At 46.1% G+C, this 60,948-nt stretch overlaps 5 protein-coding genes across 36 annotated transcripts in view; 2 read left to right on the top strand and 3 right to left on the bottom strand.

The window, feature by feature from the left end:
• cabp5b (calcium binding protein 5b) overlaps window positions 1-4,976 on the bottom strand; it is a 5,017-nt gene extending 41 nt beyond the window's left edge. The window contains exons 1-8 of one of the 2 annotated variants that reach the window (XM_037256091.1): window positions 4,670-4,976; window positions 3,304-3,410; window positions 1,652-1,887; window positions 1,356-1,383; window positions 1,128-1,271; window positions 943-1,052; window positions 721-868; window positions 1-636 (exon numbers count right to left, since the gene is read on the bottom strand). The exon at window positions 1-636 is cut by the window's left edge and continues 41 nt beyond it. In XM_037256091.1, coding sequence (XP_037111986.1) covers window positions 608-636; window positions 721-868; window positions 943-1,052; window positions 1,128-1,271; window positions 1,356-1,383; window positions 1,652-1,816 — 624 coding nt within the window. In that variant the 5' untranslated portion in view covers window positions 1,817-1,887; window positions 3,304-3,410; window positions 4,670-4,976 and the 3' untranslated portion in view covers window positions 1-607. Of the gene's footprint in view, window positions 637-720; window positions 869-942; window positions 1,053-1,127; window positions 1,272-1,355; window positions 1,384-1,651; window positions 1,888-2,695; window positions 3,271-3,303; window positions 3,411-4,669 lie in introns of those variants that run through there. The other variant, XM_037256092.1, reaches the window with a different exon arrangement.
• LOC119125419 (nucleus accumbens-associated protein 1) lies at window positions 3,718-11,760 on the top strand. 2 transcript variants are annotated; one of them, XM_037255931.1, is made up of 8 exons: window positions 3,718-4,541; window positions 6,259-6,412; window positions 6,589-6,849; window positions 6,932-7,526; window positions 7,600-7,770; window positions 7,853-7,958; window positions 8,030-8,127; window positions 8,203-11,760. In XM_037255931.1, exons 2-8 carry the CDS (start codon window positions 6,287-6,289, stop codon window positions 8,505-8,507), a joined length of 1,662 nt encoding a protein of 553 aa, XP_037111826.1. In that variant the 5' UTR covers window positions 3,718-4,541; window positions 6,259-6,286; the 3' UTR covers window positions 8,508-11,760. The 2 variants fall into 2 exon arrangements, with proteins under 2 accessions (XP_037111826.1, XP_037111827.1); XM_037255932.1 differs by having other exon boundaries at window positions 3,719-4,541; window positions 6,932-7,520.
• Window positions 11,761-14,905: 3,145 nt separating this feature from the next.
• cacna1aa (calcium channel, voltage-dependent, P/Q type, alpha 1A subunit, a) lies at window positions 14,906-53,087 on the bottom strand. 28 transcript variants are annotated; one of them, XM_037255759.1, is made up of 52 exons: window positions 51,336-53,086; window positions 46,425-46,530; window positions 46,207-46,346; window positions 43,513-43,604; window positions 42,900-43,052; window positions 42,653-42,840; window positions 41,873-41,976; window positions 41,669-41,784; window positions 41,177-41,221; window positions 40,778-40,861; window positions 40,373-40,579; window positions 39,936-40,048; window positions 39,705-39,817; window positions 39,482-39,613; window positions 39,309-39,381; window positions 39,063-39,180; window positions 38,856-38,923; window positions 38,624-38,730; window positions 37,927-37,977; window positions 37,401-37,569; window positions 36,591-37,162; window positions 36,213-36,520; window positions 35,996-36,131; window positions 35,631-35,760; window positions 35,500-35,559; window positions 35,321-35,427; window positions 34,130-34,141; window positions 32,707-32,806; window positions 32,459-32,619; window positions 32,165-32,305; window positions 31,893-32,094; window positions 31,650-31,814; window positions 31,456-31,566; window positions 30,542-30,625; window positions 29,627-29,629; window positions 28,552-28,668; window positions 28,387-28,452; window positions 28,214-28,311; window positions 27,989-28,139; window positions 27,774-27,901; window positions 26,500-26,596; window positions 23,093-23,207; window positions 22,768-22,875; window positions 21,634-21,737; window positions 20,627-20,742; window positions 20,438-20,558; window positions 20,005-20,118; window positions 19,151-19,189; window positions 17,374-17,590; window positions 16,939-17,192; window positions 15,086-15,873; window positions 14,906-15,055 (listed from the first exon to the last, which is right to left on the bottom strand). In XM_037255759.1, the coding sequence occupies exons 1-51, from the start codon at window positions 51,665-51,667 to the stop codon at window positions 15,112-15,114; spliced, it is 7,410 nt and encodes a 2,469-aa protein (XP_037111654.1). In that variant the 5' UTR covers window positions 51,668-53,086; the 3' UTR covers window positions 14,906-15,055; window positions 15,086-15,111. The 28 variants fall into 28 exon arrangements, with proteins under 28 accessions (XP_037111654.1, XP_037111665.1, XP_037111658.1 ...); XM_037255770.1 differs by having other exon boundaries at window positions 14,906-15,873; window positions 37,431-37,569; XM_037255763.1 differs by lacking the exon at window positions 26,500-26,596 and adding an exon at window positions 25,133-25,229 and having other exon boundaries at window positions 14,906-15,873; window positions 21,634-21,734.
• A 2,294-nt stretch (window positions 53,088-55,381) lies between these two features.
• On the top strand, window positions 55,382-56,533 carry alkbh7 (alkB homolog 7). The gene is made up of 4 exons (XM_037256080.1): window positions 55,382-55,741; window positions 55,795-55,968; window positions 56,033-56,157; window positions 56,230-56,533. The coding sequence occupies exons 1-4, from the start codon at window positions 55,394-55,396 to the stop codon at window positions 56,348-56,350; spliced, it is 768 nt and encodes a 255-aa protein (XP_037111975.1). The 5' UTR covers window positions 55,382-55,393; the 3' UTR covers window positions 56,351-56,533.
• Window positions 56,534-56,637: 104 nt separating this feature from the next.
• On the bottom strand, window positions 56,638-60,386 carry gtf2f1 (general transcription factor IIF, polypeptide 1). Of its 3 annotated transcripts, none has more exons than XM_037255941.1 (14): window positions 60,261-60,386; window positions 59,445-59,490; window positions 59,230-59,279; window positions 59,032-59,104; window positions 58,764-58,957; window positions 58,520-58,690; window positions 58,249-58,454; window positions 58,048-58,189; window positions 57,914-57,969; window positions 57,700-57,831; window positions 57,543-57,616; window positions 57,276-57,417; window positions 57,062-57,200; window positions 56,638-56,988 (listed from the first exon to the last, which is right to left on the bottom strand). In XM_037255941.1, the coding sequence occupies exons 2-14, from the start codon at window positions 59,454-59,456 to the stop codon at window positions 56,784-56,786; spliced, it is 1,596 nt and encodes a 531-aa protein (XP_037111836.1). In that variant the 5' UTR covers window positions 59,457-59,490; window positions 60,261-60,386; the 3' UTR covers window positions 56,638-56,783. The 3 variants fall into 3 exon arrangements, with proteins under 3 accessions (XP_037111836.1, XP_037111837.1, XP_037111835.1); XM_037255942.1 differs by having other exon boundaries at window positions 57,546-57,616; window positions 57,914-57,972; XM_037255940.1 differs by having other exon boundaries at window positions 57,914-57,972.
• Window positions 60,387-60,948: the final 562 nt, after the last annotated feature.

Consider the following 60,948-nt stretch of genomic DNA (forward strand, 5'->3'; position numbering starts at 1 on the left):
ACATAATAAGAACATAAAAGAGATAACTCCATATTTTGAAACGATTAAACCTTCTTTTTGGTTACATTTGACAGGCAGTGTTTGAGAATTAGTGAGGTTATTTTGTCTTATCTGCCATCTGTTCATGTCGGGGGTCCCAGTCTGAGGATTACGCACGCAAGGAAGGCAGCCAGATCTAATCTCGGCCTGAGTGACAGATTATTCCTCACATACTTTATATATTGTGAGACATGATCGCAAATGGGAATGCTTCATTTTCACCTTTAAATGGAAAAGTATTCATTCAATTGCTTCTATATGAGCTCGATGATCACACAACAGGATCAAAAGGGAGGTTTTTTTTTTTGCATCAAAAGCATCATGCATTCATTTGACTTTTTGTTTATTTATTTTTTTCTCAGTGTAAGACCCCAAAATTGATCAAATATTTGATGACTTTTTCTCATACGAAACTTGATGTTATCCTCCCTTAAAAGTCTGTAATCAAATATATTTGGATATATTTACAATTTTTCTTTTAAATCGATGTATACAAATGATTCAGCACATGAGGGGAAAGGAAGCAGGCTAAAGGGGGGAAAAATGAATCCGCAGTTGTTTGTTGTCTTCATTTCTGTGACATCATTTGCACAAATTCTAGAATGACAGAATTTGGATTATTTTTTCTCTTTTGAACTCATGCTCTGTATGTGTTTTTGCATAATGCTATTTATTTCTCACCCTCAAAGTCAACAGTCCCATCCCCATTGTTGTCCACTTCGTTCACCACGGCGTCAATTTCTTTTTTGCTGGCTTGCTCACCCAGCAACTTGAGCATGGCGTTCCTCAGCTCGTCGGACGTGATGGAACCGTCGCCGTCGACATCAAACTGGAAGAGGCGGGTGCGGGGGGGAAAAGTCTTTCGACATTCAAACGGACCGACAACACAAAACGTGAGCTCACCTCTCTGAAAGCTTCTTTAAGTTCTTTTAGGCCAATCATGCCTGCCGTTTCAGCCAGGAGTTTGGGGGTCATTATTTCTACAAAGTCCTCCAAGTCCACACGCCCCCCCACTGCCATGAGAGACAAATATATGAAACATCTTTTTATTATCATTGTAAAGTGATTTCCAGAGCGTGTTAACTTACAATTCATGTTGATGTTTTGGCTTAATTCTATCAACTCCATTTCCGTTGGCATGTAACCCATTGTCCTCATCAGGTTGCCCAAATCTTTGCAGCTGATGAAGCCATCTTTATCTTTGTCAAACTCCACAAAAGCCACACGTAACTCTAGAGAGCATGATAGAAAGGTTAAAAGTTGCCGACTCATCTCAAATGTCCAGGGGAGGGGGGGGCGGGTCAGCGTCGAATTACCTTCTACCTCATCAGGAGTCAGAGATCTCTGTGAAAAAGTAAGGATGGACACAAATAGCAACAGTTTACTTTTATATCTTGGATTTATGATGCATAATGATTACTTCTGATGACTTACTTCCACTGAGTAAATTCCTCATTCATTAATTATATCAAATAATATCAGCCCAAACTATTACACTGAGATCAAAATGTGATACAATGTTGTTGTTTTTTTTACAACAGCAGCTACTGAATTTGCATGAAAAAAATCATTTCGTGGTAAAGTCAGAATAAATCCGATCCGCATGACTTACTTGTCTCTGTTTGCCGCCTCTGAGGAAGATGCAGGCTTGTTTCAGACTCATGCTGCTGGCCGCTTGCTTTTTGTTAAGAAAACTCAAGGAATTGATGAAGGAAGCGCTATGGCACCTATTATGTATGGCAAGTGCGGGCGTTTGTGCAGGAGTGTAAAATGTCATCACTGGTCATCACCAGTGTATGTCAAAGAGGAGGGATGAAGGCTCTCATGGATTAAGTCTGCAGATTTAGTCTGCAATATAAACATGAGCTTAATGATGTGCAATATTATATACAGTGTACATTCACGTGGTTTTTTTTACATTTATTATAACCTAAAAAATATGTTCCAAAACCATTTTATTTATTAAAAAAAATATGTTCCAAAACATGTCATATTAAAATGGCAGATAAGAAGACTCCAACCCAAGTCAGCAATTTAGATGAGGATTTACAGACTGATAAATCCTGAAATCTTTTTACATAACGGCAATGATCCCCGGTCACATATGTACAGTATGCATAATGCATAATATAGGAAACCACTGTCACATAGCAGAACAATAGAGATGGTTGTTGATTGCTGACTAATTAAATATCTCTGCGTGTTCTAGGACTGTATCATTACTTTTATTGTTAATCTTAACAAGGTTTGGTGTATCGAATTTGGCTTTCCTATTTTTCAATGAGTAAACATCCGAAATTACAATTGATATGGTCATTTGAAAAAGCGAAAATCAGAAAAAAATGCAGTAATTCAAAGTGACCGCCAGAGGGAGCCAAAACTGGCGCTGCAGCCCATGCTTCATGAGAAAGGAATCACTTGAGACGCAATAGAGAAAAGAATGGAAGGCCTCAACCGGTTCTGCTCTGGAGTAGAAAGAAAAGCATTCACTTCCAACTCCAGATTGTTGTTGTTTGATCTCTTCTTTCCATCACGCACACCACTATGTGCACACTCCCACTATGTATACAACGTCTGCGTTTTGTGTACACGGTGGGTTGAAGGAATTTCCATCAGGGAGGGATGACACTGCACATCTAGCTTCACTATTGGCTACCTCTGGAATGATTTGCCTCTGTCTGTGTATGATTGGCCGGGGACCTGAGGGAGCCAGCCCAAATCACTGACGCTGTTGCTGGGATGTGGACACAGCACACGGATGCCAACCCAAGTGCCAAGGGGCCGGCCGGCCGGCCGGCAATTGGGAAGCATGGCATCGGGCCCAGCAGACTGGCTATGAGCACTGTGTTGTCCCATACTCGGAATAATGGCAACTCTTGATCGGCCGCCTTTCGGTGTCAATGTCAAACAAGGAAACCCATGCATGAGTTTTTTGGGTGGAGAAAGGTTCTGCAAATGTCTGGTGACCAACATGAGTGGCTCGGCTTTCTCAAGTTAACCAGTTTGAAAACTGTTTGGCGCCCTCTAGTGTACATACTGTGTCTGCACACAGAGGATTTTAGTGGGCTCATGCAAAAAATGAAAATGGATACATCAAAACACATTTTTTCAAAATCTGCAAAAAGGGGCATGTTTACCACACCATTTTCAAAACTATTTGAAATGTGGACTCATTTCAGAGTCTGTACAGTACAGGATTTGAATGGGTACTGCACTTCCACTTTACCAATCTTTATTTACGCACATATCGGTAACTTGGCTGACCTGTTTTCTGGGTTTGGTCTTGTGACGTTTGGAGGCTGAGCCCTTTGGGACTGATGTGTCTTTCTCAGCCGATAGCCAGTGGCAGTGCAGGACAAAATGGCCGTCCCCTGAGATGGAGCAAAACAGGTCCATTTGTCATCTTAATTCATATTCTACAAATGCAATATTCATCAAAATGCTGTGTTTAGAAGAGTGGAGACACATGGAAGACAATTTTGTGGAAACATCTTTTGACTTGATTTCCTCTTTAAGTAGTTGGAGTACTTTTGCAAACTCTGATTGATAACGGGAATAGATGGGCCTGTTTTGGTGGAGTGGGCAGCATTGAGCTTCTGCTCGTGTCAACAGTCTTTAATGACACAAACAGATGCTACAATTGTGATTATGAAAATAGAGGTCTCCCAGAATGGAATTTTGCTTGGGATGGGCCAGCATGCTCGTGAGTCTTCTGGCCTGGCAGTCATGCGATGGAATGAGGCGCAAGTCTTCTCGAACTCTGCGCCATCGGTGTTCCGCAGTCACAGGGGATCCCGACAATCGCTCCAGTTCCAATCGAAGGGGGGCGAGCGAGGGAGGGAGGGTCTCGCGAGCGAGGTAGGAGGAGGAGGGGGTCGTCTCAGGATCCAGCGGCGGCGACGGAAGAAGAAGAGGAGGAGGGAGCCAAGAAGGATGGATGACGGGGATGCCAAGTGTGGGAAGGGCCAGTCTGCGCTTCACGTCAAGGTTGCTGACGATGATGACGATGAAGAATCCGGCTGAGACGGGACATTTAAAGTTCGGGGGAAAGTAGGGGACGAGTCCAGATTGTCTGCGACTCCCCCCCCAGCCGCACAAAGCGAGGCGGACAAATCCCTGCCCTGCGCCATGCAGCCCTTTGTCACAATCACGCCAAAAATGCGGCGGCGCTCAGGTGTGCGCCAAGACAGCCCTCGCTAGCGGGCGGGCGGGCAGGCGCGCGCGCTAGTTTGGCGGTCGCCACTTGGGGAAGGAAGAATCGCTCGTTGTTGTGCGCCGTGCGTCCGTCCGTTCGTCCGTCCCTCCCCCACCCCCGCTCGCTGCCGCACTGGTTCCGTCTGGCTCGCACTCAGCTGCTGCGTGTCCCGGGATGACCTGTTGATGTCGGTAGAATGGAGACTGGCAGGGGGAGCGATTTCCCCCATCACCAAAATATTTAAATAAGCCACGTTTGGGTGCATGAGAAGCGACGTCGCAGCCGAGCAACCTCGCCCGCGTTGACAGTAAGTCGCCTGCATGTCTTTACGACTGTGCACCGTCGTGGAAATGTTTGACATTTTGTTGGATTGTGTGTGCACGCCGTGGATGGTCCGCCCAAAATATTTAACAGTTAGCGTTAGCCGTTAGCTACCTCTCCAGGCCCGCTGCGGAGCGGAGCGGAGAGGAGAGGACGATCAACGTCTCTTGCACTCAGTCCCACGAGACTGGCGCGACGAATTAGTCATTCGCGGGCGAGGGTCTTTTGCGGTCTCAGGCGTGCAATTTGACCGCACGTCCGGGACAAGCTGGCACTCGCCGGCCGGGCTCTCGCTGCCTGCCTGCCAGCCAGCCAGCCAGCCCGTGCCGCCTCCCTCGCGTCGCCTCCGGTGCCAGCCGACAGTCGAGAGACCCCGGCCGGCCGGCTGGTAGACTGGCACCGTGCGGAGTCCTCGCGTGCCCCTGTTTACCCAGCAGCCCTTTCGGGTAAAACACATCAGCGCGGTTGCTTGTGCACAATGTCTCAGTCATAATCATGATAATATGCGCTTGGGATATAACGTCTGCAATAAGTTGATGAAGCAGGAAATGTCTGCAGAAAGTCAGCATCGTGTGCCAGCTGCAGCAATGAAAAAAAGGCTGCTTACAAACGGACTGCTTGGAAAAAAGCATGCAAGTCATTTAGCAGACGTGATGGAAAGGTTTTGAGCGTGCTTCGTTGTCCCACTTTTCCCAGTAAGGCCGCTTGAACGTTTTCATGCGACCTGGGATGATCCCTCTATTCGCTTCAAGACTCGTTTGCCCCTCCTTGGTGCATGAAGACGCATGCACACTCCGTCACATCTCTTTCACTGTCAGAGCAAACTGTGTGTGCCCCCCCCCCCCCCTTCTCCTCCCCAAAGCCTGTGTTTGTGTGTCTTCATGTGCAAGCATGTGTGCTCACTGCGGCTCGCCAATCCGTAAACAAGCTGTATTGTCTGTGTGCGAGTCAGTGTGTGCCTTTTGTGGGTTTGTTTGAGTTGGTGTGTGCGCATCTGTGTTTTAGTATGAGGGAGAGGGAGCTGGAGTGAGACAAAGAGAGCATTTCTCTTTACCCTGGAGCTTGGCTAAGTCCCAAATGAAAGGCTTTGGATATGATGGGGCTGAGCAGCCCTCTCTCTGGTCACTCCTGCCACACATGCATTTTGTTTGCTTTTGACATCAAAAGTCAAGGAATGGTTTGGGCTTTGAGCTCCCACACGTAAATGTCTATCTGCTGATTGGCCGGCCTGCCTGCAGTGGCTTTGAAAGGTTGCAGTGCAAGATGTTTGCTTTTGGGCGTTTGGTGTACAGCGAATAGACTCGTGCTAGGTGCGCTTTGTCGTCGCCGCCGCCGCCGCACGCATGCAGAGAATAACAGCACATGACCCAGTTATCTAAGGACACTGGATTTTAGGGCTCATAGAAGACAGAACATAAAACAGGCTTTCATTGAGCTCCGGCTGTGACGGGCTCCTGAGAGGCCGACGTGACGGCTAGGATTAATGGAATGCAGATTATCCGCCAAATCTTCAACAAATATCGTCATTTCGTGAACCGTCTGCGATAGGACTGTGTGTGCCAAATAGCAAATGTACAGTGAGGCCCAGTTGATCACAAATATGTTCTTCACTTTGTCCAAATATGAGGACGAGCAATGCGCTTTAAAGGTGGGGCACTTGTATGCATTGATGTCTATTTTGGTGTCTCTTCCCACCCAAACAGAGCCTTTGTTGGTGTGCATTGGCGCATCATGGCCCAGACCCTCCAGATGGCGATCCCAAACTTTGGCAACAACGTTTTAGAGTGTTTGAACGAGCAGCGTCTGCAGGGCCTCTACTGTGATGTCTCTGTGGTGGTAAAGGGGCATGCCTTCAAGGTAGGCCTGTGCAATTTCATCCAAAAGTTCCAAACTACTTCACAATTAGTATGATTGATTTACGATTATTATTTATTTTCAGATGAACCCTTTGTTTACATTCTGTATTACTATGACTTTATACAATACGTTACGTAAAATCGAATCCGACTCCTTCCTTTTTTTTTTGTTAACAGGCTCACCGTGCTGTCTTGGCTGCGAGCAGTTCTTACTTCCGGGACCTTTTCAGCAACGGCGGCGGTAGCGGCAACGAGGCCAGCCCGACGGTGGTGGAGCTTCCACCGGCCGTGCAGCCCCAGAGCTTCCAACAGATTTTGGCCTTCTGCTACACGGGCCGTCTGAGCATGACGGTGGGCGACCAGTTCCTCCTCATGTACACTGCTGGCTTCCTGCAGATCCAACAGATCATGGAAAAAGGCACCGAATTCTTCCTCAAGGTAAAAAAAAAAGCTGCTGTGTGTTTTACGCAACCAATGTCCAGTTTTTGCTCACAGAATTTGTGTTTACGTTCATCTTCAGGTCTCCTCCCCCAGTTGCGACTCCCAGGGACTAAATGCCGAGGAGGCTCCGCCATCTGAGCCTCAGAGCCCCGTCACGCAGACGGGTAGCGGCGCAGCCCGGCCCGCCGCCTGCTTGACGCCTCTCCCGTTAGTGTCGCGGGTGAAGACGGAGCAGCCTGCCAGCCAACCGGAAGCCGCCGCCGCTCATTCCGTGCTCTGCACTCCCGTGGCCAAGCGCTTGTGGGAGGGTGGCAGCAGCCGTGACGGCGGCGGCTCCGGGGCAGGAGGGGGCGCCAGAAAGGCGGCGCGTTATTCCCAGGAGGCGGTGCGAGGCAGCGCCATCCAGAGCCCCGGAGCGCTCGGGCTGGCCATGGGGATGGGCGCCACCATGGTGGCCAGCGCGGGCACCAACGGCACCTCCGCGTCCGGAGCGGGCGTGTCCGAGGGCGCCAGCCCGGGCACCCTGAGCACCTACGCTAGTGACTCGCCCATCAGCTACCACGACGATGAAGAGGAGGAAGAAGGCGCGGAGGACTGCGCCGAAGAGCAGTACAGGCAAATCTGCAACATGTACACCATGTACAGCATGCTCAACATGGGAGCTGCAGGTAAATGTGTGTAAACGCCGCACCGCACCACGCCGGGCCGTGTGCTCGCCGCCCTCTCTAACCTTTCGGCTTTCCTCAGCCGCAGGCGAGCGGGTGGAGGCGCTCCCCGACCACACGGAGACGCGGGGGCGTATGCGCGGCCGAGACCTCACTTGTCTCCCGGCGGAGCTGATCGCTCAGATCGGCAACCGCTGTCATCCCAAACTGTACGAAGAGGGAGATCCTGCTGAGAAACTGGAGCTGGTCTCAGGTAAGCGTGAATGAACTGTTGGCATCTTCAATCGGAATGAACCATAAAGAGGGTCAAATGAATGAATTTTTTGTGTCGCCAGGTACCTCTGTCTTTATTTCCCGGGCCCAGCTGATGAACTGTCACGTGAGCGCAGGGACCAGACACAAAGTGCTGCTGAGGAGGCTGCTGGCCGCCTTCTTTGACAGGTCGGTCCCCGCCGCTTTCTTTTCATGCTTGAATCAATACTGTGAAATGAAAACATTTTTTTTAAATGTAGGAATACGCTGGCCAACAGCTGCGGGACCGGCATCCGCTCTTCCACCAACGACCCCAGCCGCAAGCCCCTGGACAACCGAGTGCTGCACGCAGTTAAATGTGAGCGAGCCGATTTGAAATGTGCCATTCCCGCTGACGGCCACGCTAACGTCGCGCTTGTCTTCCTGGCCTCAGTTTACTGCCAGAACTTTGCCACCAGCTTCAAAGAGAGCGAGATGAACGCCATCGCCGCCGACATGTGCACCAACGCCCGGCGAGTGGTGCGCAAGAGCTGGATCCCCAAGCTCAAGCTGCTCATCGCCGAGAGCGACGCCTACTCCGCCTTCCTCTCCGACGGCGTCAAAGCCGAGGACGACACCCTGGGCGCCGACCCGGCCTTCGACCCCGCCTCCCTGGAAGCCTCGGCCGGGGCCGAGTCGGGCGGCTCTTCAGGTGAATCGCTCCCGGGCGTGAGCGGGGATGTGGGCGCGTTATTTTGAGCGCGCGCGGCCAGCCACTTGCGCTCACCTCCTCACTCTCACGCGTGACTGTCGATACGCCACCGCTCCGGCTGTAACCGGGACATTTGCTTTTCTTTTCTGCCTCTATAACGGCGCTTCTGGAGAGGAGGGAGAGCGTCCGAGGGCGCCTCCCTCTCCTTCTCCTTTTAAGGTGTGGAAGCACATCGATTGTTGCATATGAAATACATTCCCAGTAGTGCTGGTGGTACGAGTTGACGAGAGAACCCGAGGTTGCGCGGCAAGCGAGTCGCTTAGCTACGGAAAGGCCCTTGGAGCATTGATTCCATGCACTTCATATCCAGCTGCTTTTGGCCCATTGGTTTGCAATTCAACTTAGTAACTACTGTACTGCACTAGTAACACGACGAGACTCGACTAGTATTAGCTATTGAATAACTGCTCAAACAGCTTGATTTCCATCTTAACGTCCAGGTATTAAATCTGTTTTCGTCTACTAGTTTTTGCGATGACTGATGCCACTTTTGGCTTCCCAATCAAACCTTAAGATGTAAATCAAGGATCTGAAATCATGTCGGAGCTTTAAAGCTGTATTGAATTTAACGTCTGCGCTACTCGACAAGTACTAGTTGGGCTGTCTTACTAGTACAAGGACCTTAAAGTGGATATCAAGGCTATCAAATGCTCAAAAGTCTTTCCATAGTTAGTAGTGTGTATAGAATGTAAGCGTTGATGGCATTTTTTTTTTCACCCCCCCCCCCCCCCAGTGTGAATGTCGACTTGTATTCCAAATTGCCAGTCAATGTTAAAAAAAAAAGAACACTACTTTGTCCTCCTCCTCAAACGTCATCTTCCACTCCCCACAAATGATTTTGACCAAATCTATCTTTGTTGCGATTCACTGTTACATAAATCCACCCCACCGTTTGTTTTTCTATATTTTTAGCAAGCTTGAACGGTGATCAGAGAGCCCGCGAGCAGACCATTCTAATGAAAATGTTATGGTCATATTTTTAGAAGACAAGTTATATTTGTACGAGTGCCAACGCCCGCTGTGACGCACACGTGAGCGAGCGAGGACGGGGATTGTTTTAAATTCCCGACGTTTTGTCCGAGAAGAAGGAGGCGGCGACTCTTTTTTTACAGCGGAGAGTAGAATACGGACGGCATCACGGCGCCCTTCATGATTTGTGCTCATTTTTGTTTTTTGGGTGCAGAAGGATGGAATGGGCAGTGGAACTGCTACTTTTTGACGCATTTCATCTTCTGTTCACGAGCTAAAAAGCAGAAAGACGCCATTGGATAGCTTGACTGTTTTTCGACAATGATGTGCAGGGAAGTTAAGGCCCCCCAAAACGACTACTGTACTTTGTATTCTAATCATGTTACGGGTGAAGGGGGGAGGGGGGGTGATATTTATGGAATGTGCCTTTTCAACGGAGATCAATAAGCAGAATTTTGCTAGGTACGAAGAAGTCGGAAGCAATATTGCTCCAGTTGGGTTTTCTCGGCGCGTGTGTGTGTGTGTGTGTTTGTGCGATTTTATTTGGTTCATACGAGGCAGGGTGGAGCTTTTTCGCACCTTAGGGAGAAGAAGCGGCAGTTTGTGCACCTTATTGACAAGTGGCGTGTCGCAATTGGAGCCGTTTAGGTGGAATTTTGTCCTTTCCTCCCTACAAATCTGCACACGTTTCCGTTGTTAGCGGCAAGGTTGAATTCAATGTTTGCGTTGCCGAGCGACTTTGTTACCGAGACGGCGTCTTCAGGAAAGCCGTCGCGGCGGCGGCGCTGACGTCTTTTTTCCATTCCTGGCCAGTTCAACCTCACTTGGATATGCATCTCCCTGTTCATTCTTTCTGAAACCACAGGAATGCGTGTTATGAGATTTACAAAAAAACCTAAACAGAGATGCAGTACTTGGTATTAAGCAGTAAATAACTACAAAACCTCACATAAGCACTCCACTTACCTCTGTAGTATCTTTTGAAGACTGTTGTGCTTCCAGGCTTGGACTCAACTTTCAATTGCTCGCTAGCTTGCTACATTTTTGTCACATTTATTTGTTGTCTGCTTTTGAAATGACCTCAGAATTTGGCTTGAGCAGAAAACCAAGAATCTAGTTGACTATATGGAATTGATAGTGAATTGCTCCCCCAGTCAGCTTTGTTCTGCTACAAATCTCCCATGTTGCTATTCAACTCCCTCAGAATAATTGGAAAATAATAAATGCAAGGCAATTATCTGGCCTGAGGAGTCTGAGCATATTTAGAGGGGGGGGGGGGCAGTACCCCCACTGGCCCCCCACTAGCTCCGCCAACATCCTCATGTGATCCTTGGTTCTCCAATTATTCAACAATCAATTCTTTACAATCAGCAGAATTCTTTCCAATTGATCCCCTTTTAAAAGTTGTCACTCTACCTTCACTGTCGATTGTAAATGTCTATAGAACGAATCACAAAATGCCCTTCAGTTTTGCACTGAATTTTTCTTCTTCTTTTTAAATTGCTTAAACCAAGAATATTTCCAAGTGTGACTAATAACCAGGTCCCAAATCAGCATGGCACAGACTGATCCATTTGAAACGGATGACTCATTGGCTCTCACACTGCAGTAGTAGCTGTGAATCAGCACTATTTTCCTTCGCCTGTTGTCTTTTACGTCAGCACAGTGCAAGATTCCACTGTGGCCTCGCCCACTCCAAACTTTTCTGTGACATCATCATTAGTGTGCATCGAGTAGAAGCTTTGAGAAGGTGTTTTTCTTTTTCTTTCTCAAACTGCGTTGACACTTCTCACACGTAGACCTCCACACTTGAAGTGATATAAGGTGTGGCATGGCATGGACATCCTTGTGTCACACAACGGTACATATATAAATATGATACATATATACATGTATAGAGGAATACTGTATATAATGCATAGACACACGTAGAGGTAAGATTGTTTGTTGTCCACTCAGAGCATGAGCTATATCCAGTATTTACCCAAACCCCGAAATGGCGCTGCTCGTTGACAACCAACCCGCGCAGTACAGTACTGGCTTGGGCCCCCCCAACCTGACCCGACCCGACCCGACCCAACCCCCGTGTTAAACCCCGCAGCGCCTATCCACCTCTTCTTTCCGTGTTCCAAGTGCCAATAACTTTGTGAAAGCCCCGTAACTGTGACCCAACATCATCGACGGTAATTGCACATTAACAAACTGTAAAATAAAGAGAACGTGTCCAAATGGAGTCAATGATGAATATCTTAATAAAAGATTTGTAACAAGTTCTTTCTTCAAGTTTGGTTTTTCCTACACAGTGACAAGTCATGAGGGGAACCCATCCATCTATTCATGATCATTTTCATTATCCCTTATTTGGTAAATGTTGATGTGTGTTACCAGTGACGACAAAGTGTGATCTACTTTTTGGTTTTACACTTACTCAGTCAGTGCCGCCATCTGTCGGCCGCTTTCGAGAATGCAGGCAATTTCAACTGGCTGCTTTTCTCTATAGCTTGGTGGCGAAAGAATGAAAGACAATAAATAAAAATGAACTGAAATAAAGAGACAATAAATCAATAAAAAATAAACTATTCAAAGTCATTGTTTTCATATTTATCCATTACACACTTTGTAAATATGAAAAGCACATTAGGGCCAAACGTCCCTTCATATAATTGTAACATTGTAGTTGTCAAATCTTAAAACAATGCGACTCAGAAATGACTCCCAGACAACCCAGTGTGCATTCTCTCAGGTTTTTTTTTGGTTATTTTTTTTATTATTCTTTAGGAAGAGTTCTGTTTGGAATTACAAAATGCACTGGTAGAAATCGTGGTGAGACAGGTTGAGAGTGACAGGAGAGATAAGAGCGTGAAAGAGAGAACAGGAGAGAGAAAAGGACAGAGTGGTTGAGAGATCAGCACTTCCATAGCTACTCGTCTCCCCACAAGAAAAAGATCAACAAAACACATTATCATCATTGGATCTGCACTTTTCATTTTTTTTTTTCATATTCTGTGGTGTCTTCAACATTCAACATTGTGTTGTGCCTTGAGCCCATAACAAGAAAAAAAAAACTCTCACCAAAGTTTCTTTTGTGTTTTGATCCCCCTTTTTTTGGTCCTTTTTTTGTAATATTTTTTGTTTTCAAAAATAGAAGAAAAAAAAGGTTGCTTTTTTTTTTTAAAAACATCTATTTATATATCTTTTTTCCCCCAATATCTATGAATTCATTAGTCTGTTTTTCTTTTATGTCCTGAAGATGACTGTTAACCCACAGTGTGGCATGCACATAGCACATGCAGTTCTTGAACTAGGTATTTTTAAAACTTTTTTTCTTGAAACATTTCTATTTAAAAAAAAAGAAAAAAAAGACATTTTCTTCTCATTTGCAGCTTTACATTGCTCTTTGAATACTTGCTATGGTTAATTAGTGTGGCTTTCACTGCAGCATAGACAAAAGAAAAAAAAACATAGCGAGTGATCTGAGCTTTGCGCGTTCCATTAAATTTGACATCTCACACATACGTACACACCTTTTTTTTTTTTTTAAGGTTTCAAAATATCCCCCCAAAAAAATTCTCCACACTTAAGACGGGATGTCAAGGATTGTGCCGCACAAACACCGAAAGACAAACACACCCACGATTTTTTGGGAGGCAGAAAGAAAAATATGTAACCAATGAAGAAAAAAAAAAATTGTAACTCTGCGTTACACGCACACAGACACACACATACACACTCACCACATGTATTCGCTACATACCTTGTGTGCTATCTCATTCCAAAGTGTTGTGAAAAAATACTTGTCCGTGACATTCCGCTGAGGTTGGAAAGACACTGATAGGTTTATGTTTTTTTTTTTTTTTGTCTTTACCTTTTTTTCCTGGGATGCATTCTGTGGTCAATACGTGATCAAACAGAAAATAAGAGTTACATGGAACGCTAAAAATGCTGACAGCAGTGTTATAAAATGTGTTAGTCGGAGGCACACGTAGAAACACAGAAAGAAATTCGGTATATACACATGAGTGATACAAAGTGTTTTCTTGGACCATAACAAAGCCGTGAGCGACATCTTTTTAGCACTTGCCTGTGACCCTTTGTGACCTCCAAGGCAGATTGGTAGTCGTGGCAGATTGAGCTAAAATGTTTTTGGATGTGGGCTGAGGGACGCTCTCATGAAGGTCAGGGGTGGAACTGCCTCAGTGCACGATGGGAATTTGGAAAAAAGTTTACTGTCAAAGTAAACATAAAAGTAGGAGAATTACACATGTACGTATTTAAAATGATCTGCGCTGAATGCTAATGTTAGGAAGACAAAGTGAGTGAGCGATATTTGAACAATTTTAGTCCTATTTTGGAAGGCTGGAGCAGATTAATGGCATTTCCATTCATTTCAATAGGGAACGATTATTTCAGACGCAAATTCTTTGGGCACCTTAATGAATTTAAGACAGTGACTCACCCGTTGTCAGGCCGTTACATCCCACGTATGGGCTCCCTTTATTACGGTCAAAGAAAACAACCAGTTTCTCTCCTTTCTCCACCTTTCTGTCCGTCAACATCTCTCCGGAGTGCCGGGAAGAGCTCGGAAATCCACTTGACCCTGCTTGCCAGATTATCATTGTAAGATTATCACCATTGTTAGAAAAGTTCAGAAGAAAAAAAGTGCATTTCCATCTTGTATGAGTGGCAGGCATTTGGCACACAACATAGAGACACGCAAGCAAAAAGTCTTGTTTTTTTTTCTTTTCTTTCTCTTACTTACAATGACACGTGACTTCTCTCTATGACCTTTTTGAGTGAATATGAGGTTACAAAGAGAAGACCGTCAAAAGGGGGAGAAAGAGAGAGAAAGCCAAATTTCACCCCCGATGGGCGGAAACCTACAGGCTACAACAGGAAGAAAAATGTCCCTCCCCCTTACATACAGTAGATTCTCATTGTTGCTAGTATTCTTCTTCTTTTTTTTTTTTTAAATTCTGTTATGTATCATTCATGCAGGATCACACAGGGTTACAAGTCTTAGAAAAGCTGTGTGAGGGTGCAACAGAAGATTCAAGCTTGTGTGTTTTGAAGAAGAAGAAGAAGCGGAAGAAGCAGCCGCTGCAGTAAGAGAAGAAGAAAGGCTGCAGAATCTGGTTTGGTGCTTAAACCCGTCATCGTTTTGTTTTTCTTCATCATGGCGGAGGTCGGCGTCAATATTCTGTTTCCAGGCAGAGGGTGTTCTCGAAATCCTCGACCCCCCCAACATCTCCAATTCTCGTAGCCACTGCCTCTGGCCTCGTACAAGGCGGAGGGCTCGTCGTCATTTTTGTTCTTATTTAAAAAGAGATGATAAAACTCATCAATATTCAACAGGTGGCTGGGTGGGCTTGGGATTGGCTTCCTTTCAAGCTGACACATTTCAAATCAGCTTGAGGAAGCAACTCTTGACATCTTGTAAGTGGCTGTAGCTCTTGACCTACTCGCGTCCGTGCCATCAATGCACGTTTGGTACCTCTTTCGGTATTTTTATTTATTTTTTTGCCCTCCATCGCCAATCGTGTCGGAGCATTCTCATTTGATTCGTTCCCGGTCCGCCCCGGCGTCGTCGGGACGTTCCACGTCAGTCCCCCCCATCCCCGAGGGCTAGCACCAGTCGTCCTGCTCCTTCTCGCAGTAGGGTTCATGCAGACCCTTGCGGGGTCCTCTAGGGTGTCCCCCTGGGGGCGGGACCTTGTGAGGCCCGCTATGTTGGGGTCCGTGGAGATGTGTGGAAGGTGACGAAGAGCGGTAACCGTTGGGCAGGCGGCGCTGGACGCCCGGCTGCACTTGGCCCTGATGTGGTGTGGCGGCGTTGGCAGAAGGGGGCACGTGGTGGACGGTCCTCGCTGAGGTACGGTTTGGCTGCGGGTGTGGCGGCAAGGGGAGGGGGTGGGGGTTGGGAGGAGGGAGGGGGTGCAGGTTGCGTGGCTGCCCTTGGGGAGGAGGTGGCAGTGGGTGGCCGGCCAAAGGGTGCGGGTGGGGGTTGACGCCCGGCTCGTGAGCGGGCGCTTCGTGGTGGGGCACGTAGTTTTGGTTGTAAAAGCAGCCGTCCCCTTCTATGGAGCCTCCGTCTGCGTCCGCCCAACGGAGCGGCGGGTGATGACCCTGGCGGGGCACGCCGTGGTGGGCCGGCGGAACGCCACCCATAGGGACCTGACTTTGGGGGGCTTCCGGAGATAATCGGCGGGGCGCGGGGGCCGGAGCCCGCCCCGCCGGTTGCGAGGGCACGGCCTTACGGACGACGGGGGAGTACGTAACGTGGGGGCGGGGCGTCGCCGGTGTCTGAGGCAACTGACGGCGGCCTCGGCGCGGCGTGCTAGTCCCCGAGGTTGATGGAACAGGACTTCCACTGACCGAACTACTGCCCTACACGAAAAGTGAAATAAAGCAAATAAAAGTACGAACCACAGATTCAACGACGGAACATAGAGTCGAGGATGGAAGACCAAGAGCCAGAAGGAGGAGAGGAGACATTCTAAGAAAATGCACGAGAAGACACGCACACAAGAAAAGCACAGGTGCGAGGAATGGGGATAGATGGATGGATGGATGAAAAAGACATGCCATGCAAAGGAGAGAAAACAACAAGGAGGAAAAAGGGTTCATTTCTACAACATCCATTGTGGTACACAATAAATTGCTATACATGCAAGTACTGTACATTTAGTATATTTCTATAACTTATACTGTGCAACTTTGCATGACAGGAGATCTGAAGTAATATATAAATAAATATATCTCGACATTGATATTGATGCATAGGGTTGCAGTGCATACATTTGTTTTTTCAACCAAACGGAAATGATGTTGGAATGGAGGAAAAGGGAGTGGGGGAGAGGAAGGTGAACAAATATACACTACTCCAAGTATGCATATTTGTTGTATTGTTGCCATCAATTATTAGCCGACTCAGCTCATATCTGCACGTCATACATTCACCAGCCACAACATTGTGCAGCCCTGCCCGCCTGCCCGCCTGCCCGCCTGCCTGCCCGCCGGCCTGCCTGCCCGCCGGCCTGCCCGCCGGCCTGCCTGCCTGCCTGCCTGCCTGCCTGCACAATGTGCCATAGGGATCCAATACAAAGGCTGGTCACTAAGACAGTAAGGCTCGCCTCTGATTGGTGATGTCAGAGATTATTAGTTACTGTCGCTTGTACTTTGCAGTTTTGGTTCATTGATTTTGCTTGATGCCAGCATCAAGCACTACATGTAATTCTCAAGACTTGCAAATGACATCCACATTTATACACATGTAAAAATCATCATTGAACATTACTATCTTTGCAAAGGCCTTGATGCAGTTTTTGTATTGGTTCCTATTAGCCAGTGAATTGATATGCCAAGACAAGTAAATGATAGGAGTTGCATATTTTTGCGCATGCACCGACTGAGATTCCCACTCGAAACTTGAACTTGTGATCATCAAATTACCTGTCTGTGTGTGATGCAGTCGCGACCCTCGCTGGGGGATCGCGACCATCGCGGGTCCCGTTCTCGTTCCCTGTCGGGCTCTCTGTCACGAGAATGCTTGCGGCCGTAATCGCCGCCTCGCTCTGCCACGTAACGTTCTTTGTCCACGGAACCGTGATGGTGGTGATGATGGTGATGGTGCTTGCGGTCTTTGGAGCGGCCACGATCTCTGTCCCGATCCCGATCCCTGGACATCAGGTCACCTGACTGGGTGTCTGTGCCGAAACCCGACGGGAGAGAATTAGTACGTGACATGTGCGAGGCCACCAATGCTAATGCTAATAACGAGACATTGTCTTTTTTCATTGGGATTTAAAACATGAATTTCATTTGTGAGCAGACGTTAGACGTGATACGAATACGCGTGTGTCGCTGTGTGCCAATGCCGCCTCCAACCTGCGTCAGCCTCCGCGTAGCGACTCAGCGACCTCTCGGAGGCCCGATGACCGCGTTCTTTTCTCCTGTGCCCGTGCCTGGAAGGCCGACCTTCCTCGGGTATGACGCGCTCGGCGTTGTAGGCATCCGGGCCTCCCTTGTCTCTGCTGCCACGTCCCGACCTGCTGTGACCTAGCGAGGAGGCCGAGCGCTTCATGGGGCTGTTGTCGCTGATGGTCTACGGCAGAAACATGGAAGGACGCGTGCTGGGAGATTCATTTCAAGTCTTGACTCATTTCGTGTGTTTATGTTGTGTTTGATTTTTAAACACAAACGCTTGCATCATTTCAAAAATTGCCAGTTGGCAAACTGGGAAGGAATGCAACAAATCAGCAAGAAAGTCAGACATGATGGCAAACGGCCATGCCTTCATGCTTCTTAAAAAAGCCATAAAAGGCTCCGTGTGACTTGCATCATTACTCCATCCTCGTTTCCAAGAAATCCCCTGAACATGGCACATTCCAGGCAGTAGGAAAGTGCTTTGCTCCGGCCATGCACGCACGCACGCACATCGAGGCTTGCCGTGGATCAAAACAGCAGGACAGAGCCAATGTCGCCTAAGTTGCCTACAAAGTTGCTAAGTCAAGTACACTATATGGACAAAGACATTGGCAGATTTGCTGAGGACAATTCCAAGGAGGTGGGGGGGGGAAATAGACTTGGGCTGTGTTCAGAATCCGTCAGTCATTCCCTACTCCTTAATCACTATAATAGAGGTCGGTCAAATGAAATATAGTTCTCAAACGCTAATGGGCTCCGGCATTAATTATGTCAGTGGTGTTGCATAACGCGCCAGATCAACGTCAGCTGCTTCACTGAATGGAGATGAACATTTACGGCGGCGACTGAGCGAACAAATTGTTCTCGTTCAGCCCAAAAGGTGTTTGATGCCAAAGTCACCTAACCGGAACTGGAAAAAGAATGGAAGGGGATTTCTCAATCTATCGTCACAAAGTTGGGAATGAAGACATTTTCAAATGAGTTGAAGTAAATATTGTCCATACAGTGTACGTTTGATAAGAACCATATTATCTGAGCGGCGCCAACAATCCCAGCATTTGCACTCACGTCATTCCTCATCTGGCACACAGCATGCGCCCATCAACGCGCACACTCGCTTACATTCAATACAAACTTGCATGCAAGACTTAAAAATGAACAAAACATTCATGGCATGGAGGCATAGACAACGCCAGAGCAATCACCCCATTCGTTAGTAAGCGGGCACGGTCGTTAATGACGAGAGGCAGCGTGCTACAAATCTGCAGCCAGCCAGCCGGCCGGCCAAGAGGCTCAAATCACTCGTCAGTGTCACCAGATAAGCTCATGCTGGACAAATTTGCACTTCATAAAATGACACAAAAGGGTCAGAAGAATTGTAGCGTGTACTAGTTCCTGCAAGGTGACCACAGACCAAGACCAATCAAATCATACTGTCAACCTATTCTACATAATCCACACTCTTCTCTTTTCCATGGATCAAATTTGTGGGTGGGAGTCGACACTGTCATTTTTTTTCCCCGATGGTCCACTCAATAATAATAATAATAATAATAATAAAAAAAAAATATATATTTTTTAAAGAATGGTTCCAACAGAAATGCAAGCAAGTCCCTACTAATCAGAACAGAACCAAATTGAACTTCTTGGTGGGAATGCGTCTTAAGCCCAAATCAGAGTGACATGGATGAGATGAGAAGAGCGGGAAAAACAAAGACAGGGAAGACAGGGTACATACACTGAGGTGACTGCCACGCTGCTTCCCCTTCCTCCGCTTCTGTGAGCACAAAGAAAACACACACACACACACACACAGCCACAAATGAAGCAGAACCAGGACAACACAGGAGCATGGGGAGACAGACGGGAGATAAAGATGAGTAGATTCACAATGGAAAAAAATAAAGACAGGGAGGAAGACAGTAGTTGGTGGGCCAGCTCAAGAAAAGACACCAAAGGAAGTCCACTCAAGCAGCAGGGAAGATACACAGCAAAACACTCATTTATAGGCCCTCACAGAAAAAGAAAAGAAAGCAATGATAAAATATACTTACAAGATCCGCACATACACACAATCACACACAGTACCACAATCGGACAGAAGCAGGGTGAACTCCTCTATACACACGCACACACAGACACACACACACACACACACACACCGAGCGCATGCTAGCTGGGGACGAGAGAAACTCATCAACCTTCAGCGGGAAGGAAGACAAATCAAACTTGAAGTTTAGTAGAAACAGGGGTCCGACTACGTAGTGTGTGCACGTTGTGCGTCAGTCTCAGACATGGTTTGTGCATTGACAACCAGAGCACAAAATGAATGAGGGTGTTGGCTGGGTGGATGGAAAGGACCATCACATGCAAGATATGAGAGGAAGAGAGGAGAAGAAGACCACATGGAAAGGGCGTACTTTGCCTTGCTTGTGGTTCTTTTACAACCAGAACCAAACATCCTGGCAACAATATTCAATGTTTAAGATCGGTCCCATTCCAAATGTATTAAGAACCACAGCAATCATTTAGCAAAGACAGAAGATGGTGAGGAGGGAGACACAAGATGGGGGAGGTGACAATGCTGCTCACTTGGTTGTCGCCTGGTAGGCGGGGCATGGAAGCGGCCCTGCCGTGGCCTTCCATTGGTGGAAAGTGCTCAGTATCCGAGTAACCATCCTGCCCCATCTCTCTCATCTCTACCGTCTGTAAACAGAGCAGGAGATGTTGTGACATCAGGGAGGAAGGAACAGCTGGGCCGAGCGAGCGAGCGAGGGAGGGAGGGCGAGGTCATGGACTCAATGAGAAGATCAGATGAGTATCATGGCAAGTTTCCCATTTCCAACTTTGGAATTTGGGTGGGGGACACTGTATTGGGTACACTATGTTCGAAAGTGGTGCTCATGATTGAAAATGGAGTTTCCAAACAAATGGTGGACTGGACAGGAGAGAACGGAGATTTCCGATGTACGCTCGATTGCAGTACCTGCGTGTGAGCCCGCCTGCATTGTGGCGAGCGTTTTACCTGGGAGGTGGTCATGCTTCCCAGGCCATCTTCAGGACTCCAGCTTCCGACCTTTTGGGACATCTCCTGAGCACGAGCCGTGACCCACGAGTGGCTCTCCGGCACCCCTCTTTCCACCGGGCTGTCACACACACAAATACGCGCTGTCAAACGCACGCACGCAAACGTTCCGTCAGAATCCAGACTCACAGGCTGCTCATTGTGTCGGTTGTCTCAGGTGGCGGGAGGGCGTTGTTGAGGGCCGGAGCCCCGTCCTGGCTGGGGGAAGGCGGTTCCACGCGCTGAAACAGTAATGGCGTTCGATTCTGTGTGAGATATACGACACGGCCATCGCCGGCTATCAGGCAGACCGACAGGGAAATGGGGCATGGCAAGGAGCAAAGCAGGACCAGAGCCGGGCCGTGAGGTGCCGTGCCGTGCCGTGACGTGACGTGCAGGGCTGCTGGCATCCAACAATGCCAAAATGAAATGTCTAATGGCCTTGCACAAGGTAGCTCGGTCATTAAACGGAAGAAACACAAATAACAGGCAATTTCAGGCGATGCATTATATACATAACAAGGCAGCGTTGCGGGAACAAGTCAAAGGGAAGAGGAGCGATTGACGCTGGCCAGAAAAAGTGCAAGGTCGAGGGATTTACGTTTCAGACGTATTAGAATTGAAATATGCCACATGAAAAGGTATCTTCATGACACAAGGCAGGCCCATAACACCAATTCAAAAAAAATGCAACCAATGGGTGGAGGTACAGTATATGCACATTATTTTAGCATTAGTATATCGCTTCAAAATAAGATTAAAAAAAAAGTTGCTGCTTCTGCCTTATGAAGAAATTGGGGGCTGAATTTAGAAACAAAAAATACATCTCAATAGGTAACAGAAAGAAGGGAAATCTTTTAAGCAGCAGATGGCAGCACTGTTATTTCTACAACTAGGAGGTGCTTCCATTTGAACAATAAATTCATCCCATAAATATTGGGACATTTATACCATTCTCTGTTTGCTCTAAGCAGCTAAAAAGAGCATCCATGTCCCAATACTTATGGATTTGACTGCAAATAATACATGTCTCTTTTCCTTTTCCATGCAATATTTCGTTTGGCACATACTGTAGACCCAGCCTGTGTGTGTGTGTGAAGATGAGCCCACTTTGTGATGCTCTCCCGACAGGTCTAAGTGGGGCAAACATGCATTACCTGCTCGTCCCGGAGTGCCTGCGAGCGCTTGGTCTTGCTCTGCCGGTAGTACTCCATGATCATCATGGCAGCGTAGATTTTGCCAACTGTCAGGTCTGTCGCTGCTGAGAGAATGACAAGTTACCCTGCAAGATTAGACCCTTTGGTATGGACCCTGAGCGCCAGGAATGGTAGAGAAAGGTGAGTGAGGCATGCACACCAACAAAGACACCAGTACACACACGGACATTGAGCAAAATGTCTTTTCACAGGCAGATCTTTTTTGGTTTTTTTAAACAGCAGAAGCAGCATCACAGACTTGTGGTGCGCTTTTTAAAGTTGTAAACTTGGCCACATGTGTTCTCTTTTATTTTCTTGGTTTGAGTTAATACTACAGCGGTGCCTTGAGATGAGAGTTTAAATTGAACGGGAATGCCGGTCATCCAAAACAGCCCCACCCCCCCCAAAAATGAAATGTTTGTAATGTGGAAGGAAAAGGGCTCCAATTTTTGTTTTTTTAAAAAACAGTCATAGTATGAAATAAATACGTTGTCAAGAATCGAATGACATGACCACTGGGGGGCAGTAGAATAGAGTCATAGTCCATCGAATAAATGTATGCCTGAATTTTGTTGTATTGCTTGTCTACATGAGTTGCTCCGCCAACAGTGGCGTTTTAAAAAGACAACTTGATTTTATTTTGCAGAATTGTTCCTTGCATCTCAAGGCATTACTGCATAGTGATAAAGAGCATGCATTAAACAAACCGCAAGAATAGTCGTACTTCAGCTTCACATTTTTGATCATTTTTAAGAGAACCATAATATTCGATATTTTACATATGCACAACTCTGACTGGCCCGGAAGTGAAAAGACATCTATAGAGAGTTGCTCTATAGAAAGGCACCCTCTGATTTTAGGCTTTGCAGTTGCTAGCCTCGTTCGTTGTGTGCCGTGTTGTGTTGTGTTGTGTGTCAGTTGTATCAGAGGGTGCAGCAGTGAAGAGAGACTGGAAGAAAGAAGCGATCCTCAGGTGGCGTGGACGAGAAACAACGTCGCTCAAGTCGGTGACGCGGGGCGGCTGCAGGGCGGCCGCGGCCGGGCCGGGCCGGGCCGGGCCACGTCGTGCACGCGCCCTTGTACACTGCAACTTACACTTATGGGGAGTAACCAGCAAGTCCAGATGCTTCTGGGAGAGATTGGGCCAGATTGCCATCATCTCTTTCCTCAGCTCTGCATCCATCTGGTGCTTGTCAATACCACCTGGGACAAAAACATTCACACATGGACAAGTGTGGACATTCACACAAAGAGACAAAGACAAAACAAACACAAAGAAAGATGCTGTTACTAGATGAGTCAATTTTACAAAACAAATTTGAAATCTTGACGTGCTACCCATAGAAAGATCAAATCAGCATCAAAAATACATTTTGGGACAGCAATATATGTTCCATAGAAAGTCAGCGAGATTGCGCACCTTCAGAAATCTTGGCGATCTTGATGTCCAGCGCCGTGCGGATCAAAGCCATGAGGGTGGAATTAAAGTGGACCGTGTTGTCGTCAGCCACGGGCAGATCCATGCGGAGCAGTCTCTGTGGGGAGGGTCAATCGGGTTGAGTAACAAATATGCTTTGAAATGTTTGCGGAACCTCCAAGTGACACGGCCAGAGGCTACTGGGAAGGGGCTCAGGGGTTGGGGGGCCAAGAAGCTGTTGTGAGTTTCACCCAAATTTGGCAAAGTCAAATTAGTTTTCAGTTTGACAAGACCAAATTAGTTGTACGGCTGAGAAGTAAAGCCACAGCTCCTCAAGTGGGGATTGGAGGTTCTCAACAAAGACCTGCTCGGAACCAATAAACCAAAATCAAGCGTGAGACATCTTGTGGGACGGGAGGTGGGGGGGGGGGGCAGAGGGTGCGCTTTGGTTTTTGCTTATTGGTTCGTTCTTTTCGAGGCCTTGTTGGCTTGTAACGTTCAGAAATACAAACATCAAGTCACACAACAAACACATTGAGTGTGTTTGGTAAGAGGAAGACGGCGAGCACCCACACATGCAGCAAAGCATGCAACTTACAAAGGCTTCTCCTTCATCGCGAGGATATTTTTTCAAATGTCAACTCCCCACTAACCAAAGTTCCCCATGCAAGCATGACACGCACACGCACACGCACACACACACACACACACAGCATATGCCTCACGGGACAAGCAGCTGCGCAGCCGTACACACAAAGCATCCCGTGTGGGGCGACATTCAAATGAATTGGTGCATTACTTTCATCTATTGAAGAGAATTACGCTATGCTGGGATGATAGAGCAAAGGGCTCTTATAGTAAATCTTTGCTGTCCTATGTGTGGATAAATGAACACAGACTTGGGGGGTTAATAGGTGAGAGAGAGCAGCATTCTGCGGAAAAAAGATGGAAAAAAATAAAATAAACGCGCCAAAAAGCAAAAAGGTGCATCATGGGTTTTAACTGAATCAATAATACAACAGTCAAAAGTGGGGAGTGTTAAGGCCAAAAGAGATGATGGAGATAAAAAAATGTGTTGGTGCAGATCATTTGGATTAGCACGTTCATGGAAAAGGTAGCTACGCTGATGGGCCATGCAGAGGGGCAGGTGAGTGGTGGCGGGATGCAGAGATGTGGAGGAGCAGCAGGAGGAGCAAGAGGAGGAGGAGGAGGGGGCTGGAAACAGAATAGAACTGCATTGACGACAGAACCAAAGGACAAAGAGACGATTGGACTTGCAGATAGAGAGAGAGAGAGAGAAAGAGAGAGAGAGAGAGGAAAAAAAAAAGGCAGCTCGGGGGCTCGGCGCTGCTACATGAAGGGTGACAGAAAAAGAAGTGCTTCTGTATGGCAACCAAAGGCTCTCGGAGGAAAACACATCACTGACACAAGCCCTTCTGCTCTCTCTACCATAGCAAAGAACACGTAGCGTCTCTGCGTGCGTGCGTGCGTGGGTGCGTGTGACCTCATTCTTTGCACGCACGGATGGATGGATGGATGTATGAATGCGTTTTGCCCCATCCACAGGAAGGAACGAGTCAGAGGACACAAGTCTGGCGGACTTTCCAAGCACTGCTGCACATGCATGCTTTTTTTGTGTAGGTGGGATGTGTCTGTCTGTCTGTCTGCCTGTCAGGGGTGGGGTGCTTTTGGAATACTATATTTCCCTTTTGCAATTTGCGGTGTCCAAGCAGCATGGTGCAAACGAGCTGAGAAGGTCCCTCTTTTCGTTCCTTCCTGTGGATAAGCGTCCCTTGTGCCAGCCCACCTGCTACTATTTGTCTTCCCTACCTCCACCCAAAATGTCCACACTGCCACACAAACAACCACAACAATGACCAGCCCACCCCCACTTTCCACAAAACAGAAAAAATAGAAATAGAACCAAACAAAACAACACCAGTAAAGATTACACCATCTTACTAGCATCTTCTAGCGCCCCGCCCACCCTTGCCCACACCCGTTCATCCCCCATGGGAGATTTAGGGCGGGGTCCTCTCTAACCTTGTAGGCCACCCGTGCAGGACACCTCTTCCCGAGGCCTAGTGGAGGACACATGTGCCTCAGCATGTCATACATTTGCCTGCAACTGATCCTGCCACTGCACCATCAGCCAGTGCCACCAACCCGTTAACCAAGCCAGAGAAGACATGGAGGAAAGCAAAGAGAAAGAGACAGAGACAGGATGGATGTTTAGAAATGGGGATTAAGTTAGCAATGATGTGAAGGAGAGAGTGGGAGAAATACCAAAAGAAAAAAAAAAGAGACAAGGTTATTGGGCTGATTTGAAGACACTGTTGAGGCTTCTTCTCACTTTCAGGTTATTGAGAACGTCACAAAAGCATCTCCTTTACTTTCAAAATACAAGTATGCTTGGGATCTATGTGGATTGTATTCTCCTGAGTAGGATTTCCTAATTGCAATTCCAAGGACATTGAAAACATTTCTTGTGCATAGATTAGCATCAATCCAGTCCCAGTGGAATATAGTATACATGAGGTGAACTAACTAACTGGGAATAGGTCAATACATGACATTTAGCCATAGCTAAACCTAGCCCATTTTTGGGGGTGCTGAAGCACTCCTAAAATAAATCCAAGCATTCCCAAATTTGACAGATTATTTCCAAAAATGCAGTGCACACTTTTTTCCCCTCACAAATGGTTTGATTCATCTTATCCAAGCCCAAAAAAAAAAAGTACACTTTTTTTGGGGCATCACATACATCACATTCAAGTCAGTTATTTTGTGAAAAATATTTTCCAACTAGATTTGTGTGAGAGCACTTTGGCGAGCATGTTTGTGTGTGTTTTGTACATGAACGTGTGTTTGCACAGCCGAGCAGGGCAGAGCTTGACAGCAGGCACCAAGCCATTCCTGCTCACACGGGGAGGGAGGGAGGGAGGGAGGAAGGGAGGAAGGGGTGTCAATGCAGTTTCTGTCTTTCCCCAAACCCCCCCCAAAACCAAGAACAATGCAACACTACAGTGGGCCACCGTAGTTTGCCATATTAGAGCCACAACTAACCAATAAAATAAAACTAATTAAAGAAAAAAAAAAGATCAAATTTATGATCCTTCAAATAATGAAGAATCCTCCTTTTTTTGGTATTCTATTACACTTTGAGCACTTCACATGCATCTCAGGGTGTGATCTGCATTGTCCCGCACATTCTCTCAGCATTTCAGAATGCAAGTTGATAATGGTGGAAAAGTAGATTTAAAAAAAAAAAAAAAAAAATGAAATGAAAAAGGACCCCCCCCTCTCCCAAAAAAAAAAAACCCCAAAACAATAAAGCAGCATTCATTCCATTCCTGGATGCTGTCACTAGCAAGTGTGCTTGAGAAGTTTTGTTTGAATGAAAGTCAAACCTTGCAGGCCACCCTATGGGGGCATTTCTTGCCTAAGCCCAGAGGCGGGTCGATAACTCGCAATAAACTGTACATGTCCTTATAATGAATGCGCCCGCTGCAAGAAGAATACAGGGGAGTTAGGAGACGCTCACGCACAGGAAAACACACAAACAAACAGTTATAAAGAAGAGAAAACATGGGAGGAAGAGCACAAGATTCACACAGTATTTGAACATACTTTGCAATATGTTGACCGCAAAAGAAAATACTGTGCTAAAATGCACCAAACAATTAGAAACGGCACAAACTCCCGCATGCTACACACGGTTAAAAGTGGTCCTCACCATTTTTGTTTCAAACCACCGTTATCACAAAATGGATGCGGGGACGCATTCATTAAGTTGAGGTTGAGAAAAGTCTTTTAGCGGTTACGCAAGCACACAGTTGACCGTACAGTCATAGATTGCTTCGTTTTAATATGGATTATTATTATGATGATTAAAGTCCCTGTAAAGTGAAAATAAAAGTCAATTGAGCACAGCACCGAGAAGCATGTTTTGACCATTCCTGGTCAATTTCAACGATGATAAAAAGATGGCAGGTTATAGGATAGTAGAATCAAACTGACAATCAAATAGCAACTAGAAAAAAGAATGCAGCTAGCATTTTCATCATGCTGACACGTTTACATGTTTGAGTCACAAAAACGTATGGCGTCAAAATCCCAACGTACAAATCGAAAAAAGGAATCTGTGAATTCACTTTACAGGGCCTTTAAGTGGTCCGAGAGTAATGATTCACCCTTTACCGTCCACCTCATATTGTTGCCGTCTGGCGCATTTGCATGACAACACGAGTAACAAGCACACACATATTGGAATACAAATGCCATGAAACTTAGCGTGTCTACAGTCGATGTCCAAACTGTAGACTAAGACAAAGGAGTCCTTGGAAAACAAATGTGGACTTTGCCACAGTAAGTTTTTGGCTGTATTCAGATACCAGGGAGAGGATTTGGGATTTGATTTAAAAGGACAACTTGCATAGAAGGAGGGGAGGAGGAGGAGGGAGGGAGAGAGAGAGATAACCACATGTCCATTTTGGTTACCCTCACCTCCATCACAACCATTTTTGGCAGAAAAGGAGAAAACCGTGGCGGGCAGCCCTTGCATAAAAATTGCTGATTAGACACAATGGCTTGGCGGTTGACCTTTGAGTGCAGCACCAATCATACGTCATACGTTAAGGTGCAGAAAAGAAACAAACTTTCTTGCATGCTGTCTCTCACTTACCAGGCGGCAGGATCATACTCGGCCCATATCCTGACATACTCATCCAAGTGGTGAGGTCCAAGTATGGAAGAATCTCTCGTCAAGTACTCAAAGTTGTCCATGATGACGGCCACAAACAGATTCAGCATCTGCGCGTCGACGCAAGCCAGCTCAGGGAGGGAAGTTGAATGCATGAGAGAGAGAGAGAGAGAGAGAGAGAGAGAGAGAGTACTCACCAAAAATGAACAGAAGAAGATGAACGAGACAAAGTAAAGGTAAGCCACTTGGCTGCCACACTCGGGCTCCGGGTTCCCAGATAGCTCGTCGCATTCCTTGCCCCCTAAACATGCTAGCATGATCTCATGCCACGCCTCCCCAGTGGCGCTCCTGAAATACAAACAATCACCAATTGAAAAACACAATCAAAACAAAAACATTTGAGCTAAGCTCAAGAATGGCACCTGAAGAGCAGCATGAGAGCCTGAACGAAGGTTCTGAAGTTGTTATGTTGGTCGATGGCACCTTCTCCGTCTTCTTCGATGGCGATATTCCCAAAGAGCTGCATAAACGCAATCACAAGTCAGAGAGTCTTTCCATCCCCGGTTAGGTTTCAGGTCATGCTCCCTCCGCACACCTGCATCCCAATGATGGCGTAGATGAAGAAGAGCATGGCAATAAGGAGGCAAACGTAAGGCAGAGCCTGAGGAAAGACAAAAAAAAAAAGAAAATGACTCAAGCATCTGAACGCACTTAGGAGTCTTCCAAATATTTATCATGGCTCGTAGGCCCGCGGACAGACCTTGAAGGACTGAACGAAGGTCCAGAGCAAGATCCGAATGGTTTCTCCTTGCCTCAGCAGCTTGATGAGGCGAGCTGCCCTGAACAGCCTCAGGAAACTCAGGTTGATGAAGTTATTCTACAGCACATAATCAGGGAGAGAGGGTTGAAATCCAATTACAATTGGTCCGTTGCGACGGGTGAAAAGTTGGGGAGGCATAGAAGAAGGTACCAAACCAAAGCAAACAAAAAGGAAACCAAATAAAAAATCAAAGGAGGATTCAAACTCAAAGCAAACCAAAGTCAGCAAGGCTCCAACAAGCGTTTCATAAACCAAACAAGACAAAAAGAGGAGAGGCAAATTGACATGGTTCCATCCAAATTGGGTTTCATAATCCAAATGTGGTCGTACTGGTGAGTAGTTCAAAGTGCAGGGACGCGCCACGTTTGCGAGGAAAAGACAACCAAATGCACTAATTCTCTCAAGGCAACGGTCTTTTTCATTCAATGAGGCAAGTCCGGAGCATGCGCATGGGACTAATACAACACATCAGTAGGATTGGGTGGGGGAAAAGAACCAAAAATAATCAGAATAAATGAGCGTGGTTGAAGCACAACTAATTAAGAACCACATCAAAATATGTTCTTCCACCATTTTAAATTGCAAAGAAGGGAAGGTCAAAAATATGGATACAGCTTCTATCCAGATATGATGACAGGATCATGCAAAGTTAGGGCGGCATGCACTTTTGGTTCTCTCTGCCACAATGGATAAGTTCCAGAGAAGCCCTCCCAGTCACTCTCTGCGTATATAGATAGATAGCCATCCAAAAAAAAAAAGAATCACCCCATGTGATAGATGCGGCAATCTATTCGGGTTGATACAATTCAATCCTTTACAAGCTTGACAACGCCGGATCTTAGTAAAGGATAACTAGTATGGATGGGATAGTCGAGAAATGAATGTCAAGAGGACTGCAAGTGGCAGAGGAATTAGGAGAATTCCATTCAAAGTTTGCATCGTGCACATTCCACATGCCATTGAAGCAGATGCAGAACAAAAAGTTCCACCAAAAAAACAAAAACAAATTACAAACCATCTACATGTAGATGTTGCAGACACATGGTTTAGAGCAGCACATTTTTTGGGGGTTGTTTGGAAGACACAACCAGAGCCAGTTATCATGGGTTGACACAGAGGATTCATAGTGCATTTTGATTGGACGGTAGCACAGGAAGTAGATCGGTTGGGGGTGAAGGGCAGAAAGGGGAGGGGAGGGGGAGTAGATTACAGCAGATCGCCATTAAGTTTGTGGAAGATTTAATGAAAGCATGTAAAAAAAGATAAAAACAAGAAATAAATCAATAGTCAGTACAACAACAACAACATAAGTACATGATGAAACGTAATCACAATATAATGATGTGGTGCATCGTTAGAAACTTGGATTTGTACTTGAAGACATAATGCAAAATTGTTAGATGTGCCTTTGTTTCATTTCATTTTTGCGGCACAAAAAAAAAATCTATTTCATGCTAAACGTCCAAAAAAAGTCTAATCCCGCAGCCCATTGACACGACATTGAGCACAATCTGATGTTGTCATTTGAACCACTTCCAAAACTTCCCAAAGTAAAGATGACTTTTGAGAAGACACATTCGATTTGAGTGCAAGCGCTACAGTTCCGACGTAGTCGGTGCCAGATGCAAACGCCGCTCGGCGTCTTGGCTGGCGCTTTCTTATTTGATTGCCTATTACGTTGCTGGAAGCAGCTGGCAGCGCATTAGCATTCCTCTCGCCTGCCGTGGTCTACCCGGCCGGGTCCCACCAAGCGCCGGCCGGGGGACATTTATATAAGCCTTTCAATCATATTCAAGCATGGCTGAACAATACGGGCCTCAAGAGCACCCCCTAACCCGAAAGCCATGTCCCCTCCCCTGCTTTACATTCAAAGTCAATATGAGAGATGTGCAAATATTGTTCTCGTCACGGGTCGGAATGGACGACTTACCCCGAGTTCCGTAACCAGAATGTCAGTGATGCTGCCTAGAACAGTCACACAGTCAAAAATGTTCCAGGCGTCTTTAAAATAATTCTGTGAGCAGGGATGGACAGGAGAGATAAAGAGAGAGAGAGAGAAAAGAAATGAACTTTTAATAAAAGTTTCCCGCTTTCCATCCTCTAATTAACGAAGCCCTATCTGAACATTAATCCTTCTTAAATGCTGAATTCCCCCCACGTGCGCACAATTAGGGGATTTCTTCTGGGAAAGCGGCTGAGCCGAGTGGCGTCGACTCCGCTCGCTCACTCGCTCACTCGCTGGCTGGCTGGCTGGCTGGCTCTCCCACACTTTGCTTGCCTGCAGCCAAAGTGTGCATTAGAGCGGCGGAGGGCCGCAGAAGCAGGAAGGAGGCTATCAAAATAAAGCACCTTGAGACACACTCACCCTGGATATTATTTGTCTGGAGGCCTGCGTAATGCGTCTGCGCTGTTTTGGACTCCATTCTGGGAGATTTAAATCCTCTCTCCCTTAAATCTCCCCTCCCGCTTTCATAATCCGTGCTCCTCTTTATACCACATATCTGTCATTCACCCTAATGCCTCTAATTATCACTACTGTCGCCTTAATATTTATACCTTGGACTATTAGTCTCGCCCGCCCCGCCCCGCCCCGGCCCGGCCCGCCTTCATCTATCGTCTTTTGCAGCCGGTAGAGGACGTTATTTTAAAAGCAGCTTTGCGGCTCGTCGTTCCGCTAAACATGTAAGTAACAAACTAAGTGCCATGAAACATTTGCTGTTGTATAGCCCAGTTTAACAATAAACAAGAAAAACAAACCTCATGTGTAAATTTGGCAAACCATAACTGACAGGAAAATTTCACACACGGAGAAACACACACACACGTACACACACACTAGCTCACCAGTGCTCCAAAGGCAATAATCTTGAGTACACATTCCATGGAAAACAGTGAGGTAAACACAATGTTGAGGTTGGCCAACACAGCTTCGTAGGTATCTGAAGCTCCATCATACTAAAAACAAACAAACACAAGCAGAGCACATCATCAGTGTCACGGATAATAAAACATAATAATGCTAATGCGGTGGTTCTTACCTTCATCATTAGGACAATGGTGTTGAGCGCAATCATTGCCATGATGGTGTACTCAAACGGCGGCGACACCACAAACTCCCACATGCGGTACTGAAAGCTGAGCTTGTTCTTGGGCATGTGGCGAGTCAAAGGCTTGGCGTTGATGGCAAAATCGATACAAGCTCTCTGCAAACATAAAACACAAAGATGAAGTCTGGCTCTCGGGCCGCCGTCACCTTTCCTGCAACCTCTGTCGCTCCTCACCTCATTCTTTTCTAAACTATAGTCCTCCATCATTTTGTCACCCTGCTCCTGGAAGGTGATGATGATGAGAGCCACGAAGATATTGACAAAGAAAAAAGGGAAGACCACAAAATACACCACGTAAAAGATGGACATCTCCATCCGGTATCCCGGGCTGGGGCCCTGATTCTCGTAAGTGGCGTCCACGGAATGTTTCAGCACCCTAAGACAAAAGGGGCGGAGCTTAGACGCCACGTTTTGGAGTTGGCGCGTGACCCTGCACGCCTACTCACTCGGGCCAGCCCTCTCCGGTTGAGACGGTGAAGAGCGTGAGCAGGGCCCAAGCCACGTTGTCGTAGTGGAAATCGTATTTCTTCCACTCCCGCTTCTGCGCCTTCACTTCGTTATCGCGCCCGTACACCAAAAACTCGCCTCTACGCGAGTACAAATGACAGCATTAGCACGTATGCAGACACTCGTGATCTGTTTCCATCATTAATATTAAAAAAATCAAAATAGCATGTGACCTCTGACCTTTTTGACTACAATATTGCAAGTCGCATTGAGCAAAATGCTAATTTTCTGACCTGCAATCCCGCTCAAATTCTTTGGATTCATCACTGCAGTGAAAGAAACGGCCCTTGAAAAGCTGCACGGCCACCACGGCAAAGATGAACATGAAGAGAAGGTAGACGATCAGAATGTTGAGGACGTTCTTCAGAGAGTTCACCACGCAGTCAAAAACAGCCTATGAAGAAGAAGAAGAAGAATATGGCGTGAACAAGATTGATCCCACTCCAAGACCAAGTGTTTCAAAACAAAACAAAACACACACCTTGAGTTTGGGAAGGCGCTTTATGGTCTTGAGTGGCCGCAGCACTCTCAGCACCCTCAGAGACTTGATGGTGCTGATATCTTTCCCTTTGCTGCTCCCCCTGAATGTGCAAACACAGAGCGTTACAAAGAGTCAGCAGGTGCGCTCCAATCCCCCAAAATAGCAGCAGGCCGACACAATGTCATCTTATTTGTGTCCTAGTTAACTCACAATGAGTAACTGCGTCATGTTAAGTACATAGCAACACATGCGGGCGGCGTTTGCTATTTGTTTACACTTTAGCCTATTTCCAAATGTAAAGTGTTGCGCTATCTAACATGCTCTACTTTGGTCGATATTTTGCAACTACAGCACATGCTAAGGCTAACATCTTCAAAAAAAATAAAAGTCTGCAATGTATTTCAATGCTGTATAAAGATGACTCGCGGGAAGTCAAAAGTCACGGTGAATACAATATACTCATGCTGCATTGAAACCTTGCCAGACACCGCGTCTTCCACTACTAAGTCGAAATGCTATGCCCCAACTGGACGTTTGCAGAGAGAGTTTAGTCATTGTCATGCTATTCAAATTTGAAAATAAAAAGTCCAAATTGGGTGGGTAGTACCGCGCGTGTTGAGCGGCACTGGTAAAAAAAAGACAAACTCTCTCCTTTTCTTATGAAATCGATACGGGTCAAAAACAACCGCCAGAACGATTGTTTCCACTGCATTGTTCAGTAAGCATGGAATCGTGTAGTCTCCTTGGCACTAACTTTTATGGAGATTTCCTTGGAGTACACATGATTGAGAGAAAAAAAAAAAAATCCAACTGGAATATTTCTGGTACGAAACTGGCACCGCAAAATATTTGGCTTGTAATTTCCTGTATGAAGTTCAACGAGGTCAAGAGGTCATTGAGGGCGGCCTGAGGGGCAGCGGCACATGTGTGTGAGCAGCTGGCCGTCTTACAGATGTGAAGCCAGATGGTCCACGGCTGGCTTTTGTGAGTGTGTGCATGCTGTACAGTAGACCCCCGCATTCACCTATTTGTACATTTTTTTCATGTTCTGTGGAAAAGACTTATTGGTGGTTTATATAGTATGCAAAAAAATCTTTATAATGGGAGTCAATTCTGCGCACATTTTGCTAATGACAGAGGTCAACTGTTTACATTGTGTGTGCGCGTGTGCTTTCCAAAGCCTTTTGTATGTTGAACCATGCATTTAGTTTTTTTTTTGTGTGTGCTGTTACATAGTTCTTGGTAAGCATCCATCATTTTTATGGGAAACTAGTCTGGGTCAGAGCTCTCCCATGGTGAACAATGAAACAGAAGGACAGACTATCTGTTACGGATGGAGAGGTAGTGAGTGTCATGTGTGTCTCAAACATTGAGAAAGTAGAGAGAGAGAGGAGAGCGAGAGAGAGAAAAAAGACAACTTTACCCTCCGCCGCTGCTGGTGGTGGTCCAAACGAAGAGAGATATTGAAAAGACGGAGAAGGAGAGGGACAGAAAGACAAGGGTGGGAGGTAGAACCAGAATGGGATTCAAAATGAGATGAGAAAGAGAGAAAGCAAAAAAGAAGTGAGGCCTGGCTGTAACACTCAAATAGTTTCTGTGGTCAGGTTAAGGGAAAACAGTTCACTGCCATTCAAAATGCAGCATGAGGGGAAAAATAGGCTGTCATTTTGGGGAGTTATTCTCATGCACCTTTTATTTATTCTCACATTAGTGTGTTCTAATTGAATCAACCTATCTTTGTACATCTAAAACGAGTCTAGCTGAAGCCTTCCTGAACGGTTCAAGTCCAAGTCCGACGCCCTCGCAACCCTTAGACAGACTAATTTGATTTAAAGGAGTGATAAACATCTCCAATGAGATTGCAGAGCCTTTCCGGAGTGCTGTTTGAATTCAGTCAATTGAGTTAAGACACCATCAGGGATGTGCATGAGACTGCAATGCCCGTCACTTTTTGCCTTCCATCGCAACACCATGTTGAAAACATGGCAAGCGCTCACGACGTTGCTTAAAAGCGACGGAAGAGTGTTAGTGACCAAACGGAGCAGCGGGAAATCATCAGCGCAAACAAGCACCCCAGGGGAACGTCATGCTACATTCCAGAATCTATGATGATGTTGAACAATAAAATTGCAGCTCTGAGATATTTGTAGATATTTCTTTTCCCATTAAAGGCACATTACATTTATAATTCAAGCTCATATTGATTTGAATGAGCGAAAGATATTTTTCGTTTGGCCCAATCGTTTCGATGTGTGTCATTTGATCTGGCAATGGACATCAAATAAATATGAGATCAGACGCAAACACTCCTTTCAATTATTTCAACGTGTCGAATCATCTTAAAAGTAAATTCCGCATAACCTTCGCTTAACTCCAGAATGTTCTGGCACTAAAAGGTTACTGGTAGGCGGAGCGGTCATTGCCTCTTGCACAACAGACAGGAAGGAGAAACTGTTCCAACGTGTTTACAAACGACAGGATGGGGAAAGAGAGGAAAAGGTCAACTGGAGAAGATATTAAGTTGAATGGAGAAGGACAGAAAGCAGTGTGTGAGAGACGGAAAAACGCTCTTGGAGGAGGCACTACGGATGATCATACAGACATTGGGACTTACGTGAAGGCGAAGGCCACCAGCGCGCCACTAACCACAATAAAGTCCAGGATGTTCCACAAGTCACGGAAATAAGAGCCCTGGTGTAAGACCAAGCCCAGGTCCACCATCTTGAGATGAAAGACGGAACATGATGAGAAATTCAAGTCATCTACAAGCGCTGAAGGCAAGTCCCCCCTTACCTTAATTAGCATCTCAAAGGTGAAGACCCCCGTGAAGACGTAGTCGAAATAGCGCAGGACCTACACAGAGAGGAATTCGACCAAACCATGTCTGACATTCTTTGATCCGTCAAACCAAACGACGGTCGTACATTGTTGCGAGTGGAATCGGGCCAGACGGGGTCTTCGGCGGCAAGGGCGATGCTGCTCATGGCGATGACCAGCAGAATACACATCTCAAAGTAGCGCAGCGTGCAGATGTAGTGACAGGCCCGGCGAAACCTTACAGGAGACAAAGTTGTTCTTTTCATTGTTCTCCGTATCGCCCCATCCAAGAATATATAATCGCTTTGGCTGCGCTAATAGAGTCGATCCGCTTTCCGTCTGAGATTCCAATCTAAATCCCACCATCAAACAAGGCCAAGTAGGGCTCCAAAGCCATTTTTAAGTTGAGCACTTCAGTCCTACAAAGCTTCATCTGGGTGTTGCCGAGATATGACACAAGTGTCCTACTCACGGGTTGGTGGTGCTCAGTACGAACATGGAGGTGAAGGGGGGCATGGGCCTGGGTCCCCCGTCACCTCCCTTTGCGTCGTCGTCATCGTCCTTGTCCTCCTTGGCTGGTAACGGCTCGGTGTTTGCATTTTTATTGACTGGGTTGGAAAGAAACACACGGCCGAGGTTGTGAGTCAAGACCAAGGTGGCGGCTGAAATGATCTGCTCGCCGTCTTTACCCTGCAGGATGGCGTTGGCGGATGGAAAAACCGGCATGTCCACCACTGTGTGGTCCAGGTGGGGCGCGTTGTTGGCGCGCCGATGCGCCACGTTCCCGTAGCCGTCCAATCGGACTAAGCTCCCTCTTGTGGCGCTTTGGGCGAGTTGCAGGGCGGATGCGAAGCCGGGATTTGTGGGCTGCTCGTTGGAAGGGGCGGAGCCAGAAACCAGTTTGGTGTTCATGAGGTTGTCCATATCTTCACTGTCCTGCCTGGACAGCCTCTTCTGGATGGGCCTTGTGGTGGAGAGGTTCAGAACACTCCCATCCCTAAAGGGAGTCACATTTTTGAGATTCGTCGGGAAATATCGAACTTATTTCGTCGGCGTATTCTACTTACTTCCGTCGACGCTGGCACGTCTTCTTCCCTTCTCCTTCCATCTGGTTGCTATGGCGATTCCTTCTGGGCCTCTTCTCGCTTCCGTCACCGGCCGCTACCTTCTCTCCTCCCTCCCCGCCTTCGTCGACGCCCTTGCTCTTGCGTCTTCCGGCTTTCCCGCTTCCTTCTCGACCGTCGTCGTCATCGTTCTTGCGACGCAATCTGGGTTTCCTGTGTTCCGACTGGCCCGTCCCCCGACTTCCGCTGCGATTATGATGATGGCGCCTAGCGGGCCTCTCTTCCGACCCCGGCCCGGCGATGACAGTCGTATCCAAGCGCGCAAGGGAGCCACGATGGTGGTGCGTACTTTTCCGGCTCCGCCTACTCTCGGTGGACTCGCCTCGCTCTAGAGGAGCTTTGACTCCTTGAGCTCCGTGGCGGTCGTCGGCGGGATGCTTCTGGCTGAAGCAGAGGTCCGGATTGTTGTCGGTGTTCTTGTTGGTGTTGTTGTTGCGGTTCTCCAGGGGGTCAACCACCAAAGGTCGATCCAGGTGAGTTTTCATATCTGGTCGGACGTGGCGTGAGTAGTTGACCTGAGCATAAAAGGGTGACTATGTTCAAACCTGCATTGCTGAAAAAGTGTCAAAATATTTCTGGTTGAACTTCTAAAGTTTTGATTTTTGGACCAGATTGCAGTTCCTTAGACAATGTTGACGGACGACCTGGTTTGACTCGAGAAGTTCCACCGTAAATCAAACATGTACGTAGCCATTACTTGTGTACACTGATAACACAAGTCTAAAGGCCTTCTTGTTTTGCCTTGTCCTTTACATTGTTTTGTTCCTCCCTCCCTGCCCTTGCCTTCCAGCGGTCTTCGGGGTCCAGCTCATTGTAGAGGGCTTCTCGGCTGGACGCCAGAGTCTGTTTCCTCAGCTCCTTGGTGCGCTGCTCCCACACGGACTTATTGATTCCCTTATTGTGGTTCTTCTGCTGCTCCTTACTGGGAATAAGCAAGCACAGTGGAGAATGAGAGGATGCCATTGACACCACACGCTGAGGAAATACGTGGGGGATGGTGTGGAAATAAACACCAACATTGGAAAAGTGACATGCAAATATTTTGGAAGCCATGGAGGGGGCAACACGTGTGATTTTATTAGCTAACCAAGTTTGACTACAAAAATTAGCAGTGGCCACGGTTTCATCAATTTTGGTCAAGTGACGAGCGTGAGGTGCAACAACGCAAATTTGGCTTCATGAGACAAAGTGACAGAGGGAGGAGACGGAAAATTAGTTGTAAGGTCATTTAACAGAAGAGATTCAGAAAGAAATAAACAAATAAAAAATAAATAAATACCAGTCCAGTAAGGAGTCAGTAGCGTTGTGATAATCACTGTGTACTTTGTTGCTGAGGAGGGAAACAGTTGGTGAGCGTGATGGCACAAAAAAAAACCGTGAAAATTTCATTCCAAAATGGAGCCACCTCAGCTAATTATTATTATTATCATTATTATGCAAGTACGTCACATTTTGGAATGCAACCTCACAGGTACATGCAGACATGCAAACCCCAACACGCTCACTCTCATTAGTATATCATCTGGTTTTTTTTATTAAATCCGCCATTCCTTCTCTTTCACGCACAATTAAATGAATGTCAGAAAAAGAAAATATTCAACCTAGATTCGACTTGTGTGTAAAATAAAAAATCCCCCTGACAAACTGACGCATACAATGACGCCAATTTTGGGTGATGTGACATGAGGCACGCCTTTGAGTTGTCCCCATTGATTGTGTGTGTGTGATACAAAAAAGGCCGAGCTTGTTGTATCAAATGCGGAAAGGTCACTGTGAGTTGGGAGTCCTCGTGCTGTGTTCCCCTGTTCTTGTTAAACCTTTATGAGGGTAAGTTTATGTGAGTGAATGTCATTATGTACCAAATGTATAAATTGCCCTGTAATGCAATAGCTTGAAAATCATTTGGACACACAAACACACACACACACACACACACACATATATATATATATATACTTGTGGGGATTGCAACTCACGCTGCTATGGAGAGGTTGGCAGCTGAAAGGGGGCTGACTTCCGCTACCTCCTTGGCTTTCTGCAATGCGATCTTCTGACTGGCAGCCTCCTCCTCCTCTTGCTCATCCTGCCAGGAAAGAGACAAGGAAGCATGAAAAGGACGTCAATGGAGGAAGTGGAGTGAAGGAGAAAAAAAAAAAAGAAAAAAAAGGTTTGATGATGAGGATGAGGTCACGTCCAGCTGGGTTGCACCTTGGTTAGCTCCTGTGCGTTAGCCAAATTGTCCACAGCGATAGCCAAGAAAACATTCAGCAGAGTATCTGAGGAAAGAGTTAGAGGAAATCCACCGTGTGGGGGCGTTTGGCCTTATTTTCACACCAGGTAATATTTTTTAAATGGAGGAAGTGAATCATTTCTTCACATGCATCTTTTGACTTGGCCAAGCAAAGCAAAGGATACAGTTGCCAAAAAGTGTAAGCACGATGAAGAAGACGGAGAAGGCCATCCCCTTGTTGACGCCGCCCTGAGACTTAATGCCAGCGTACATCACCATGTTCCAGTCTTCACCAGTCAGAATCTGGACACCAAGATGGACAAAACATTTTAGAACCAGTGGCGGAGCTAGAGGTGGGCTGCTGGGGCACTGCCCCCCCCCACACAGGTTCCAGGCCAGATCATTGGGATCTTTCGGCTGGCACTGCTTACTTGAAACACTGTCATTATTGCTGCCGGGAAGGTATCAAAGTTAGTTGAAGGAGTTCCATTTTCAAAATTAAACCTGAGAAGGGAAAAGGAAAAGATTGATTTGACTTAGACTTGTGAGAGAAAGGGCAAACAGAAATATGAAAGCTTCCTAAAAGGAAGAGAAGTGCACTGACTGTCCTCCGAAGAGCTGCATTCCCAGTAGGGCAAAGACAACTATGAAGAGGAAGAGGAGGAAGAGCAAGCTGATAATGGACTTCATGGAGTTGAGCAAAGACACGACAAGGTTCCGTAAAGATGCCCAATACCTGGAAAGAAATAGAAGCCAGAATTAGATGTGGTTTGGAATGAAGGCCTCTCCATACCAAAATAACAAAAATAAAAACACAAGACACTCACTTGGTGACCTTGAAGATCCTCAATAACCTGAGAGCTCGTAAAACACTGATGCCGAATGATGTGCCCGGTTGGATAAAAGACCACAGCACTTCAAATATGCTGCCGCAGATCACCTTTTGGAACAAAAGCAGATGCAACTCATCGTTATCCATCGTTTGGTGCTTGCATCTTCATAGATACGCACTTTGGTGGACTTCATTGCTGGCGTTTGCGTGACATTTTGGTACTCACGATGCAGTCGAAGCAGTTGAAAGAAGAGTTGAGGTAAGCCTGCTTTCCCAGACCGTACATCTTGACAAACATCTCCGTCAAGAATATTCCCAGGAAGATAAATTCGGCATAATCTAACAGGAGGGAAGCAGGGAAAAAGAAGTCACGAAGAGTCGATTGTTAAAATGGAGTCCAGGACAATGGGTGACCACGGAGCACATTAGCACACTGGCGGAGCTAAGGGGGGGAGGCTGCGAGGGCTCCAAAATTATGGAAGGAGGCCCCCCAGGTGCCGGGCCAGTTAATTCACTTTTGAATTAGTATTTTTTCTTTTTCTAGAAATGACATTTCCACCCATTCCCAAAATAAATGTTTATCTGAATAATCACGCCCATTTTGTTTGATCTTAAAAATTCTATAGGTTGTATTTTACACATTGATCTGCTTGCTCTACTCACTTAAAAAATCGGAGAGTGGTTCCGGCTGGTCGTAGTGCACGGCAGCCACACACAGCGTGTTGAGGCCCACCAAACACAGAACAGTCCAGTAGAAGGCCTGCGACTTCACAATGTGCCTGATGAAAAAGCGCAAGCGCCTTTCTCTCCTCTTGAAAGTTGACACTTCAAGCTTGGAGCTTTTTAAGCTAGCGCGGGCAAACGGCGAAGCTAAGGAGGTAAGAAACACATCGGCGTTAGTCTCAGCGTCACCTGGAGAGCGGAATGTCGCGGGGACACAGCTGAGGGGAACATGAGAGGAGGAATGAAGGAACGACAAGGTGAGATGGCTCGAGTGATGCCGATATGCAAGATCTGTATGTTCTGTACCTGTACTTTGTGAGAGTGTGTGTGTATGTGTTGTCTCACCAACTGCCAGATCTCCCTCCCCCTCCTCTGGGTTTAGAAGCTCAGCTTTGCTCTTGTGGTTCTTGGTGGCTCTCCTGCGGGAGCCTGGAACAAACAAAAAAGCAGCAGCAGCAGCAGCAGCAGCAGCAGCCTGTATTGAATTTATTGATCTGCATTCTGTTCATTGCCTGAATGCTGAGAATGCTAATGAAGCCTAAGAAATGAGAATTCACATTATTTTGCCAATAACAGAGCTATACTGCTCATAGCCACTAGGGGCATCTTTGCTAATTGCTCTGATATGCTGTGATCGTTCCCTCTATTCATTTCTTGTCAGCATTCACACACTTTTCCAGAGTAACGTGACATTTAATTGTAATTAATAGAACAATAGATGACCACAGTCGAAAGAATTCCTACCATCATAATCATTTTCATTTTCATCATCTGCCAAGAGAACCTCTTCTGCAAAAAACAACAACACAGGAATCAGTCATCCATTTTTAAATAAAGGCACACAAGTAAACACAAATATTTAGTAAGTGTAAGGATTTAAAAACTAAAACGTGTCTTGACAGCTTACGATTGAAATCAGTCTTTTGCTATTGCCAATGCAAATGCAAATGAAAATGCACTCTGGACCTGCACCACCTTTTGTGTTCAAGGCTCCCTGTATTTTCATCCTGGACTTATTTTGATGTAAATTGTCTATTGAAGAAGATGAAAGGCCTCAATTTGCACCGCACAAGCCTCCTTCATCTTCTACTTGTATCAGGCCCCACCGCAAGCTTTTAACACTAACACCACTAACTGCGGGCCGCAATGGTCAAAGACGATATTTAACAGTGAGAATATTTCATTTCAGAAGTTGGAATGGGATGATTTTTTTTTTTTGGGTCCCAATTGATTTACCAGCTTTGCAGATCCATTCCAAGTAACCATTGAGTTCCCTTTCAATCTGCTGCTGCCTTCTCAGCTTTAGGAACTCGCTTCTGTTTTCCACCCGCTCCCTCTCTTTGGCAAACTCCCTGTGAGGAGGAAATACACAAATAAAAGATTTGAAACTGCTATTTGGATGCATTTTATTTTTTCATGCCTCGCTTAGCAGACCCTTACCCTGACAACACACCCAGCACCAGGTTGAGCATGAAGAAGGAGCCGATGATAATAAGGGGGATGAAATACATCCAGTTCCATGCGCTCCCTGAGGCATCGTTGCTCTGGAAACGCACGCACACACACAAATAGTCATCAGAGGTTTGTGACCTTCCACTGCTAGCATTGATGCTAAGACAATGTCACGTTACTAATAACAATGACCCTGGAAAAAAACAAAACAATGTCCCTGGGAAAATAAATAAAAATAATGACCCTGGGGAAAAAAAATAAAAACATTGCCCCTCCTTAAGCTTAGCTCTTGTGCTGCTCCTTTCTTCCCCACTATGGCGTATTGCCCTAATAGCCCCTTGCCTTGCTTCCTGCGCTCCCTTCCCTCAGCCCAACTTGGAAGCTGGCATGGCTGCTGTGCACCCAATGTAGCGCAAAGCCTTTTTTTTTTTTTTTTGTCTACCATTAAACTTTTATCACCTCTCTCTCCGGCAGCTGCAAGAATAACTTGGGCTCAACGGGTCCTTTTAAATATAGAGCAGCCACGGGAAGGAGGGACACAAGGAGCGAGACACATCCGGCAAAAGGAACAGCACGCTACAAGTATGACGACAAAAGTGGAAATTGGCAAAAGAAAAAATAGCATTGCTATTAAAAAGAAGTTTCAAGTCCTTCTTGGTCCAGAAAATCCAAATCTTGGCAAATTTGGCCCCAGGTGCTTCCAATCCACCAGCAGGTCAACAAGTCCATTGATTGGTCTTGACTTTCTGGATCTGGATTTGCACTTACATAGTAGAGCAGTTCCGTCCAGCCCTCCATGGTGATACACTGGAAGACGGTGAGGATGGCGAAAAGGATGTTGTCAAACTGGGTGATGCCGTAATTTGGACCGAGCCAGTACTTTCGACACGTGGTACCCTCCGGACACAATCGCGACGGAGGTTCCGTCCCGCATGGGAACTCTTCTCGGATCTCCCCTGGATTTGAAATGGAGAGTTATCTGGAGACAACGTGTCAATATTTCCATTGAGCGTACCTGTGTGATTGTCAAAGCAGGTGGTGTGGAATTTGCCCATGTAAAACTCCAAGCCGATGATGGCGAACATGAGGATGGCGAAGAAAAGCAGGAGGCCAATTTGGAGCAGAGGAATCATGGCCTTCATGATGGATTTCAGCACCACCTGTAAGCCTGTGACACATCATCAGTGGATATTTGCTCTTCTTGACATAATACAGTAAAAAAAAAATCAAAACAAATGAATCGGAATTTCCAATATGACATGCATAAGTGGATTATTTAAAAAGGCAATCTGCTTTGGAATTGTTTCTGCAAATCTTCATGCGCTTTGAAGATCCGATTTAAGATTTTACTCAACCTTACAGCTGTAAAAAAAAAAAAAAATCTCTATGCAATGCAGTAGAATAAAAAAAGCAGAGTGCTACAGGAGAACCACTTGAGTTGGATGCATCATGCAGAGCAACAAAGAAGCTGAATAAAACCCAAATTCAAAACACTTCTCTGCGCTATTTTTAAACCTTCAGTAGAACTTTCATTTCTGGCTCTTTTGATTTCATAACGACCAATCTCAGGGACAAGAAACGAACAGAAAAAAAAAAAGCAACACGGTTCATTTCAGTGCAACACTTACTAGGAATACCCGAGACCAGCTTGAGGGGCCTCAAGACTCGGACAGCTCTGAGGGTCCGCAAGTCAAAATCGGAGCCCACAGTGGATAGAATCCTAGAGTGGAACAGATATCATCAATAGTCAATATATTTCTGAATACATATATGCAGAAATATACAAACTCACTACGGGCCATTATGTAAATTCCGCAGAAGCCGAGCTGATCAATAAAGGTGGAAAGTGAAGCCGGACGGCAAAGTGTATCGGGAAGAGGGAGGGGCGGGTGACGGAAGGGCTATAAATTAAAAACAAACCAAAAAGATGGAGTGATGGGGAGGAGAAGGACGACAAAGCAAAGGCGGGAGAAACGTCACATGATGAAAATGCGAGATGCTGACTTGTACATTTCAGTCATTTTTTATTCATAGTGTTTCCAGACTGGAGCGGAATTGATGTTGCGCTAGAGAACGGAAGGCGGATAGAGAATGGTAAACAAGACGGTGTGTGTGCACGCGCCAGAGTCCAAAAGATGCTCCCCTGTGCCGCCAGACTTCCAGTCGCTCCCTCGTCTGACGCACAGAGTGAATCATCCATCCCTCGCTTCTCGCTTCTCCCTCTTTCTTTTTTTATTCTGTCACTCTGACACATTGCCACTCTCCTCTGTGCCAGTGACACAGCAGAGCCTTAATCACCGCAGGCTTCGAATCAGTCCGTCCGGCTCGGAAACGCACTCAAATAGCAAGTAACGCACACGTCTGAATTATGGAAGTGTCGTCTTTAAATCTCAGTCTCACTCTAGCGTAACGTAACGCAACGTAACGTAACGTGACATAGTGTAACATAATGTAACGTAACATAAATGTAATGTAACATAATGTACTGTACTGTGATGTAACGTAACATAACGTAGCCTGAAAATGTCATAGATGCTGGCAACAATTGACATTTTTAACCACAAATAGATTCCTATTTCTTGTATAATCGATATTTATCTCACACCGTTTACAAACACTGCTATGACAAACGTCAAGTTGATCGGGCACTTCCTCATTCACGCCGTCTCCACGGTTACTCTGCCCGTTCTCATTCATAAGCGTTTCCATGGCAACTGCAACCTTGGCTCATTGATAGAATCTCTGCATCACCTTGGTAACAGAGCCAGAGGAGGAGTCTGGGTGTTTTCCCCCCATCTATCTTTTCTGCGCATCAACAACTTATGTATACTAAATATACAGATACAATATATTGCACATACGTATGTGCCACACACACACACACACACACACACACACACACCTGCAGAACAAACAGACATGCCGGTAGCAGAACAAACATTGCCTACTGAGTGGGAATCATTTCCCCAAATGTCTCCTGGAAAGTAGGTCATCAAATAAAGCTGGTAGAACAAACAGAAGATGATGAATTGACGAATGATGATGATGATCAGAGGCACATCCATCTGGCATCACGACAACAGGTACGTTTTCATTTATAAGGGCTGATTATTTGGAGTAGCGTTAAGCGCTATTGCTGCCATCTTCTCACGGGAATGTAACGCATTATAAAAACATCATCTTACGTGCCGTGCCCACTTGCCATCTGCTTTCCTGCTGACTTCAGCTGAATGAGGCTAATTAGTTGACCAAATACGCTCTCCACTTATCTTTTGTTGTTCTTATGAAAGGCATTATCCAAAATGCTCTCTCAAGCTATATTCACACCATCCAAAAAACAATGACTGATAGCTAGGTAGCACGCTTTACTCCTTCTTCTTATAGTCACTAAAAGCAAAAGCTTTCCATTTATTTTCATTTGATTGCAAAGTAATTGGAAAGACGCTTGTTTTTTTTGTTTTTTCCCACTTCCTTCATTCATCAGTTGTATAGAAAATGAGCTGAAGGTGCAGAGCTGCACTGTACCAAGGCTTGTAAACTAAGCGTAATTGGACTAATAATCAATAGTGGGCATAAAAAACAACTATTTTATTCCCAGGGCCAAATCAATCAGGCAATTTACTACATTATGCAGGTCAACACACACACACACACACACACACACATCTTTATCAAACAAGCATCCAATAAGGTTGTAGAGTGCACAGCCGATCTATTCACAATCATGTTAATTGTGTTTGTCTTTGAATCTCTGTGAAGAGAGCAGCGAATGGAAAAGGAATTTTTGAAGTGGAAATGTCCGCACACACTGCTCTGTCTGTGTGTTAGTTATCAAAGGGACGGACGGGCCAGAAATGGGCGGAAATGCCAAGTACCGCTACCATGATCAAAAGCAGCCGTGCTGCTAAAAACACACTCATATACATGTATATTATATAATATATATTATATATAATATATGTATATATACAGCCATCCATATGTCTTTTCCAGTCTTGTTTGCCAGCTTCTTCACCTGCTTGTGTGGTCGGTCTGGCATGTGTGTTCCCGCTGAGCCCCCCTCCCCCTACAGCAGCTCTGCGTGCACTATAGTGTCGTGGCATTTGTTCACTACCCAGGCTGCTGGCTGCCTGCGGATCTGCTCTGTGATCTGACTGCTGCCCTGCTCGGGATGGGGCCGGCCGGCTGGCTGTTCATTAGAGGAAAGGGCACACACACACACACACACACATACAAAAGACAACACTGGAAAAGACAGCATGGCTGATCCTGACCTGGTCTTTTTGGTATATTTAGGTGCTCGGAATTTGCTCCTCACTTACCCTGTGAGCACCACCACAAAATCCATGACGTTCCATCCGTTCCTCAGGTACGAGTTCTTGTGGAAGGCAAACCCAAGGGCCAAGATTTTGATACCAGATTCAAAACAGAAGATCCCAATGAAATACATCTCCGTAGCATCCTGACGACAGAGAGACAAAAACACATGTAGCGGCCGGCTTGAGGAAAGAAGACCGAAAAAATGTCGCATCGGCCTTACCAGACGTTCAGACAGCGGCGTCTTGTCACCGTCAGGCAAGTGTTGTTCCAGCGCCAGGACGATGCAGTTGGCAATGATGGTGGCGAGAATCATCCACTCAAATGGAGTGAGGGATGTCAGTTAAGGAAAAAATCATAAAAAAAACACACAGCACACAAATGCATTGTGGCACACTTGCACACCACCATGCCCATGGACTGATTTATCGTGACATCACCATTTGGCTCTGTGTACATAACGTCTGAAGGGAGAGCGGCAGATAGAGCGACATGGCGAAATAAGACCAACAACATCGAACTGCTCTGGTGCGCCAAATGTCTTTCGCTGTTAACACTGCTACTTCAGCTGCGGATGAGAAAAATGCTTTATAAAATAAACTGCAAAAGCTCCACTTGCGGATGATGTCAACTTGGCCGCTGTATGGAATGAATAAAATGCAACAAAATCCACCAGCACCGAATTTGTCTGCCTGAGCCACAACTTAGACCTGCGTTTAGTTGGTCTAAGGTCTACCCTACTTTTCTCTCACAAACCGCTGGTTCAAAAGCATTCGGATTAAAAATTGGACCTCAATTCATCCCTCAAGGTAGTCCGAGTTTATACCGTGTTTGACGACGCACATCGCTGGGACGCTCAGGGCTCCACCCAGTGGCGCATTTTTGTCAAGGTTGTAGCTGACCAAACACAAGATATGCCGAGTTTGAAAATATGATGATCTCCATCTTTACCTTGCTAAGTGTGCACCCACACAAGATCTTACACATGAATAAATGACTCTCACTTTGCCATAAAGCTTCAATAATGAATTGCTTCCTGCGCCTTTCTCGCAACTATATATAGCCGTGACTCAAAAGCCAGGAAAGAATCGAGAGGAAGGGAGGTGAGATGTTCTCTCTTTAAGCTGCTTTGTCTTCTTGTTTGACTGTGTTTCACTTTTGCCTGTGTTTGTGGGGACGTCGGTAGGTCGAGCAAGCCCCCGAAATGTTCTCCGTGACGCAAACAAGAACAATTTTTCCGGGGGATTAAATATTTTCCTTTGTCATGTTGCTCCTCCTCTGCCTCAAAACTACCTCGCTCCGATTTTCCTGGCCTTTTCGTCTTTTTCCTTCCCGTCACTCCACCTTTCTCTGGCTCGGCAAGCTGAGCCCATCAATCATCTCTATCATGCCATCTCTGTCCAATATCTAAAATGAAAGAGAGAGGGAAGGAAGGGAGAGATGCCACGTCAGCAAATGCAGAGGCAGCCAGAAAGAGATGAGGGGGGGGGGGGGTGATGTACATACATAGAGAGCAAAATGAAAGAGAGAGAAAGAAAATGACCTGTGGGCACAGACGTGATTGAAAAGAGTAAGGGGGGATAAAAGAGGAAGAGAAGAGTTGGAGGGGGGAATCAGAGGCTGGCTAAGAGAAGAGCAAAAAGAGCGCTGAGATAACGCAAGACGGAGAGGGGTGTGAGAGGATTGCGGTATTTTTTTTCTCCTGAGCTGTGTGGAAAGTAGGTTAGTGGCAGAACACACACAAGGACTGTGAAAAAAAAAAGGGGGGGAGAGTGGGAGGGAAACGATACAGTATGCTGCATATGACACTCTGCGCTAGCGTGCTGTGTGTAATCGCCGCACGACTCCATCTTTAGGCACGTTTCCGCAACACGCCGCAAGAGCATATGTTGCGGAAAAGCCAACGCTTGCAAATTGTTAACTGGACCAATGCCTGTTTATTTCAAATGATTGATAGCATTTGAAAAAAAGAATAAGCTTCAACTTATGGAATTCCTAAATCAATTGTAGGCAGCGAAAGGCTTCCCGGTGATCTTAAATACTGTAACATGTCTACCCTTCAATAACCTTGACAGTCCTGCCCCGCTCCAATGGCCTTCCTTCCTTCAAGCATCATTTGGCCACACACACGCATGGATTCCACCTGACTACACAAGCAGTCGTCTGCCAATGGACGACGGAGCAGCTGCTCCCGTTTGGGAAGGCGCCAACCTTCATATTAAACTCAACAAGCAAGTGGCCTGCCTTCTCGTGCTCTTACACAAACGACCATGTCCATTTCTCACGTTACGACTCTCTTTATGATGTTGGCAAGACGTCGTAGAAATCACTTCATTTGGCTGAAGGACGACCGTGCAAAGTCATCATCCAAAATACACCGCCGATGATATTCGATCAAATGTTTATCTTCACAGCACCACGTCGAAACAAATCGCTGAGCCCAAAGGCCACTTTAGCCCTGCTTGGCCTGTCTCGGAAGGATTTAACATCAATCAGTGTTTTAGTCCTTGCAGACGCCTTCCTCGATCTGCTCCGTCTGTATATTCTATCCTGCGTGTGTTGTGCCTGCCTCAGCCCTGCCGCCGCCGCCGCCGCCGCCGCCTCTCGTCACACAAATACAGCTGAATTGCCACTTTGGCAAGTTGCTGATGGTGCTAAGTGTGTGCAGAAACTCGCTCTGCCGTGTTTCTTGCCATAATCTTTGTGGTGATGCTAACTGGCAGTGTGCTGATCTAACCATGTGTGTTTACCTTGTTTGTGCTTCTCTCGTGTGTGTGTGTGTCAGCACAGCATGCATGCAGGTGGAAAGCAGATTGTTTTCAAGTAGCAGCCATCGCACGTGACCAAAGAACACAGGCAAGCGAAAATCAATCCATCACACACAATCTGCCTCTATTTCGTAGCCCCAAAATAGCTCCGTCCCACGTCACGACCCGCCCTCCCTCCCTCCCTCCGACCACAAAAACACTTTCTAAATGTCAGCTTGCCATATCATTGTGATCTATAATCTCTCCAACCCATTTATGAAAAGGACAAACACAATCAAGACAATTCATTAAATGATATCAATTCAACCATCTTTTTTGAAAGAATTATGCTTACAGTGTACCAGGTGTAAATGACCTACACAAGCATATTTAAGAAAAACACACACACACACACAGCACAGCCAATATTTGCTCAAATGAAAAGATGACAACGTTCACTGTGATGTGATATTTGAGTTTCAATGAGATCGGCAGCGCCTGATGAAACTCAGGCCATGGATCAATTCACACATTTATTATTACCAGAAAGTGAAAAGCTATGAGTTAGGCATATTGAACCTTGAGGGCATGCACACACAGTAACACACACACCAATCTACTGACAGGACGTTCAGTGGTTACCAACTGACACTTGCAAGCTGCACACAAAAAAATAAACAATCAATAATTTAGATTCTGCAGTAAACACACAACTTGGACTCCCAAAAACAAGCAGGCCTCGCTCTCTGTCTTTCATTTTGGGCGTGACCGCCTTTTACTGTCCAACCCTTCTAATCATTTTCTCCTCATATTTCTTTGGAGAGTGCCTCCACAAAGCAACGGAGACCTCGTGAGATTTGTAAAAGGATCAAATAAAAGCTTTTATGTATGTCTGAAGAGTTGCTATGGAGGACTTGAGCATACTGACTTGCTCTCTATTTTCAACAAGAGACCAAAAGGTTTTTGTGAAGAAATAAAATACAACAGGATGTAGAAAAACCTGGTTGCATAAATATGCACACCCCAACCTAATACCGCATTACAGCACCCAACCTTTTTGTGGGTTCCGGTTTTTTTTTTTTTTTTTAAACCACAATTAGTAGCCCAATGTTCCATGTGTCTATTGTCTCCCCCTCTTAAATTGCATCCTTCAAGTATGCCAATTCTAATTAAACAGCCATAAAAACGAGGACGTGCCCACATTGTTATTTACGTCTCACTCCCCTGGTGTCCAAAGTCAGTTCACAAATAAATAAAGGCTCTCAACGAGTCCACCGAGACACATGACAACATATTTTCCGACCATAAATTCATCATCACGCTCGGGCCTGCTCAGTGGCTGCAAATGGAATTGCTTGAAAAAAAACCAAAAAAGTTTGCGTTAACTATGTTGCAGGACGCACTTTTCAGTCACCTGACATGACCTTATAATTGATAAGGAATCATCTCCAATTTCCTCCTTCTACTTGAACCCACAAATGCTTCCTGGAAGTAATCTGAAGCAAACAAAATCCGAGTTCTCAGACTCGGTCGTTTAGTAAATAGACTGTGAGTCATAAGCATAACTAGCTCCTGCATTTCACCAGAGCAGCCCAATTAGTGTTGCGTGTCACAGCTCAAGCATCGTCAGCGATCAATACAATCATGACTCCAATTTCCACTCAGGTCGTTAACGCTCACAAAGTTTCATTTGCGCACATTTGGATGAAGATCACGCACAATTTCAATCACTCTCTATTCATTTCTATAGAATGATTTGTGAAAAGATGGCCACACGCTCACACACGTCATAACTAGAACGACACCTGCAGAATTGTGATGCCAAAGCTTGCGTCATACACACACACTTTGGAACTAGTCGATTTTCATTGCTCTTATGGGGACCTCAGATTTTCCGTCCCCATAATGTAATATGGAATAAAGCAGCAAACACACACACACACACACACACACACACACACACACACACACACGCACACGCACACACACACACACGCACACACTGAATCTGGTTTTCATCCCTCCCATTTTTTTCTCCCACTCTGTACTTGCTGACATCAGCACCCAGTAGCGCCCCCTAGATACCTCCTATCTGCATCAAGACACAATTACACACATGCATAGGCACTCACGGAGACTATCCAAGGATTGTATATCAGGCGGGCGGCCACGTGATGTGACGTGGAATTACTAACTCAAGTGATTGATGCAGATCAACAGCTCATAAAAAGGGGGCTGGCTGCGGTTTCTGCCGCCGCCGTTTCATTAAGCGTAAATTACAAGTCCAGCCTCGCATTCTTGTTCGACCTCCCGTCATTCGCTCCACGTTGACGAGCCAAGTGGTTTTGTACTTACAGTAGCGCAGAGAGAAAAAGCAAAAAGGATATGGCCATTCGGTGATCTTTTTGGCGTATTTTCTCACAAAGTTGTCTTCGCTGAAAATAAACAAGGAGCGGTTGACCGTGAAGCAGTTCTGGCGCACCGGGATGGGGTTGTACAAGGCCATAGTCCGGGCTCTCTGAGCCATGGATTGCTTGTACACTCTCTGGGCTCCCGGCCCCGGGGGTGGACCGTGGGCCAGCCCGTGCCCATGGCCGTGGCCGTGGCCGTGAGCGTGTCCGTGCGGTCCTCCTTGTCGGCCTCCGCCGCGACCACCGGGCCCCCCTCCACCGGGCCCTCCGCCGTACCTGGCTGGTACCTCGTCTCCGAAGCGCGCCATTCTCTGGAAACCAGAAGCCAATCTTGACGAAGCAGCGGAGAAGGAGACCGGTGCTCAGCTGCACAGCCACACATTACATCCCATCCGGATCAGAACATCTCATATGTTCAAACGGTCCTGCAGCTTCTGGTCCAAGCGGCCTGGGGTGGGGGGGGCCCTGCACGTAGAGACCACCTTCCCTGTCCGTCTCTGCCGGGGGAATCAAACGTTTGGGCTTTTGGCTCGCGCCGAAGGGCGTCTCAAGTCCTACGGTCTCGTCGGATCCGTCCGAACCCCGAGGACGAAGCCCCGCCGCCGGATGGTGGGTACTTATTCAACACGAACCGTGGCCGGTCATGCCTGCTGCATCAGTTGGCTCCACGGGCGCCATCGAATTTAGTTCTTCACTGTCATGACAACATGTCTTGATAGTAGCGACGCCTCAAAAAACGACAAGGGGCCTAATAAATCACATTCACGGCATCTGATGTGAAAAAACAGCTGGAACGTTTTGTGGTCAGATGGTGCAATTGTTCCTCCCTGAAACCACCGTGTCGACTTAAAAGACAGTGGACATAAAATGCTACCATTATTTAATTATTTGGAAAACATCCGCAATTGCCATAACGTGGCAGTGTAGCACTGCTAATTTTACCTTCAAGTGGACGATCTGACAAGCCTCAAACGCGAGTGAGGGGGGAAAATGTCATTGGTTTCAAATGACGAGACGTCGTGCAAAAAAAAAAAGAAGAGGAGAATTCCATGTTTGCTTTAACATGTCCATGCCGTCCTAGTGGAGACGATGAGAGCAGCGAACGGCAGCGAACGGCAGCGAACAGCATCCTCCTCCTCCCTGCTTGCAACACCTGCCTCGCCATCCACGGACACGGCGTCAAAGACAGGCGTGGGACGGCCTCTTCTTCCCCGCCGTCTTACAGCCTCCCATGGACAGAGTCTCTCACCGTGTCCCGATAAAGTCGAACCTCCGTCCTCTTGGACCGCTTGGATGTCCTGCTCGAGCGTCCGTCCTCCCGCTCTCTCATTGGAGTGAGTGTACGGAGGAGGAGGAGGTGGAGGCGGCGGCGGGGGGTGCTGGGTTCCTCCACCAGCAGCCCCAAGGGGAGGAGAGAAGGAGAGGGACGCAGGAATGGAGGGAGAGATGGAAGGATGGATGGACGGATGGAGACAATAAGCAAAGAAAGGACAAAAGCAGTGTGTCTATGCACAGCCGCACAGCTTATGCGTGCGCCATTCCGGGAGCGCACACATTATGACGCTTGCACACGCCAAAGCCATTTGCAGCCTGCTTCACGATTGCTTAGCACTCGAACCAAGCCCCGATTCACAATACAGACGAAAAGGCCTTTAGTATTGATCGCCCTCCCTCCGTCAATCTCGATTTCTAAATTTGCTTGAATGCGCATAGAAATTGCTAAATGCATGCGCAGGAGGGGGGGGGGGGGGGGGTGTTGGTTGGTTGGTGATATGCGGCGCGTACACGTGCGCACCTGCAACGGCGCCAGGAGGACGTGCGCGCGCGCGCGCGCATGCGAGTGGTGTGTTTGTTCGAGATGGAAGGAGGAGAAGGAGGGGAGGCGGCTATTCTTAGTAACAGACATTTGGAAATTAATGGAGGAGGAGAGCGCTCGCTCGCTCGCTCGCTCTATACTCCCCCCCTCTCCAAGTTGGCCACCTCGCCCCGCTCAGAAGGCGTCTTGAAGGTGTGACCATTCGCCATTACATGCATGCACAACATCCATGGCTCCTAGCTCCAACGAGGAGAACGCCCAAGAATTGTAGTAGACTGCAAGTAGCTTTTCTCTCTCGCAGAAAAGTCTCAATTAACGAAACCTGGCAGTTGAACTAATCCCAAAATAGAAAAGTGTTTCATTTCGGTCACGATGGCAAAGAAGAAAAGTGAAACGATAACCATAGACTCACAAATAAGCAAATTAGTGCACGAGCTGCTGACTATATTCATAATTCATCCATCCATCCATTTTCTTTTCTGTTTATCCTCATTAAGATTGCAGGTGTGCTGGAGCCCATCCCAGTCCACAACCATGGACTGGAACCGAGACAAACAACTATTCATGCTCAAATGCCGCCCACAAATGATGCCAGATCAGCAATTGTGCACCAGCAGCAGTGCAAAATGTTGGCGATGACAGGAACACATTTGGTGGTGCTCTTAATTCTATTGAGCGCCTTCACGGTGACAACTTGTAACCCTGAAGCCGTAGCCATTAAAGTGCCTGTCCACCAGGGCCATAACTAGCATATGCGTGGATGGAAATGCAAAGAGTGATGGGCCATGCCACATAAACATTTCATGTGGCTTGTTACAATATACACAAATGTAAAGCTAATAACTCCATTTGACAATTTTGAACTCAAGCGAAAAGGCCCAATGAATGCTACTCCATTTTGTATGAGAAGAAAAAACATTGTGTACCCTAAGCGCAAGAGAAGCCACAAACATCACTTTGGTGAAAATCTCTTATGTTTCCTAATTGATTGACTCCAGAAATAGCTGCCTCAGTGAATGGGAAATGACGATACATATTTAAGGGTGACCGGGAGAAGGAATCCAGCCCGTGCTGGAGATTGAAACGGGAGAGAAACCTTCCTCGTGCAGACGGCAATCAATAACGGCACGACCTTAAACATCTATCTGATACGCCAGAAAGCAAAGCGATCGTTTAGCTTTGTGTCCATTTAAGCAATGCTTCCGACTGTGAGAGGCTCCGCGACCCCGCCGCAAGGGCACGTCGACAGCCAAAGACAGACAGACAGACAGACAGACAGACAGAAAGAAAGAAAGAAAGAAAGAAAGAAAGAAAGAAAGAAAGAAAGAAAGAAAGAAAGAAAGAAAGAAAGAAAGAAAGAAAGAAAGAAAGTTGGTGAAGGCAAGCTTAGCCTTCAGACCGCTGTGTATGTATTTCTCGCTCGCTGTAAACCAAATAAAAATGGTGGCTAGCTAGCTGGCTGGCTGGCTGTTTCTGGAGATGTGAGGAGAGGGCCGAAAAAGGAGCGGATCGTGACTCAATGATTCATAAGACTGAATAATTCAATGGCTGGATGCTTGTAGTGCACTCCGCCCCTGCTGAACCTGCTCCATCCCATGCAGACTTGAGATGTAAACCTCTGCCAGATGAATCCATATCAGTGCAACAGACAAAAAAAGGATGCTGGATACTAATATCAGTCAACAACACATTGCTGGAGGAAAAACATTGAATAAAGAAAGCAATTGGGGACCGGTGCTGGATTTTCTTGACACATTTCACATACTATATTTGGTACAAGGTATATCGTCTATTATTCTCTACAGTCTATGTGTACTACCATGTATGATTGTCCTGAAAAAACGCAGTGAGTAGAGAAAAGGGTACAAGTCCTGAGTCCTAAGTAGGTCACTTTTTTTTCTCGGGGAATCTTTTGTAAGGATGAAGTCATCAGTTTCTCAAAAATGTTACCATCCATGCAAGCATCTTGACAATAGTGCCATCGTGTTTATTTTGGGTCAAAACTGCAACGCAATCAGGTGGTGTGCGTCCATTAGCAAACTTCTCTTCTTTTTAGTGTCATCTAATATAGAAAGGTACCGTGAGGCTTTAAAAAAATCAAAAAGAATAAAAAGAACGCACAGTTGACTTTGAAATAATGAATTTTACTGACCTCGTGTGGCCACATAGAAGAACTGCAGCATCACTATTTTCCTCTGCCTACACTACACTACCCAAAATGCATCACGTTTTACATATGGCGCTCTCCGCTGACACCAACATAACAGTGCAAAAATTGGATTTTCAACACAATATGAAACTATTACTTACCGCGGCGGCGGCGAAAAGCGTCCACAGAGCAGCTTTTTACAAAGGTTCCGCTCGTTATCTGAACTCTTTGGCAAACAGCGGCCTGAAAGCTGAACCGCTGCTGCTGGTCGGCTCAAGCCGGGCTCTGGTGCACAGACTCGGAACACAGGTGGAGGTGAGGTCGGCTTTTATCACCGAGGAAGAAGAGGCTGAACTTCTGCGGGAGCTGGAACCTGGTTTGAAGAAGAAACGTTACGAATTTGATCACTGGGATGATGTAAGTACTTATTATTATTATTGCGATTCGTGTGCTCACCTGTTTTCTTTTAGGCTATTCATGGCTACCGAGAAACGGAACGTGTGACGTGGGGAGCAGCATGCCAGACCATTTTAGCCCGTGTCCGATCTGTAGCGTTTGCCTCTGGAAGCTCACTTCTTGGGCCAGTCCACGTCCTCGATCTGGACAAAGCCGGTTATATCAAACCTCACGTTGACAGTGTTAAGGTAAATGACACATGTCAATTGGAGATGTACAGGATATGATGATCTTTATTTATTTTCTTCATAGTTCTGTGGCAGCACCATCACTGGATTAAGTCTTCTCTCAGATAGTGTCATGCGCCTCGTCAAAGCAGATTCTCCCAGCGAGTGGCTTGACCTGCTCCTGCCCAGGCGCTCCCTCTACATTCTGAGGTTCGGCACAGATTAGTCGGAGATATACATCCGCTTGGCTTTGGCACCGACGTCTTTCTTTTCATATTTCAGGGACCAGGCCAGATACGACTTCACTCATGAGATCTTAAAAGATGAGCAGTCTTTGTTTAATGGACAGAGAGTGCCTCGGCAGCGACGCATCTCGGTTATTTGTCGGAACCTTCCGGCTTAAGATGCACTTCAGGTGAATTCTACCTGAAATCCAAAGACAATGAAAATGTTTTTCACTGCTTGATGTCGTCCAGTGAAGTGTGAAAAGACTTGGTTCGCATTTGACAAGTGTATAGTGTGAGTCCATATTTTCATGGGTTCCTTCACATTCATAAATAAATATTTCATGAAATATTACCCGTTAGCATGTTTGTCAAAATGCAGTCCTCTTTTTCTTGCCAAGTTAAATTTGTAGGTAATGTGACATGCATTCAAAATTGCCAGGGGCTTCTACACCAAAAAACATGCTTCATTGTTTTGATTAAGTTTTATTAGAAAACAGACTAATTCCATCATCAAGTTGTTAGTTGTCAAATAGTTTTTTCCTTCAATACAATATTTTTGTTAATCACCACAAAATGATTCTTTCACTTTCCCCCAGCCCCTTCTGTCGTTCACTTAGTGAGATAAAAATGCATTTTATCGTTGACGATTTTGCGCTCAGGATTGAGGCGTTTCAGAATCTGCGCCAGCACATTGACAGTCTGCTCACTGCTCAGGCCTGTGCGCTTGGTTTGGAATTTCTTCAGCAGGTCTTTGGTGGTCATGGGTTTCCGGATCAGGTAGCGGCGGACCGCTTCTTCTGTTAGCTGGACATCGCTGTGGGAGCCGAAAAGAGCGTTTGATGTTCCATTCACGTTCTAGAGGTGTCGTTGATAAATGAGAACAATACCTGGAACTGGGAGTTGATTTTCCTGATGGGGGTTGAGGTGTGCTCTTCCCAGAGGGGGCGGGGCTCTGCCCACTGGGGTCCATCTTGAGCCTTTTAGCAGCCGGCGAGTCGGTCCCCGGACCTTGCGTCTGTCTTTTACCTGTTGTAAAATAAAATCTGCTTGGCACAGGTTTTTTGCGGGGGACCACTGCAGATGTCACCCAAACGTACGTACCTTGCTCGAGCTTGCTGGCCGCGGCACGAAGTGTGTTGGAGGTGGCGGCGGGGTCGATAGACGGCGTACCCGGCCGGCTGCCGGTTCTAGAGCTTCCGGCGGAGCCCCGCCCGCCTGCGCGTTTTGGAGGAGTGCGCTTCTTCTACGAGACGGACGACGAACAAGAGTCATTTTGGGTAAGTCAAATCTCTTCAACATGTAGTTTTTTTTTTTTTTTTTTTTACAGGAGTCACACTTAAGCATTTATTCAGCCACACACACACTAACCACCATAAACAAAGCAGAGGCCGTTTCTCCCTCGATGTCGCTGTCGTCCGAGCTGTCCGATTCGCCGCTGCTGTCTGCAAAACGCATTTTTTTATTTTTGTAGTGTCGCAATGAAAGCTGCTTGGACTATTTTTCTAACGTTGAAGAGACTTTGTACCTTTTTTCTTCTTCTTTTCTGTCTGGGCTGGTGTTTTCTTTCCTTCCTCATCCTCTTCCTCTTCTTTTGTTTCCTCCTCGTTATGGTTCTCCTCTTCGCTCTCTTCCTCACTTTCTGAGGCCTCATCAATCCCTGGAAAGTTAAAGAAAAGAAAAAAACTCACATGAACTACATAATGCTTCAAAATGTGACCATCATAATATTGTGGTTTGACCTTTAGGGACATCTTCTCCTTTGCTGGGCCTTCCTTTTTCTGGCTCTTCATCCGAACTGCTTATAGAAGACCACACAAGGGATTCATTGAAGACAAAGTGCCAACAAAAGATTTTCCTCTGCTCGGGATCTGACCTGCTTTCATCCGACATGTAATCCACCTCGAGCCCCTCGTAGTCGCCATCATCGCTGTCTTCCAAAGCCTCCTTGTCATTGCGCTTCTTCTTGGATTTTCCTTTCCCCGCGTCTCTCTTTGTCTTGGTCTTGCCTTCTCCATCTACAAGCCAGAACATTGTCATCACATTACGAAGAAGAAGTGGTGTTTGACAAACTCACCTTCGCCCATACTGTTGTCGCTATCGTCGCTGCTCACGTCAAAATCGTCTTCCATATCGTGGATGCGCAGGTCGTTGCCTCGGCCGCCGCCCTTCTTCTTCTTCTTGGCCGATTTCTCACTCTCTTCCTCTTCCTCGTCGCCCTGCGTCTGCTCACGTAGACGTCGCTGGAGCATGATGCTGAAGTGATTCACCACCTTGTTCCTCCTGTGTGTGGAATGAAAACAGTGTTCCCATGATGAGGCAAAGTTCAAACTTCTTTTCTGTCTCACCTGCCCCACTCCTCTTCAGCCTCCTCCGCCGTGAGAGTTCGATGTTTGGCCACCGGGGTAAAGTTGTACCAGCCGTTCACAGGGAAGGCTTCAAAAGCTCCATCGGGACACTGGGTGAAGATGTAGTAGGATGCATTTTCGGTGACGCCACCCTTTTTCAGACCTTTGAACCTTCGATCGACAAACAGAGAGGCTTGATCATCTTTCGTTATCATAATTGAATTTTTTTCCCCCCCCATCACACCTTTTTCCTGCCTTGCCGTTGACTTTAAGAATCCAAGGCTGGTCCTCAACTTTGAACTCGCGTGTCACAATGCCATATTTCTTCCGGCGCGCCTCCTCGCGCTGCTTTTTGCCAAACTCGCTGCCAGCTGCACCCTCCGGTGTCTCTTCTTCACCGTAGATCTTGCGAGCACTCATGTCTCTCTCCATGCGAGCCTAATGGAAGGAGGGCATTCACATAAATATTGCTTCGATTCCTCATTCTATTAACACTCAACATTATCACTTACCTGTGTCCATGTTGAACAGTTGACTTTATCCCCGGCGTTAAAAGCCATGATGTTGTATTTCTTGCTAGTATTCCTACGGGATGAAAACCAGAAACTATAAACAAGGATGCAAACAAATGATATTTTAATGTCTCGGTATTTTGTCTGAGTATCTACATGACGTTTAATGTAGTTCAAGATGTGCTGTGAGTTACTCACTTAGGGACTCGCACAATGAATTCAGTGCCTGAAGAACTGCTGCTGCTCCCCTGCAACACAAACAAACAGTTTCTCTTACAAAGTTCCATTGTTCTCCCTCCCGCAAATCAGCAGCCTATTAAATACATCACAAATTAAAAATAAACATCTAAATAAATGAAGTCACGTTGATTGCAAGGGAGCATTATGTCACCAAGCCATAAACCATTACTCACCAGTGATGCCATGACTTGTTATTTTGATGGCAACTTAGAGGCACACCTAAAGAGAAGTAGAAACATGGTTAATATGACAAATGAGTCATGACTTTTTTCTCACGTAAATAATTCGGTTTTATTACTTAATTTGTACAAAATAATTATTAATTATAAATAAATGTTTGTTCATTTATGCCAGCGTCCAGCAGGCATAACAACTAAATGCTCTTCCACTAGATGGCAGAAGGTGCAATAAACCTGTGGATGCAGCTGTTGCCATTCCTCCATTAAGTAGTAAAAATAAAAAACAGTCCCAGACTGCAGAGTAATTATTTGTGAATAAAATGAGACGAGATCATCACTACTCCAGTATAGTATTCATATTTTTGTAGATTTTTTTTTGCTGGTGCAACGTGAGATTTTTGAAGCACTAAATTGGCTGCCTTGGCTTAATTTCGTTCTTGTTTGCTGCACAGCGGAGGAAAGTCGGATTTGCCCTGATTAAGACTTGAGAGTCACAACTGCACTTGGTGCTCAAAATGTAAGTACACTTTACAAAATATGAAATAATTGATGCACGTTACTGACATGTTTTTTGATTCAATATGATCAAATGTTAATGTGCACTTATTTCATCTAATGGTAACAAAACGCAGCTTTTAAAACAATACGATTGACCGCTTCATAAAAATTAATTTGTTAGGGTTAGCGTTAACATTCAATCCGCGCTACTGTTTGCACTAGCAACATAAGATACGATTTCTAAATCCAAATAATGATTATCGATGTTCAACGTCATTCTATGAACATGATCAACCAATTGTGCAAACTTACAAATAGAAAGAGGGAAGCTTGACAACTACATATATCCGATACAAGGGATCACAGACGATTTATTTATACGACGGCAATTTACCGGCACACACGCTCTGGTCCGTCCGTGTATATTGAGGGCAGGAAACAACGACACGCAAAGGTTCCGCAGTTCTCGTGATCGGTATTTATTTCCATATCGACGGCTTGACTAAGAAATATCCATTTCCAAAAGGGCTTATCCACTTGTGTTGGTTAAGACAAAATATCAGAAATTATTTTCTCCTATTTTTTTTGACAATTTTTTTATTTAAACAGTAGAAAACAGTAAAAATAGCAATGTCAGGGTGTGTACTCCCCATAATGAATAATATTAGGAATTGCTTTTTCATTTGAAAAATTTCATTATTCTAAATTTTAGTCATTGTGGCCATAGTTTACCAAGAGGAGTTGTAACTTTCATATTCAGTTCTGTATGCATGTTGAGGTTGTGCCCACCCATTTAAGATCACCTGCAAGAATAGAGTTCAACTCACCTCTATAAACTGTGACAACTCTGGAAACATACTTCTGGAAAGCTGTGAGGACACTGGTTGTTGCACCCATTGGTGCTGTGCTCACTTACAAGCAATAGACAGTGACATTGTATCTATCCACCTCATCCCATCTTTGGCCCTTGGAGTATAGTGGAGCAGAGTACCTCTCACCT

The sequence above is a fragment of the Syngnathus acus genome, chromosome 8 (assembly GCF_901709675.1).
Source record: "Syngnathus acus chromosome 8, fSynAcu1.2, whole genome shotgun sequence".
In the NCBI taxonomy this organism is placed as follows: Eukaryota; Metazoa; Chordata; class Actinopteri; order Syngnathiformes; family Syngnathidae; genus Syngnathus; species Syngnathus acus.

Coding starts and splice junctions, on each gene's coding strand:
- LOC119125419 (XM_037255931.1), top strand. CDS start 6,287: ATGGCCCAGACCCTCCAGATGGCGATCCCAAACTTTGGCAACAACGTT. Junction 6,850..6,931: donor GCACCGAATTCTTCCTCAAG/GTAAAAAAAAAA, acceptor GTTCATCTTCAG/GTCTCCTCCCCCAGTTGCGA. Junction 7,527..7,599: donor CATGGGAGCTGCAGGTAAAT/GTGTGTAAACGC, acceptor GGCTTTCCTCAG/CCGCAGGCGAGCGGGTGGAG.
- cacna1aa (XM_037255760.1), bottom strand. CDS start 51,667: ATGGCGCGCTTCGGAGACGAGGTACCAGCCAGGTACGGCGGAGGGCCC. Junction 41,977..42,652: donor GGACGGAACTGCTCTACTAT/GTAAGTGCAAAT, acceptor GTGCGTTTCCAG/AGCAACGATGCCTCAGGGAG. Junction 19,190..20,004: donor GCCTACCAGGCGACAACCAA/GTGAGCAGCATT, acceptor TTGTGCTCACAG/AAGCGGAGGAAGGGGAAGCA.
- alkbh7 (XM_037256080.1), top strand. CDS start 55,394: ATGCATCACGTTTTACATATGGCGCTCTCCGCTGACACCAACATAACA. Junction 55,742..55,794: donor AATTTGATCACTGGGATGAT/GTAAGTACTTAT, acceptor GTTTTCTTTTAG/GCTATTCATGGCTACCGAGA. Junction 55,969..56,032: donor CTCACGTTGACAGTGTTAAG/GTAAATGACACA, acceptor TTTTCTTCATAG/TTCTGTGGCAGCACCATCAC.
- gtf2f1 (XM_037255940.1), bottom strand. Junction 58,691..58,763: donor AACGGCAAGGCAGGAAAAAG/GTGTGATGGGGG, acceptor TGTCGATCGAAG/GTTCAAAGGTCTGAAAAAGG. Junction 57,832..57,913: donor AGGAGAAGATGTCCCTAAAG/GTCAAACCACAA, acceptor TTAACTTTCCAG/GGATTGATGAGGCCTCAGAA.